This window comes from Martes martes (genome assembly GCF_963455335.1).
Source record: "Martes martes genome assembly, chromosome: 6".
Lineage (NCBI taxonomy): Eukaryota > Metazoa > Chordata > Mammalia > Carnivora > Mustelidae > Martes > Martes martes.
The window spans coordinates 22,163,705-22,235,793 of record NC_137893.1 but is presented as its reverse complement, the minus strand read 5'-3'; the positions used below and the strand labels follow the sequence as shown (position 1 = coordinate 22,235,793).

The 72,089-nt window shown below is 38.7% G+C and overlaps 1 protein-coding gene across 1 annotated transcript; it reads right to left on the bottom strand.

The window, feature by feature from the left end:
* Positions 1-41,198: 41,198 nt before the first annotated feature.
* Positions 41,199-58,239, bottom strand: WASF1 (WASP family member 1; the record flags this gene model as incomplete). The annotated part of the gene is made up of 8 exons (XM_080807110.1): positions 41,199-42,063; positions 43,028-43,656; positions 44,741-44,920; positions 46,962-47,134; positions 48,839-48,956; positions 50,053-50,206; positions 52,535-52,669; positions 58,107-58,239. 8 exons carry the CDS (start codon positions 58,237-58,239, stop codon positions 41,906-41,908), a joined length of 1,680 nt encoding a protein of 559 aa, XP_080663236.1. The 3' UTR covers positions 41,199-41,905.
* Between the last annotated feature and the right edge of the window lie 13,850 nt (positions 58,240-72,089).

The following is a 72,089-nucleotide window of genomic DNA, read 5'->3' as shown; positions in this document are numbered from 1 at the left end:
GATGTGGTGTCCAGTAGGATCCAGTTGTGTTTTTCTCTATATAGTGAATCAGATTTCCCATTTGTACTAAACAATCTCTCCCTCCCCCGCTGACCTGTGGTGTCACCTGTATACTGTTAGTTCACACGCACGCTTGGATTTGCCTCTGAGCTCTCCCGTTGATCATCTGTCTGTTCTTACTCCACAACCACACTTAAAACAAGTAATAGTGGCTTGGTAGTGTGTCAGAATCTACGAGGATTAGCCCCCTCCCTGTCTTTACTCTTCTTTTTTAAGGCAGATTAGTCATGAATCTTTATTCTTTCATATAAATGTTAGAGTAAATTAACCAAGTTCCTTAAAAAAAAAATCCAACTTGAATATAGATTAAAATCACGTTTGATTTATAGCTTACTTTGAGGAATAATTGACATCTCGATAGTATCTCATCATGCTGTCCAAGAGTTGGACTCTCTCGTCTTTCACTGACATATTTTAGGGTGTTCATAGCAGTTTAAAAGTTTTTTCCTCAGGATTATTATATAGTCTTGATCAAGTGAATTTCTGGATAATGTATAGTTTTTTTGTTTTTATTATAAATTATCTTAATACTGATTATATAATGTTAAAGGTACTATTAATATTTACAGGTCGATCTTAACCAGCACATTGCTAAATGTATTACTGCTCATAATTTATAATTCCTGTTGCTTTTTCTAGAAAGACCATTGAAAATAAAAGACTACTGAAAACATTGAAAGTTTCAACTCTTCCCTTTCAATCTTTACACATATTTTTTCCTTTCTTTCAAATATTATCCAGGACCTCTAATCGTCTGTAAGATAATATTAAGGGGTATCTGTAATAGTAGCAGTAGAGTTTATTAGTATGTAAAGGGCATTATTGTTCTGATCTCTATCTTAAAGGAGCCACAGCTAAACTTTTCCTGTAAGTTGTAAGTGTGTGTCTGCTAGAAGATGTTGGTACATAAGCTTTATCGACTTAAGAAATTCCTTTCTATTCCTAACTTGATAAGAGTTTTATCATAAATAGGTATTAATCCTTTCTGAAAGCTTTTTCTGCAAAGATTAAGATAATTATATAGTTCTCCTTTATATGTGTAGAATGTGGGGAATTACATTGATTAATTTTCTGATGCTGAGCCATCCTTTCCTATCTGGGATAATCCTCACTTGATTTTAATGTATTTTTTTAAAGTTTTTATTTATTTGTCAGAGAAAGAGAGAGAAAGAGAGAGAGCACAAGCATGGGGAACGGCAGAGGCAGATGGAGAAGCAGGCTCCCTGCTGAGCAGGGACCCCCCCCCGACATGGGGCTCGATCCCAGGACCCTGAGATCATGACCTGAGCCAAAGGCAGACAGTTAACCGACTGAGCCACCAGGTGTCCCTTGATGTATTAATTTTTTAAATAAACTCATGTATTCAGTCAGTATTTTACTCTCTGCTTATATATCTACATTCATAAATGAAATGATTCTAGAATTTTCTTTATCTTTCTTTGGAATCAAAGTGATACTAGATTCACAAAATGACCTGGGCAGCTTTTGTTCTTCCTCTTTATTGATACAACCGGTACAACTGCACAAGATAAGAGTATCTATTCCTTGAAATCTTGGTGAAATTCACCTGTAAGTCTGTCTGAGCCCAGGATATAGGGAGAGGTAGGTCTTTGACCTCCTTTTCAATTTGTTTCATGCTTATTGCTCTAGGTCAAGCTCTCTCTTTTCGACCAACTTTAACATTTTGTATATTTTTCTATGAATTCATTTCTTTCATCCTGGCTTTCAAATTTAGTGGCAGATAGTTGTGCACGTGTCTTTCCAGTCCCCTTTCATCTTTCTGTTCTTTTCCTAGTTCTTTCCCACCTCTTCTTCTGTTTTTTTAATATTACTTCTACTCTTTTTTTCCGTAATCAATCTTGCCAGGGATCTGTCTTGTTAATTCCTGAAAACATGTTTTGTTATCCTGCCAATTGCTGTTTGTGTTTTAGTACTTTATTGATTTCTGCCCTTATAAATATTTCCTTCTTTCTTGTTTGCTCCGTTGTTCTTCCCCAAATTCTCTTATTGATTGCTTACTTCATTTGTTATTCACATTCCTGTTTCCTGATAAATGTATAGAAAGCTGTAAATTTTCCCTAAACCTTCAGCCAGTGCCTGCAGTTCTGATGAATGGCATTCGCTATGGCTCCGCTCTTTAAATTCTTTTATGATTTTCTCTGTATCTCAAAGGTTGCTCAGTAGCATATTATGTTGTTTCCTAACAAAAGGACTTGTTTGGTTCTGTGTTTCTTATTCATTTCTAAATGTATTCAGTTTCAATTTGTTGCCTAGAACATGATCTGTTTTTGTAAACGTTCCAGTATGGTTGAAAATAAATCTTTGTTTCAATCTTCATTTTATTTTATTGCTAGGTCATGGATAGCTCTACCTTTTTTTTTTTTTTTTAAGTAGGATTATCTATTTCTCTCTGCCATCCGTTCTGTTGGTTGGACTATTTCTGAAGCTTTCTAAATAGTATATATATATGTTTACAATGGGTATATCTTTTCTTTCTTTATTTTTTATGCACATATAATGCCAATCATCTGTGTCTTGTGATTTTTTTGCCTTCAATTCTCATTTTGTAAGATATTAATATTGTTGTCCCAATTTTCTTTTTGTTCATGATTGCCTGGTCTATATTTTTATCTGCTTTTATTGTCAATTTTCTGTATTTTTGTCATACATGTGTCTTTTACAGACAATATATTGTATCATATTTTATTCGTGTTTGAATACACTCCAAGAGCCTCTATCTTTGGTGAGTTTAACCTTTTTGCTGTCACATTAGGATTTAGTTCCACTGCCTTTTTTATTTTTATTATTTTTTTAAGTCACCCTACTATACATTGTATGCCCGGAATGTATTTTTCTTACAACCAAGGTTTGTACTTTTTGACCACTTTCGTCAATTTCACCACCAACCCCACGCCCCTCCTCTGGCAACCACCAGTCTGTTCTCTGTATCTATGAGTTCGGGGGTTTTTTTTGTTTTTGTTTTTGTTTTGCTTTGTTTTGTTTTAAGATCCCACATGTAACTGAGATCATACGGTACTCACTTTTTCCATCTGACTTACTTCACTAAGGGTTGCGCCCTGCAGGTCCATCCATGTCGTCTCCACTGTGTGTTTTCCATTTGTTCTGCTTGCTTTTTCTTTCCTTCTTTGCTCTGTTCCTAAATTCTGCTGACTATTTCAAGTTCTCTTCTGTAAGACTGAGATGATACGCTCCAGTTTCGTCCTTATGGTAGTTTTCCTTAAGCCCCATACTCCTATTTCCCTCTCCTCTCCTAAATGCGTGGCTCTCTCTTACCTCCCCACTTCCTTTACTAGATCTCACATCCTCTTCCATGCTCCCTCTCACTCTGGCCCCTCTGTAATGCGGATAGAATTTTATTTCTGGGTTATTACGTGAGAAGGTTCTTTCCCTTCTGATACCAAATACATAGTGTTTTTTCCAACACTACTTCTTCAACTCTCTCTAACACCAACTTCGAGCCTTAAAATTCTGAAACTAACTACCCAGAGTTAGTCAGATTCCACAAGTTCAAGTGCCTTGCCCTCCAAGACGCCCTCCCTTCAGATGCCAGTCACAAGTATTGGGTTCCTGGGTCACCCACGTTTCTGTCCAACTTGGCTATGGAGTCAAGGCTTTTCACAACCCCCCGCCCCCAACCCCAGGTTCAATGAAGAAGGTGCAGAGGGCAACGTCTTGACCCCTGGAGCCTCTGTCCATGTGGGGCTGGGGTTGACCACCCTCCCAGTATGTGAATGTGTTCGCCAACTTAGAAGTTCCCCAAACCCCCTCGTTGATGGATTTTTTACAGAAGTTTCATTTCATGGACATGACTGATTAAATCATTGGCCATTGGTGAATGACTATCTCCAGCCCCTCTTCCCTCTTGGAGTTGGAAAGTAAGGTTGAAAGTTCCAAGCTTCTAAGCAAGGCTTGCGTTTTCTGGCCATGATGTCCCTATCCTGAAGCTATCTACGGGCCTGCCAGGAGTTGTCTCATTAGCACGATAGGTGCTCTTACCACCTTGGTACAAGAGTCGTAGGAGCTCTGTGCCAGGAACTAGGGACAAAGACCAAATATCTTTCTTACATCACATTACGTAAATACATTTCCTTCCATCCTAGCTTTAAGACAATAGAAAACTTCACCAAGATACATGGTCACTCATCTTTTCCACAACTCTGCCTCCATGGTCAGGATTTATTTCTCCTATTATTATTTAAATAATAATATTTAACTATTTAATATTTAAGTATTTAACTTCTTCTGAAAGTATTATCAATATGGGTCTTTTTGTGGCAAAACCGCTGAAGCTTTATATGCCTGAGAACATTTCTTGTGTGGCCTTACGTTTGAATAATAGAACAGGTTGACTGAATACAATATTTTAGCATCAGAAAATTTATCTTTACTATTTCTTCAAATATTGCCTTTTTTCATTTTTATTTTCTCCATTTCTAGGACTCTAACTATGGGGTTGTAGATGTTTCTCTATCTTCCATTTCTTTTAGCTTTATTTTTTTAATACCCATTCCCTTTCTCATCTTACCATTTTCTGTTGCATTCTGGGAGAATTTCTCAATCTGATCTTCCAACTCACTGATGGTTTTTTTAGCTGTATCAATCCTACTAGTTATCACACGTATGCTGTTCTTAATTTTACTGCTTACCTTTTTCATACCTAATATTTTCTACTTGGTTCTTTTTGGTGATTTTTTTTTTACTCTTGCTAATATCTTCCTTTATTTCTTTAAGTGTATTTATAGTGTTTGTTTTAAATTCTTGGCTCATCTGTTCAAATACTTCTGTCCAGTGGCATACATTGTGCAGTTTATTTATTTACTTAGCCGTTGAATTTCCCAGTCACTTTGGCTCATGAGCTTCTCTTCCTCTCCTCTCTTCTACTTATTTCACCTGCTAATAATTCCTCTTTTTTGAAGGAGTGGGGGGGGTGGGGGGTGGAGGACCCAGGTGGTGGGTATTATGGAGGGCCATATTGCATGGAGCACTGGGTGTGGTGCATAGACAATGAATTCTGTTACGCTGAAAAGAAATTTTTAAAAATTCCTCATTTTGTAATATGTGTTCTCAATACATAGGGCCAAAGACACTAGACTGTGTCAGTTCCAGTGAGTTTAAGGGGAAGAGAGGGGTACAGTCCCCAGTCTCCCCCCATGGAGAGTCCCCAGCACCATGGGATTACTACTGATTCCTCGGGGCTGTTGGCCTTCCATCAGGCAACAACTTTGGTTAAGTTTTCATCTTTGAATCTTTAGGAAAAGGCAGGGGAGGTAGTCCCCTAGCATGTAATTACCCATCCCTGGGGGTATAGAGAGGGAGAAGTACAGGGATGACTCTCAGAGGTTAGCTGTTGGGGTCCACATCTTTTTTTTTTTTTTTTTAGGACTTGATTTATTTATTTTGACAGGGATAGAGAAAGAGCATAGGATGGGAAGCAGAAGAGGGAGAGGGAGAAGCAGGCTTCCCGCTGAGTAGGGAGCCCGATGTAGGGCTCGATCCCAGGACCCTGGGATCATGAGCCGAAGGCAGAGGCTTACCCGACTAAGCCACCGAGGTGCCCCTGGTCCACATCGATTTTCATCCCTTCTTCCCCATGGTTGGGTTTTTGTGCTGCCATGAATTTGCCCTGCTGACACCTGTACCAGAGGTCCCGGCGGCAGCCGCAGGAGTCGGCGTTGAAGAGGCAGGCGGCAGGTGCCACGAAGCTACCCTGGGGAGATGCGAGGACAGCCCTTAAAGGGCTTTTCTCCAGTCGGTCTCCTCACTGTGTTGCCTCTGGTTCCCTCCACCTAAGAGTTCAAGAGTTCAAGACACCCTTCCCATGGGCTTGTTGGGAGTTTTGTTTGTATGTTTCTTTTGTTGTTTGGGGGTTTGGTTTTTTTGTTGTTGTTGTTTTCCCAAATGCACATTTTCTTCTCGCTTCTGTGTTTCTTCAGTACGGACTGGCAAGTGGCCCGATCTAGCCTTCCATCTTGGTAGCAATCTAACATAGTATGTATTTAATAAATGTTTGTGGTTGATTAGCAAAGCGATCAGAGTAGCATGTCTTTCTGTCCAGATTTTTTGTTTTTGTTTGTTTTAGACAGGAAAGGTTTTCAACTGGCTATAAGGGTTAGGTATATCCCTGGGGGGATAGGAAGGAGAAATAAATGGATTTCTCGTTGTGTGCCCACTGAGGGCTGGGCACTTGCTAGATGCTAAATATGTATGTGGGTATGAAATCTACTCCACAAAGATTGTTTCATTTCTTTATTTCTCTAAATCAGATAACCAGCCTGGGCCTCCACCCACCTGGCTAATGAGAAAAAAAATCTATCTCAGGGATGAAGGGAGCTTTCCCTCCCTAGAGTCATGCAGAAGTCCCAGGAAAATGAGAACTTAGGGAGCTTAGAATGTTCTGGAAAGGGCATCTACTTTTCAATTCCTACTGGCTTCTCTTGGAGGACGCTGGGCAGTCTTTGGACAGAGGCCGTCTGCTGCTTCTCCACCAGGCATCATCCCAGAGGGTTTCCTCTGAGACTTCCAAAGCAACAGCGGGAAATGTACAACCTCCCTCCTCTCAAATGCACACCCCCACCTGCTCCTTCAGTAGAAGTGGAGAAGACCAACCCTCACAAACCAGAATCCACGTCCTCTGATCTTTTCTCAGTTGTAGGGGATTTCTCTTCCCGTCCCTTTAAAATCAAGACCGTTCCCATCTCTTTACCTCCAAACATGCCTCCATCTTCTCTGGGCTGGGACCATCCAGCCTGCCCTCAATGAATTAGAAACACGAAAGCTTTTCCTCTCCCCTGCGGGGTGTTGAGTTTAAGGACGACAGTCCAGAACTTTAATAACACAATGCCACTTTTTCCAAGGACAAGGCTGGGAAAAGATGAACTAGGTAAGTTTTGTTTATTTGTTTATTTTTAATTCTGACCTTACTATATAGATGTTATGTCATTTCATTTCCTCCAACACCTTGTATAGTTGCTGCCTTTCTTCGCTGCCCAGATCCTCCCCAGGTGTTGGAGTTGGGGGAGGGGTGTTTGAGTCACTTTCCTTACCCAAGGTCACACCCTCTCCCCGGGGACAGCCAGTGTCCAGTGGCTGCTTGATGAGGAATAGTGGGTGAGGCACCAAGGACTGGCCCCTCTTGACTCAAGGTGGCACAGCTAAAGGCCAAGTTTGGAGCTCCCTTTGAAGCCGGCAGAGGCCATGTGCCAACTTCTCCTGCTGTCCAGCCCTGCTTCCTTCTCTTCCCCTACATGTGTTGGCCCCCCGAGGCCCTTCTTCCTGCACGTGGATCTCTGCCTCAAAGTCTGTCTCCCATGACTAGAACGAAGAGATAGATATCACGTCTTTACACTTTACAGATGTGGAAACTGAGGCTCGGGTAACTTAAGTACTTGGTCAAAGGGGAAATTTGAGACTTGCCTATAAAATCTGTCTGACTCTCAGACCTTTGGATACGGTTTTGGTCTGAGGGATTCCTACCCTCACTAGGGCAGGAATGTGAAGTAAAGAACGTTCATTGAACTGTTGGCTCCCAGATCCTCCCTACCTGGCACCATGCCCCCAAGATATACTCACATAACTCACACACACACACACACACTTCTTTGCACACTTCTTTGCACTACCAACTCTTCCATGTCAAAAATTCCCAAAGAGGTGTGGGAACTGCAGCCTCTAAAGGTTTGCCTCAAATGCCTTTGCCACTTTAGCAGCATAATGCGTGGCCCTGGGGCTGGAAAAGGGGACCTGACTGCCTGGCATTCCCATCAGGGCTGACGCGGTGCTGCTCCCCCTGTAGAGTCCTGGGTGGGGAGAGCCACCCCCCAGGCTCTGAGAATGGAGGCTGCCCCCGTGAGTGTGTCTCCACTTCTCCTCCTCTTGTCTTCCCCCGACGCCCAAGAGACCAGAGCTAGGGAAATGCTGGTGTTCCGTTTTCCAGACAGAATCAGGAGTTGATGCATTCTTTAAGAACAAATGCCATCTGCTGTCGGAGCCCAGCTAGTGACTCTCCCCTGGGCTTCGCTCTCACCGACTCACTGACTCACTTACTCTCCCCCGAATGCCCACATCAGTGTGCTGCGTGCTGAAATCTTTTCTGAGGGTAAACATGTCTGCTCTCTGCCTAGGACCTTTTAAAGAGAGGATCCTGTTGTGTTGGAGCAGAAACACCCTGAGCCCACCTGACGTCACAAAGGCACCCCAAGCTGGGAGGTTACGCCACCCCACCCAGAGGGCCGGCAGCACCCCCACAGCAAAACCCGGCCTCCAGAGCACCTCCAGCTGGATTTCTGACCACTAGGTCATCATGGACACAACCTGTGCTGCTCATTTCACACAGGGGATCTGAAATGCCCGAGGGACCACGTGCGGCTTGGCTCTGGCCCGCCCTCTGCTTTCCTGGTGCTGGGAGAGCCAATGAGAGAAGACAGGGGCCTGGGAGGAGATGGGGAAGACCACAGCCAGAGATGCTCCGGGGCTCTTAGAGCCACTGGACAGAGGTTCGGGGCCAGGCCCCACATGCCAGCCAAGGGCCCACAGCTTTGAGCAGCAGCCTTTTCCATTGAGCATTGAGAGGATAGCTCTAGGGGTCCTGGTTAGCTATTAAAATACTGGAAAGAAAGTTGAATAAATCACCTGAAATACTTAGAAGAGTTATGCCATTTTGGTAGCAGAAAGGATATTAGCAACATCAGAGGCCCAGCAGCTTGTGGGGGGCGCCTGGCCTCAGCAGGTGTTGTCCGCTCCTCCTCTTGGGGGAGCAGCTGTGGTCCCTGCACCCCGAGTCTGTGCACTTCCTCTGCTCGGCACTCCTCCCACTTCCTGGACACCTACATGGCCCTCATGCGCTCCGCAGGGTACTTCTGGAGTCGCCAACCAGAGCCAAGCTCCGCAATGGAGCTAGGAACAGGATAGCAAGGGGAAAAATAAATTTCAAACCCATCACAGAACTTACCAAGTCTAGGGAGGAAAAGCAACACCAAACACAAAACTTAGACAAATAGGAGTAAAGCTATCATCGTACCAAGTGCTGAGAAAAGGACTTGCATGGTATCGGGAAAGTACAACATGAGCTAGTCGGGCTTGCGTAGGGGGTGGTGGCTGGGCTGACCGAAAGAGGAGCGGGCAAAGCGGGGATAGCCAGTCTAGGCAGAAGGAGACTGCAGTGACAAGAGGGAGTGCGAGTCTGTAAGGACAGAAAGATGACCGTGGGTGGTAGGAGGGGTGTGCTGTGAGCCTAGAGAGAGTCCCGATTGGCCAGAAAAATGCAAAGTCCTCAACCTCTGTGAACCAGTGCTGTGAAATAATCAGATTTGTATTTAAAAAATCAGGATTCTAAAGAGGGCACATGTTGCGATGAGCACCGGGTGTTAGGCGCAACTAATGAATCGTTGAAAAACACTGCATCAAAAACTAATGATGTACTATATGTTGACTAATCGAACATAATAATAATAAAAAAAAATCAGGATTCGCTGCAGCAGAGAACAAAATAGGAAACAATGGTGTAGACCAGTTAGGAGTTACCGCTTGGACCAGAGTGATGACACAGATGGACAGGAGGGGGCAGGTTTTAGAGTCTGATGAAGAAGGGTCAGCGAGACTTGGCAGTAGGTTCCAGGAGGAGGAGAGGGAGAGGGAATGCCAAGCAGGACCCATGGGTTTTGGTGTCATAACTGGTTGTGTAGTAAGAAAAGGACCATATCTGATGGTGAGAGACAGTGAATGCATTTCAGACTTGAGTTTGACGGTGCTTAGAGACAGCCAAGTTGTATGGTCCAAGAGGCAGCTGCATACCTGGGGCGGGGGCTCTGGGCGAGGCATGTAATTTGTGGCGGGTGTCGTTTCCAAAGTCCCAGGCACAGACATGCTCTCCCAGGGAGCAGTTACAGGACAGGAGGAGCGAGAGGGCTGTGGATGGTGGAGGGACTAACAGTATGACCCTGCAGGGCTCAAGGGGAGCTTCTAGAGAAGCAGAAGACAAAGCCAGAGAACGTCAGGTCATGGAATCCCATCGAAAAGAACTTGTTTCCTGAAGAGAAGGGCTCTTTTTCTGGCCCCAGTGGAGTAACAGGGACCGGACGTACCCTCCTGCGTGTGTCGTCTGAAATGACAAGACACACGCAACACTGGTTTTCAGACTTTGAAAAACAGAAAGCACAGGAAAGCCACACAGTCCACTGCCTGGAGAGAGTTTCCAGGCTGCTGGGCAGCGGGGGAAACCTAGGCAGAGCCTGATGGCTTTCCTGTTCTGGGAGACAGAAGTGAGAGTTTGGGGAGACCTCCTGAGTCATTCCTTTCTCTTCTTCCAGAGATCCTGAAGTGTTTTTGAAATCTGAGTCTCATGGTGTGTGTGTGTGTCTGTGTGTGTGTGTGTGGCAGGAGAGGGGGCAGACTGTTTGGAACCAGCTGTAAGGAGCCTCGTGAGCAGATAAAAATAAAGCGTGCAGCCTGGCTGGGAGAGTGACGGAGAGGCCCCGTTCTTCTCGAAAAGTCCAGGTGCAGGGGGAAAGAGGTGCAAACTTTGCAGGGGTGAGGGGCTGGCTGAGAAGGGCGCACACAGCCCGTGGGGGTTCCAGGGCCCTAGTCAGAACCAGTGTCTCTCCTCCACGGTCAGATTGCCCTTCCTCGGGCTTGTCTTCTGAAAACCTCTCTGGAAATTCAACATCACACCTGTGTCTGCCAACTTCCCAGTAAGAAACAGCCCCCAGAAGCCCACCCCCCGGAAGAGACACAGCTACCGTGTTTTTCCTCCGAAGCGCTTTGCATGTTCTAGTTCGTGTTCTAGTTCGTGCGTGTTCTTTGCATGTTCTAGTTCCTGCAGTCCCCGGGCTGACGTTCCCTGCGGGCGGCCAGCTTCCTGTAGGTTTTTAGGACCAATAGCTTCACATAAAGGAAGTGATTCCCAAATCAGTCTGCCAGAGGGCCCACTCCATGGGCCTCAGAGAGCCAGGGGCTGCCATGCCACACCAAGAGTCTCTAGCCAGAGAGCCAGCTTAGAGAGCGGGCCAGGGGCCTGTCCCCTCCCAGCAGCCCTTGTAGCCAGGCCAGGCAGACTGGGAAGGACGAGAAGTCGGGACTAGGAGCCAGAGCCCTGCGGAGCCCTGTCGCCAGGCCCGCCCGCACCGTGACCTTGAACTAACCAACCACAGCTCTAGGTTGTGGTCTGCACGCCCACTTTCTTTGAGCGCTGGGTGAAGCGAGGTCGACACAGTGTCCATCCCCCACTACATTAGTTTCCTGAATTTCTACTTAGAACATTGGTGTCTGTCAGATAAGAGAGGAGCTCCATTAGGCTCCAAGCGTCACAGTTTCTAGTAATTACCGTCAGGCACAAACAATGGAAAAAAACTCAACAATGGGTGTGATTTGAATCATTAACTTTTCAGAACTGCTCACAAATGAATCATTTCATCCACAATCAACTTCTATTTTATGTTATTTTTCTCCTTGAGATAGAAAATAGATAATTACGGAGAGAAGAATTTGGAAAACTTTCCACGTGCAATAATTTGTGTTCGGAAACATGGAAACAAACATTTCTCCAAATGTATGAAACGATTCCGCACAAAAATCTGTTATCGTTGTAGAAAACCTTCCAGCGTGGATTTAGTGCAAGCAAGCGTAGCTGAGAAACGTCTGTGATGGAAAGCACATCGAATGTGAAATATGCGTGTATGGGCGTGTGGGTGTACGTGTGTGCTCCTTATAATACAGCCCCTGTGCTCCTCGCTCTGTGCAACCCACGTATAAGTGGGCATGAAATGCCTAATAACAACCCCCCACGCTGCTCTACCCAAGGAGAATGTCTGATAGAGTGACACGAAGAAAGGAGCAGAGTCAGTGACGGCTACGCAGCGGGAAAGGACTTGGTAACTATGGCAACTTGCTTTAGACGTTGGCCTTTCCCAGCCAAAAATCAGGTGCGCCCTGTCAGCCCTCCCACTGTCACACCGGAGGGAGGGAGAAGCCATTCAGCAAAGGCGGCGGCCAGCCACACAAAGGGCACGCCAGGGAAAGTGAACCGCTTTTAAGCGCCACCCCACAGGGCTCTTGAAGCCACAGACTAGGAACAAGCAGGAGGAGCATAGGGGCGCCTGGGTGGCTCAGTCCTTAAGCGTCTGCCTTTGACTCAGGTCATGATCCTGGCGTCCCGTAGCTCTTGGCTCAGGTCATGGTCCCAGGGTCCTGGGATGGAGCCCCACATTGGGCTCCAAGCTTGGCAGGATGCCTGCTTCTCCCTCTCCCACTCCCCCTGCTTGTGTTCCCTCTCTCACTGTGTCTCCCTCTGCCAATAAATAAAATCTTAAAAAAAAGAAGAAGAAGAAGAAGGATGAGGAGCGTGGTTGAGGAAGTCTCAACAGAAAGACTGGGATTTGAACTGCAAACAGAATGCAAAGTCTTCCTAATGAATACATCAGCCCAGTGGTGGCCATTGTCATGCAAACTAGGTGGGGACCCAGAGAAAGATCAGCACAATGAGGGGACCCAGAGAGGGTCAGGGAGCAGGGTCTTTCTTCCCAGATATGGTTCCGTCCATTCAAGAGGAAGGAGGGACTGGAGTTCACCCCAGGATCCTACCATTCATTAGATAGATTTTGTAGCTGTGGCAAAATTGTATGTTTGACTCTTAGTAAACTGCAGAGAGCTGATCCCACAGGGTGAGCTCATGTCTTCTCATTACATGCATGATAGTTGTCATGAAAAAATCTGGAGTGAAAAGAGCTCCTCAAATAGAGTTAGACCAAGTCCAGTGACCGTTAGCGATCTGCCTCTGAAAGGGGGAGCATCCCTTGCATTGGAAAGGGCCCGGTGAGCGGCATCTCAGTGAGGACTCGGGCCAGTGTACGCATCTCATTGCAGCACCTGGCAGGGCGGATCGCAGCCTCCGTCCCTTCACATTTCCTTCACCTGACTTCCAGAGATCAGGCTCTCCGGCTTCCCTCTGAGCCAGCTGAGTGCTCTTGTTCACTCCCCTTTGCGGGATCTTCCTTTCCCCCCTAACATTAGCTGACCTGGGCCTTGGAAGACCTCCTGTCCCCTCTGCCTTCACCCTGTGTGATCTCGCTCGCCATCAGCAGGCTCCCTACACCCCTACTCCCTACACTGATGACGCCTACACGGACATGCAGCTCTGAGATTCGAGACTGATGTAGCCCGGCTCACCGTGTGCCCGTGGAGGGCCAGCAGGCATCACACACACACAGCAGGGTCCCAACCGTCCTCCTGAAACAGACAGTGGCTCCGCCATCCAAGTACGGCCCCGCTCTGAGCCCTTCTCACCCCTGCCCAGCCCCCACCCCGGCTGGCCCCGTCATCTCGCGCCTGGATTGAGCTAAGTCTGTCCTGAGTTCTCTGCTTTTGCCTTTTTCTCTTTCCTACAGTCTATGCCCCACTCGGCATCTAGAATCTTTGAAAACCACAAATCAGCTCCCATCGCCCACCTTGCTCCGATGTCTTCCGGTTCCAGTAAGAACACGGCCTGGAGATCTTACCAGGGCCTTTGGGGCCCATGGTGCCGCGGCGTGCCCGCCTCTCCAGCCTCCTCTCTGACCACCCTCCCCTCTGCCCACTCCGCTCCCGACGCGCTGGCTTTGTTTGCTACTCCAGATGTGACCTCAGAGCCTCACCCTCGCTGGAGCCTCTGCCAGAAACACCTGGCTTAGCTCATCCCCCCTCTCCGGGCTTGTGCTCTCTCCTCAGACCCTCCCCCCCACCCTCGTCTTCCTTACACCTTCAGCCCCACATTTCCTTCTGTCCCTTTCCTTCGGTCCCTTTATCCCTCTGTCCTTCTCTCTGCCCCACTGATGCCTGTATCATCAGAAGGGTTTCTCTCCCTCCGCAGAATGTGAGGTTCATAAAAACAGGGGCTACTTGTTGTAGCTTGCTGCCCCCCCAACCCCGGGCCTCAGAACAGTGCCCAGCGGGGGGTGGATGACCGGCAGGTATTTGCAAATGAATGAATACACACGCGCAAGAAGAAAACATCTGCACATCCGTGTGCTGTGTGCTACGTCGGCTGGGACATGTCATGGTCTCGCGGTTTTTAAGCTCCTTTTGATTTTGTTGCTAAATGATCTGGCTCTGGTAACAAATGAGGTGGTAAGAGAAATCGTTCTGCCGGAGAATTAAAAACATCTGGGGTCAAGACATGGTGCTAGCCCGTGTCTCTGACAGAAAAGAGGCTTCGGAAATTTAGCTAACAGAGGAGTGTGCAGAGAAGTAGAATAGGATTTGGAGCTAGAAGAGACCTCTTCCCTCAAGGGAGACATATGTTCCTCCCACCCTGTGTCCTATGGGCTCACAAGCCCCATGCTCGATCACCAAGTCAGCCTCCCAATATAAGTGCCTCCCCAAGAAGAACGCTCCTTCTAGTTGCTAAAAAAAAAAAAAAGAAAGAAAGAAAAGATTCTCTCCGTATCATTACAGAATTACAGACTACTTAATAATAGCACCATGCATTCAGCATGAACTAACATACTTGCCATTCTCTTGTTTGATCCTCAAAGCAACCCTGTGAGGTGGCACAGTTAGTAGTCCCATTTCACAGATGAGACCACCTAAGTACAGACCAGCTAAGTGACTCGTCCAAGGTTAGGGCTCGAGTTGAGACAAGGAGCCAGGATGCAGCCCAAGGCTGGATTTCAGCATCCATGCTCTTCATCACCTGCATAATCTCTCTGTTCTTAGCTGGAAGGGTTTCTCATTTTAAAGATGAAAAAGCTACGGCAGGGTGTGTCAGTCGATAAAGTGTCTGCCTTCAGCTCAGGTCATGATCAGGTCATGATCCAGGGGTCCTGGGATAGAACCCCGCATCGGGCTTCCTGGTCGGGGGGAGTCTGCTTCTCCCTCTGTTGCTTGTTCTCTCTCTCTCTCTCTGTCTAATAAATAAATAAAATCTTTTTTAAAAAGAAAGAAAAAGCTAAGGCAATGACAAGCAAGGTGACTTGGCCAAGGTCACACAGCAGTCAATGGACAAATGGGAGTACATCCAGGTCTACATTTCCTGTTCTCTCTGGTCGGCTTGAAAGATCTCAGGGAGCTATTTCGGCCCCTGGGGAGAGGGCAGCAGGGAGGTTTTATGGTGGAAGCAGTCCTAACTACTGTTAAACGGTAAAACCAATAGAAGAAATTGCCTCGAGCATTTTATAAACAAGGGTAGGAGTAATTAAAGCAAGCATTCAGAACTTAATCTTAGTTTAAGTGGAAAGGAGCCTTTTGTATTTGGAATTTTTTTTTTTTTACTTCTTTCACTACAAGGTACTGTGTGATGTCTGCTTAAAAAGTGTTTTTAACTGAGTTTTGCTCTGCTGTCCCCCAATAGTAAGTTTACTTACTTTAAACCTGGGGTGGACGGCATCCTCTGTGTTCCTTAATTGTATCACTTTCAAAGACTCAGCACTGTGTGTGGCCCTCTTGAAGTCTTGGTGGCCAAATAGCATTGCCAGGACTTGCCCTGGTCCTTGTGCCTAAACATACAAGGTGAAAGACGTGACCTTGAACAAGTCAGACCCTTTGGGCCAGTTTCCCCATCTAACACAAGCAGACAGGCCTACATGGTTTCTTGTTCTCTGTGGGGCCTTCTGATTCTACACACAGAATAATTAACAACAGTAGTCATTTGCTTGTTAGCAGGCTCTGTGCTAGGGGTTTGTGTGCATTTCTCATTAAATCCTCTCAGCATCACTATGACATAGATACAATCATTATCCCCATTGTACAGATGAAGAAACTAAAGCCCAGGCAAGTTAAGAAACTTGCCCAAGGTCATAGGCGAGCTGGGGTGGGGGGGGAGGGGCAGAGGGAGAGGGTGAGAGAATCCTCAAGCAGACTCCCCGCCGAGCGTGGAACCCCACACGGGATTCGATCCCATGACCTGGAGATAAGGACCTGAGCTGCAACCAAGAGTTGGAAGCTTAACTGACTGCAAATGGTAACCTTCTCTGCACTGATCAATAACTTGCTTTTCCCCCCTTTCTCTTTTATCTCCAAAATTAAGCATAGAGGCCCTTTTTCTTTTAGTTTTTTGTTTTTTTGTTTGTTTGTTTTGTTTTGTTTTGTTTTTAAGGGAATGTGGGGCACCTGGGTGGCTCAGTCGTTAAGTGCCTGCTTTCAGCTCAGGTCATGATCCCAGGGTCTTGGGATCGAGCCCCGCATCGGGCTCCCTGCTCAATGGGGAGTCTGTTTTCCCTCCCCCCGCTGCTCGTGCTTGTGTTCCCTCTCTTGCTCTCTCTGTCAAATAAATGAATAAAATCTTTAAAAATAAATAAATAAATAAATAAGGGAATGAGAAGGATAATGACAAGGCCCATCCAGAGGATCCAGAACCTTAAAAGTTGTCATAGTCCGATTTCTAGGTTCCGTGCCCCCTAGAACCTGGTGCTTGTGGCTCTCTTCCTTTCTCTTCTACGCCTGAGGGTGCAGTTCTCCAAACAGCATCCCTCCCCCAGCCTCCGGAGTCCCTGACACTGCTCAGTGCTTTGTTCTGTCCTTCTTCGTGAAAGTGCCTCTCACTAGGGAGCGGTCCGGAGCTGACAGCCACGGGGAAACAATGCTTAGGATCAGCAGGGTGCTCAGAGGTACCCTGCCCTCATTCAGGAATCGTCCATCTCAGAGCAATTTGCCATCCACGGTCACCCCGGGCAAGCTGGCACTTAGTAACTTCAGCAAGTGACAAGAGTCTGAGCTAGGATGTTAAAAGTCGGATTGCAAGGGGAGGGTTAAGTAGAAGAAATAATGCAAAGAGAAATGCAACTCGATAACCGACTGGTTCATAGATGGAGAGAAAGGAGTGAACCTCTCTCTAAGCCTTAGGATCCAGGACTTGAAGCTCAAGCAACCAGAAGAATGGTGGGGTCAGAGTTAAACAAGACATCCTTTGTAAAGGGCTTTCAAAACTTCATTTTTTTCTAGGTTGAATACTGTACTTATCAAATTTCCGAGGCGGACCGGGCATGGGGACATCTGTGGGTAATGGATTTTCTCCGGCCCTTCTCTGCACGTTTTCTGCCGGATTCCATGGGCTGCTCTGCCCCTCGGCTGCCTGTCCTCTAACCCCTGCTAAAGTGATGAGCTGTATCAGGTGTGGGCTGATAAAGGCAGAAGCTGTCCCCTCTCCCAGGGGAAGCTACATTTTAAAAGGAGTCTCAGGAAGAAATAAAGTGTTAAGACAAAAGCAGAAGGCACCTGCAAGAGTGGAATTAATGGGTCCTAGGGTTCATTTTTTCAGGTGAGCTGGTAGTGCTAAAATCCCATGACTGGTTAATCACAAGGTTAATTCTGTTCTATTGGGATCGCTTAATTTCAAAGCTTTTCTTGCTTGACAGAGTACTGCTTATCACTGGAGCTTTAGTCCTGTTCTTGTGGAAGGCACGAAATCACTTTCTTTCTTTCTTTTGCTTCTTTCTTTCTTTTTTTTTTTCTTACAAAATTACTTTCTAACCATCTGGTTTTTTTTTATTTTAAAAGATAACAGGAGGGGCGCCTGGGTGGCTCAGTGGGTTAAGCCTCTGCCTTCGGCTCACCTGCTTCCTCCTGCCTACCTGTGATCTCTGTCTGTCAAGTAAATGAATAAAATCTTAAAAAATTAAATAAATAAATAAATAAGTAATAAAAATAAAAGGTAACAGTAGAGTTAGAATAATTCTTCCGTATTTCCTGATGGTCTGTTCTGGCGGGTTTTTTGTGGTCTGTAAGAGGTCCTCTATTACTGGGAAAATGTATGTTTAATGTCTCATTAAAGAAGAATGAAAAATCCATCCCCACATCCAGACCTTTAGGAGAGACACAAGGCTCTTCTAAAAGAGACAATTCCCCGCCTGCCCCGTTAAGTGGAACGCAATAGAACGAGCTGATCTGTTATCACGAGCAAGTGCTCTCGGACCCGAGCCAGGAACTCAAACAATGCACGCAGCCGGCAGTCGCCAGTTCCAACTCAGCTGGTCTACCAGAGGTCCAGCTCGAGGAGACACTTACGGCCTCGCCTCCTCCAGGCATTGAACACTGAAAATGTTCACGCTGCATCAATAGAGGGTAGAGCGGTGCACAGCACGGACGCTGGAGCCAGGCTATTTGGGTTCAAAGACTTGCTCCCTGCCAATCACTACTTGGGTGACCTCAAGATATTTAGTTCACCTGCTGTGTCTTGGATTCTAGAAAATGGGCACCCTATTCACACCTACCCTACAGGATGGTTGTGAATACGAAATGACATCATGTACGGAAAGCTGTTAGTGTTAGCTTTTAATGACTTTAGTGACTGAAACATTTCTCATAATTTCAGATTTTGCAGGCATTCAATTTTGCAAGGGATTTTAGTTAAAATGAGACAAAAGAAAAGAAAGTGGTATCTAGCCTCTTTAATCATTTCCAGTTTCCCTCGGATGTCTCATGGTCTAGTAGTGATGTTCACACGTGACAGGCCACACACTCAATGGCAGGGATGTCTGGGGACACTTTAGAGCCACCCTTTAATTCTCATTGCCCATCAGGGCCACAGAAGCCCTTTCCATATCCCTTCAATGTCACGCTGTCGTCCCTGGCAGAGTATCCAGTTTCGACTGAACTCAGCCAACAACTTCTCACTTCCGCTTCAAGTGAGCACCCTGACCATAGAGACAAGACCGTTCAAAGACACCGCATAGAGATATATTCCACACCCATGTCCTGAAGACACTCTGAATGGATGGGTCCTTTTCATCATGATGTTTTATTATTATAGTGCTGTGGAGCTATACAAATATTTATTGAATATTTATGCTTGGTGTTTTCCATGTGAAATGCCTCTCATCTAAGTGTTAATTCATGTTTGTTGATCTGTTGAAAAGTTAGGATCATCTTAAGCGTTTAAATTGGTGGTTGAAAATTATTTAGAAGTATTGTCATTTAGATACTCTTTCCTCTGTGTTCTGGCATCTAACCAGGGTAGCTTTTTCTAAAATACCATAGCAGGAAAAAAAAAAAAAACTCTACTCCATATATTTTTAACAGTTTCTATTTTTGTGGAGTTCAGCAGGATTCCAAGAAAGAAACATAGTGAGTTTAGTATTTTACCTTTTAGCTTAGCTAACGATTACCAAATTAAAGCCACATATAATTTAAGACAGTTCACACTGCCATTAATAAAAAATTTACTTTGATAGCATTATTTTTAGATATGAAAATGGAACATGTTTGAATGAACTCCAGAGGTTACATATTTTCTTTGAGAAGACAAATCATTTCCTGCTGAAAGTATAAGACTGAATCAAATACTGATGTTAGAGGTCTGATAAATCTTATTGAAGAATTACAGAAGTACATAAATATACCTAAAATGTAGCTCATTCTAGGAGAACATATTATATAAGTTTACATGTATGATATATATTTTCTTTTCAATCTATTTTCCTAGAAACTGAATGAAGTATTTGAACCAGCCCAGAGATGGCTCTGTTTCATATCCCATATTACCCAATCTCTTATTCTTTTATTTCTAGAAAGACTAGGTCTCATCCTGGCTAATGGGATATCTGGCACAATTTAATTTTTTAAAAGATTTTATTTATTTAAGATTTTATTTATTTATTTGACACAGAGAGAGAGATCACAAGTAGGCAGAGAGGCAGGCAGAGAGAGAGGGGAAAGCAGGCTCCCCACTGAGCAGAGAACCCGATGTGGGGCTCGATCCCAGGACCCTGGGATCATGACCAGAGCTGAAGGCAGAGGCTTAACTCACTGAGCCACCCAGGCTCCCCTGGAACAATTTAATTTATCTAAAGATCTCAAAAGGCTACATCTAGAATAACAGGAGTTTTAACAAAGAAAAATAAGGTTCTTCAGGGTTGTAAAATGTGCAAGGGTAGGGTTGGATGAGCTCAGCTGACTCAGCTGGATTCAGTGGGATGTTCCTTCCTCTACAGCTGTGTTTGTTGGACATTACTTTCTCATAGTATTAAAATCACAAGAGACCCCAAGACACCTCAAGTCTTGGGTGTGAGTTGAAAGGCATCCAGGGAATCTTGGCCCAACACTTTCCTGAAATGCAAAAATCACCTGTTAAATTATCATTCTTTTGGTTTAAGCTTTTCCAGTCTTCAGTATCTCCTGTTAAAGATGTTATAGGTACTGGGGCGCCTGGGTGGCTCAGTGGGTTAAGGCCGCTACCTTCGGCTCAGGTCATGATCCCAGTGTCCTGGGATCGAGCCCCGCATCGGGCTCTCTGCCCAGCAGGGAGTCTGCTTCCTCCCTTCTCTCTCTGCCTGCCTCTCTGCCTACTTGTGATCTCTCTCTCTCAAATAAATAAATAAAATCTTTAAAAAAAAAAAAAAGATGTTATAGGTACTAAACTCTTAGCAACAAACCTTGTGGGTGATTAGCTTATTGACTTGCTGATAGTGTACAAGCCCACTTGAGACACAGAAGAGGACTAGTGCGTTTTGTTGGTGCGATGGGGGTGAAGCATTGTGCGGTGTGTGCCCAGTGGGGTTAGGGGGCCGCAGAGTCACTGCACAGTGGACAGAGGAAGCACTGAGGTGGTTGGGAAGGGGTATGTGGGGTGGGGTGAGATGGAGAGGTCCTTACGACTGAGGTGAGAAGTTTATTCCAGGAGAGAATGGAAGGTATAAGAGGTAAACACTTTGTCTCTGCATATACATTTATGTATATGTATATATATACATACGTGTATGTGTGTCTGTGTCTATCTATCCTTCCCTCCTACCTCAGGCTGGCCCTGCTGGTGATTCTAACCCATCGTCAGTATGGTCTTCTGCAGATTTTTTAAAGCTCCCAAGGATGATTTTCTAAAATAAATCCTATTTTTGAAATACAATTTTGATGTGGAAAATGCATATTATCTGTAGAAAAAGTGGCAATCTTATGATCTAGAGATGTAGCTGATATATAGTTCATTCAAGAGTTCGATGTTTTATTATTTTTGCATAATTGGGATTATGTCGATAAGATTTTTAAGAATCTGGATATATGTTTCTTTGTTTTTAAGGATTTATTTATTTATTTGACAGAGAGAGGGCATGGGGGGTGGTGACGGGCAGAGAGAGAGGGAGAGACAGTCTCAAGCAGACTCTGCGTCGAGCATGGAGTCAGTCTTGGGCCTCCCTCGCACGACCCCAGATCATGATCTGAGCCAAAACCAAGGGTCAGACGCTTAACCGACTGCACCACCCAAGTGCTCCTGTTTCCTCAATGATTAAAACAAAACAAAACAAAACAAGTAAACAGACAAAAACCATTCAATGTTCCCTTCCTAAGGAAAGGAATTATGATTATAATTATTATCTTATTATTATTTTTTAAAGAATCTTGTTTTTTCCCTAGAGATAAAACCTAAGTTCCATGGCATACCCTCTTCCTTCCTCCAAACTCTTGCCCTTTTGTCATGGTTTAACCATTAGCTTTGGTTTGCTTCCAGCTGCTATTCCGAAATGCCCCCCAACCCCAGCCCTGCCCCATGAGACAAGGTTAATCTCACCTAAACAGTCAGCTCTCTTGTGCTCATGATTTTACTTCACTCTCTTCTGTCAGTCGAATCCCTATCCATTCCCCTTGTGCTATAACATAGCAGGATTGTTGTTGGTTCTGATCTTTACTATAGTACAAAGCAAATCTTAAGTACTCAAACGGTTGACAGATTAAACTGTCCCGGAACCGTGCTGTCAGCCCTGGGGACGGAAAAGGGGCTAGATGGACTCTGTTTGCCCGCCTGAAGGCTTATTAAACCCCTGTTAAATTGAGTTCTTTCAGACAGGCTGTCCTTGTTTTTGGAATAGCATGATTATTTCCCTGTCTGGACCCAAGAATACCCTTCCGAATCAAAATTGCTTTCCACGCTTTGGGCTCTGCTAAGAAATCACCAATACGCCTTCTCTCCTGGCCCCGGTCCCCCAGCTCTTTACCCAATCTGCCAATCAGAGCCGACCATCTCCACTAGCAGATTCCAACCTTCAAGTTTATTCTTCCCGTGCTTGCCATTTGGATTCTTAATGCAGTGAGCTGAGTGTCTCCAGCCTCTCTATTCAGAATTACCTCACTCTGATTCCCAGGAGTGTATGTCTACACCCACATCTTCTCTGAAAAGCCTCCTCCTGCTGTATACCCTTGTCTCTGTTGTCCCTGGAATATCTAAGTCGTATCAGGGAACGTATTCCTTCATGAACCACATCATTCATGTATACATTCGCATGTTAGAAAGTTTCCTGGGAAAACAGAAATTGCATATGCTTCGGTGCATATATTTCATAAATTTTATGTATTGCAAGGCATGTAAAAAGAAAATGCCTTCCAGCTTTTGCTGCAACAAGCTAGTTCAGATATTTTATTAAAGTGAGCTGAAATTTTCATAGACTCATTTATTATCTGCCTTCCCAAAATGTAAAATTCTGGTGAGAAGGTGCTGGTTTTATTTTCTTAGGAAGATAGCTTCCATGTCATTTTAAGTTAATGTGACACTCTCCAAGTACAAGTCACAGTAGGAAACTTCAATCCTAATTAAAACCAGCTCCTTTCTTTCTTAAAACTAACCGTGTTATTAATGTGGATCTGGCACTAAGTTTTTAAACTGATACAAGCAAACTTGCTCTGATTTCTGCTCATTTCTATTCAGGTTTCAGTGTCACAAATCGCCACTGGCCAATACTAAAATCATGTTTTAATGAAATACATTTCTGAATTTATGAATTTTCATTAAATATTTTCATTTTTCATTAAATATTTTCATTAAATATTTTCATTAAAATATTCAGAGACTATCTTCTGCCAGGTTTACTGGGCAGCAGACTGGCGCCAAGACCGTGCCCACAGAATCCCAGATAATCAAATAATTAATCTGTTATCAACTGCTTTGCTTGTCCCTTTCCTTTAAGGTACTTTTCTTTTTTCTACATGCTAGACTGGTACCGTGTGCAGTCGCTGTAAGCCACAAGAAATATCTGTGTGGCGCTGGCATTTGCAAAGGTTTTTCAACCTGCGGTAATCAGTCAGAATTCCTTTGCTGTGGTTTTCTAATACAAATCATTTGTCACTAACATCTATGAAATCGGAGAAAATTAAGTAAATATTTTAAAATCATACATTCCAAATAACAGTAGACAGCATGAATTTTAAATCAGATCTCACCCTAAGGAAGGAACGAAATAAAAAAAAATTAATGATACCTCTAGAAATCATGCTTTGAAGATAATAACAAATTACACATGTGGAACTATGATATAAAATATCATAATATTCCTGTGAGGTGAAAATAACTTTATTGGAGAAATACTAGGTGCCCAAACTCTCAACCACAAAGTTCCTTATTAAAATCTCAAGATGAGGGGCGCCTGGGTGGCTCAGTGGGTTAAAGCCTCTGCCTTCGGCTCAGGTCATGATCCCAGGGTCCTGGGATCGAGCCCCGCATCGGGCTCTCTGCTCAGCAGGGAGCCTGCTTCCTCCTCTCTCTCTGCCTGCCTCTCTGCCTACTTGTGATCTCTGTCTTTCAAATAAATAAATAAAAATTAAAACAATAAAATAAAAAATAAAATCTCAAGATGGTAAGACTGTTCTGAGCACATAGCAACTTCAGGCTAACGTTTCTCACAATAGGATGGAATTAAGTGTAAGCTGATACACAAAAGGTATCTGATGTTCTTTGTATCATTTCTTATTCTTGTGAGTTTTCTGTAAGTTTGAAATTATTTCCAAATAAAACACATTTTAAAAGTCGGTTAGCCAGTTTGTGGGTTTAAGGGGAGAGAGAGGGTAGGAAGAAGGAAGGTGAAGAAAAGGGGCAGATGTTAAGTTTCCAGCCAAGCACACGGGAGTCGGCTGAGGCCTAGACCTAGAAGTTCTGGTTCTGATACTGGCTGTCATCTTTCATTAATTATAGGAAGAAAGACTTTTTATAGCAAATTTTCCGGCCAAAAAAAAAAAAAAAGTGTTCTTTTTTGCCTTGGTTCAGAGTCCCAAACCCCAGTTCTAAAAGGCCCTCCTCTAAGATTTGCCCATTTTCAGAATGTTCCTGCAAGGCTATAGACAGGTTGGTCACAAGAAGAGAAAATTCACTCATTTTTTGATGGTTCCAGGTGCAGGCAAGTCCCAGACAACCTCACTGGCTGCGTGGTTACAATGCAGTCTGTCAAGAGCTGTGAAAGGTCTGAGATTTCATCCTGTTTGCAAGCTGTTTTCCTGGATGCTGACAGAGGACATGAGACAGCTGAGTAAAAAGTGAACTACATTATTACTCACAGCAAAAGCAGTAGCCAGAGTGTCAGATGTTCTCAGTGGTTCCCCAAGCTCCTGGTCCCACAGAGGTCGGGGGACGTGAAGGGGCCTAGACATAGATGGACCTGCATACCCAGTGGGTTATATTCCGGGAGAACAATACCGACCTTGGGGTATCCATGTTTTGGAGCAGGAAGCAAGCAAGTTTCCTCTTCGTTGGGGAGAGAGAGATTCCCCTCATTCCTTAAGGTTGCTCACTGCAAAAACAAGGCTGAGACATGGCCCAGGTGAAGAGTGGTCTGGGCCTTGCTGGAGAGCAAGAGGATAGAGGAGTATCTCCCAGCAGAGTCCCTTCTCGCTAACAGATCGCTGATGAGTGGTCCAGTGCAGGGTATCGGTCATAACCCAAACATTTTCAGAATGGAGCTGATGGAGTGGGTTATGTAGAAAATAATGGGTAGTAGTGGAGAGGCAGGCAAGTACAGCTCATCCAAGGTTTTCTCTTTGATGAAGAAATAGTGTAGAAGAGAACAGGAGCTTACGAATTAGAGGCTGGAACCTCCCAACGACAGTAGGAAAGGTCTCTTTTACTTGTACTATTTTCACTTGAAGAAGCAGCTGCTTCTTCCTACCTGAGCCTCTCCTTTTGTCCTCTATGGGAAGGCACTTTGGTGGCTGGCCCTTCTTTGCACTGCTTTTCTCTGAGATGTTTTTCAGTCCTCGATACTAGCTGAAGTCATTTGCATCTTGTCCCTCCTTTGTATTTTAGACTTTACTTAAGGCTCTAGTTTCACACTAACATGAACAGAATTTAATTTCTCAAATACCCAAAAACTTCTCTCGCAGTCCCAAGATCTCAAAGGCACGGAGATACTCAATGTTTTTATTTTTTTAATCAAGAATTAAAAACTAAAAAAAAAGAACAAAAAAAGAATTAAAAAATCACATACGGCTTCCATACATTCCACAAAACATGTATCGATCACTTTCTTTGTCCTACTACTGTGTTAATGCTAGAGATATCACATTTATCAAGACAGGTGCCTATTCCCAAAGATTTTACCATCTCTGCCTTATAAACTAAGGTTGTAAGGCATATGTAAACAGGATGCTGAATGGAACTTTTGTGCTGTGTCATCCCAGAACTGTTAAGACTGAAAGTGAGGTCAAGAGTAATCAAGGACACACCCTGCGAGAATACTACCATGAACCAACCACATCTGGGACCAGACTCTTCATTTTAGGGCATATAGGATTACCACCATCCACCTCTACTCTGCACAATGTATTAGGTAGAGCATTTACAAGGCCAAAGAAGGAGTGGTCAGCAGGAACCTTAAGAAGAGTGTGGTAACTCACGGTTGGCTGAGTGGGGAGTCGGGAGGGCAGTTGGTTCAAGAGAGACTAATAGACTGGAGATGCCTAACAATGAGTTCTCTATTTGGTTGCTAACTGAGCTGCAAAATTTGCAGGCCACCCAGATTGTCAACTAAGTATGGAAAGGAAGTTCTTGGGAGTGGCTTGACAGGTGCTCCCTGGACAGTGGGGTCATGTTATATTTATACAATCTATGCACAGATAGCAATCTATGCAATTTCAACCAAAATCTCAAAAAAAGTATTCATGGCATTTGCTAAGTTGGTCCTAAAACTCATTTGAAAGATTAGAGGGCCAGAAATAACCAATATTCTTCGTAGGAAAAGTCCAAAGAAATTTGGCCTCCAGAAATCAAGACTTAGAAGTCTATAATAATCAGGAAAATATATTGCTGTAGAGAAAGACCGATATACCACCATTCTCATTCATACACTGGAATGTGATATGTGAGAGTGGGTGGCATTACAATTCAGTGGATAAGTAGGCCTGTATAATTGTTTATTATTCATAAAGAAAAATGATCTTTATCGCATACCGCAAATAAAAATAAAATCCAGATAGTTAAAGACCTACCGTGAAAAAGCTAACTTCTAAAGTTTTCAGAAGAAATTATACGACAATATCTTTACAACCTCAGGGTACAAAAAGCTATCTTCATTTAGCAATGAAAAATACAACCATAAAGAAAATTAGTAACACGTTCACACATTAAAACTGAAAACTTCTGTATGATAAAACTCTTCATACTCAAAGTTAAATAAGGCCAGGTACAGATTGGGAGAAGATATTTACAGTTCATATTATTGTATAATATAAATCACTAAGAGAAAGACAAATATTCTATTAGAAAAATGGGCAGAGGATACAAACAGATACAGATGAAGAAACTTAAATGGCCAATAAAGATATGAAAGAAAATAACTAAAGAGATATCGTTTCACATTCACCAGAACTGCAAAGATCGTCAGTACCTATCCTTGCTAGAATATGAGACAGGTAATTTTAAAACAACAATGATTACTATGTTAAAGTCCCTAACAGAAAAAGTAGACAACACACATAAGCAGAAGGGGAATTGAAGGAGAGAGATGGAAATGATAAGAAAGATGAAATGGAAATGCTAGAAATGAAAAGCCCAGTAAGGAGCTGTAATGCGTCTGACATTAGTAACCTGACACAGCCAAGAAGGAAATCTGCGAACCTCACAGATAAGGCAATAGAAATTACCCAATCTGAAACACAAAAGAAAATAAAGGAGTGTGTGGGAGGGTGGGTAAGAAAACAGAACAGAGAATCCAGGGGCTGTGGGACAATATCAAATAACCAAGCATATGTAATTAAAATCCCAGAGGAAGACAAGAAAGAAAACATGGCAGAAAAGAAATTTGCTGAGATAATGGCTGAGAGGTTTCTAAAAGTTCCATAGATGAACCTGATGATCAGCCAAGTTTAAAAACCACTGGGTAAAAGGTAAATAACTCTTCCTCACTCCATGAACTAATAGTGCAAGTGAACTGGAAGTGTAGATAGAAGCTTTACGAGAGGTATCTTGTATTCGCTGCATTAATGAGGCATGAATCACGCTGACAAGTCAACATAATAGGTCAGCAGAGGATTTGGTTTAGAGCCAGATGATTCTCTATGTTAAGTATGTTTCCATCTCTCATTTCTAATTATTTTTTTGGGGGGGAAAAAAACAAACCATCTTACCCTTCCTAAAAGAGGTGCAGCTGTACGAGCTTCACTCCTTTATGAGAAGATGACTGTAAGCTACTTTAGATCTGAGTCTTTCTTTTCCTTACAAGCACATAATAATCATATGCACCTGCAACAATTTGTAAATATTTGTTGAATGATCAAAAGAATGAGCAAAAACGAAAAATGACACCTGGGACTTTTCTCCAAAGAGAAAAATTCAAGTACAAGGATGGACACATTACCCTTTTAGCTTTACGCACCACAAACTAACCTTAGATCTGCTTTTTAGCACCTCCCAATAACTAGTACTGGTGATAGTGACACTAACTCATTCTTTCATTATTTTAACATTCACTAAAGACCTCCAGAGTCTCCTATGAGGCTACGGCTTACACTGAGGGCTAAAGATACAAAAATGAACAAGTTGGACTTCTCAAGATGCTCACAGTCCAATATAAGGAAATAGTGATATAAACAAATAATTACAATACAGTCTTTTAAGTGTCATGTTAGTTTCACTTTTTTAAAAATGGAAATGATGTCCACAATATCCTTTCTTAAAAGGTATAAAATTCATGGTACCTTTCAGCAATCATAGTAACTAAGGACATGGGTTTTAGAGTGAGAAAGACCAGGATTCAAAATCAGGCTCTACTCTTTATAAGCTGTGAGGCGTGGGTCACAACTTCTCTGAAACTCAGCTCCTTCTTCTGTAAAATGGTGGTAATACTAGTTCCTACCTCATTCTGTTGTTAGGAGGATTAAATGAGATACAGAGTGTAAACTACACCAACACAATGAAAAGGTAGCCTACTGAATGGGAAAATGTATATACAAACGATATATCCAATCAGAGGTTAATATCCAAAACATATAAAGAACTTATACAACTTAATATCAAAAACCTCCACAAATAATCCAATTACAATGGGCAGAGGACCAGAATAGACATTTTTCCAAAGTCATACAGATACCTAACAGCCACATGAAAAGATGCTCAACATCACTAATCATCAAGGGAATGCAAATCACAACCATGATGAGACACCACCTCATACCTCTCAGAAAAACAAAAACAAAAACAAAAACCCACAAGAAACAAGTGTTGGTGAGGATGTGTAAAAAAGGAACCCTCATACACTGTTAGGAATGTAAATTGGTGCAGACACTGTAGAAAACAGTATGGAGGTTCCTCAAAGAATTAAAAATAGAAATGCCATATCATCTAGTAATTCCACTACTGGGTATTTGCCCAAAGGAAATGAAAACACTAATTCAAAAAGCTATACGTACCACTGTGTTTACTATAGCACTATTTACAATAGCTAAGATATGAAAGCAATCCAAGGGTCCACGGATAGATGAATGGATAAAGATGTGGTACACACACACACACACACACACACACACACACACACACACAGGAATATTACTCAGCCATAAAAAATAATGATTTACCACTTTCAACACAATGGATAGGCCTAGAGAGTATATGCCAAATGAAATAAGACAGACCAAGAAAGGTAAATGCCATATGATTCCATTTATATATAGAATCTAAAAAGCAAAACAAATGAACAAGCAAACAAAAAAACAGAAACAGACTCATAAATACAGAGAACTGGTGGTTGCTAGATGGGAGGGTGTGGGGGAATGGGTGAAACAGGTGAAGGGGATTATGAGGTACAAACTTCTGGTTACAAAATAAATAAGTCACAGAGATGAAAAGTACAGCACCAGCAATGTAGCAAATAATATAAGAATAATACTGTATGGTGACAGATGGTAACTAAACTTACCATGGTGAGCACTGAGTAATGTCATGTACAGAACAGTCAAATCATTATGTTATATACCTGAAACTAATATAACCTTGAACAATAATAATAATACATTCAATAATAAAAATTAAAAATATAAATAAATAAAGGTACACTTCAACAGAGGGGAAAAAAAGGTCAACTACTTAGGACAGTGCCTGAACAGATGGTTGGTGGGGGAAGGGAGAGGTAATGGTAATAACAGTAATATATTTCCTTTATAATATGTAAAATTTTAATCCTTGATTATACGGAAGGGAGATTTATCCAGAATGATTTAGTTTTCATGAATTCTAGACAGCTAATATTTTAACAACATATATTATACCAACAACCGGAAGTAGAAAGATGTATCCTCCAGGAGAGGTATTGTCAGTGATACCTCTTAGGGCACCATTTATAATCCACAAAGACTCTACAGTCACCAAAAAGTTAAAACAGACTTTGGAAGTACAAATAAATGCTTCAAATACACACCTCCTTCCCTCAAGCAAGACTGCTTCAAAGAAAAGTGCCACTGGGGAATTTTAATTTATGATGAAGTTTTCACAATATGTGTAACTTCAAATAGCATCCTACGAGTCCCCAAGCAGTAAATTGGGAGCCATTTGATGGATCTGTCACTCGCATTTTCTCATTCTTTAGAAAACTCCAGGGATGCACTGTCTCCACTTACATAACCTTCTGTATCTATGCTTTTCAACACTTCTCTTTGTTAGTTAAAAATAACCTGGATTGTTCACAGTTCTCTTTTTTTGTTCTGATGTGCCTTTAAATACAGCTGCATGCAGTTTCACAGCAAACAGCTTAATTGTGAGCCTAAAAAACTCAGTTAAAATCTGGAAATTGTGCATTTTGTGTAACTCATGCTTAAGATGGAAAAATGTTTGGGTATTAATTTTAACTTTTCATAAGTACCAAAAATGGACTTCTCATTAAGTTTCTTTTTGTTGATAAAGGAACAAAAAAGATTTGGGCTGACCAATCTCTCCTGGTAATGGGTGGTGGGTAATTTGGATCTACTTTTTTGCTGAGGACAATTAAAAAGCTGGACAAAATATTAAATACATGTGCTTGAAACTACCTGAGAGATAAGAAAATAGCAAAGAATTGGCGGCCAAGGTCTGGGGGTGTTTGATGGCTCAGGCACTCCCTCTGATGAACTGACTGATTCCGGATGAGGCTATTGAGAAAATGAGCAGAACATCTAGCACCTTTATGGTGCTGGAGTATATGGCAACTGGAGTCTGGGACTGGCCCCAGGGGGAGGGCAGGTGAACCTCCTCACTTTAGGCTGGGACCTTAAAGGGCTGCACCCCAGGAGTAAGGTCAAATCAGAAGCAGATAGGCTCTGCAAGGACTGCAACTTACTTTGAAATACCGACATTCCTAAAACTGGATTGAAGTGATATACTGATTACCTGGAAATAACAAAAGTAATTCCTCTTTGGGAGATGATTAAAAAGAAAAAGACTTTGAGTTATTTCTATAATCACAATAACTAGGCACATAAGGAAGGAAGACAATATAAAGAAACCCAACAGAAATAACAGACATTAGAAATTGGGGATATCTGATTTATCCAGATTCATTCCAGATCCTGGAATTATCAGATACATAACTATCCTTACTATCTTCAAGGAGATGAAAGATAAGATTAAAAATTCTGACAGAGACTGGAAACTTTTAAGAAATTGGAAATTCTAGAAGTAGTAAATACATAGAAATTAGGACCTCATTCAATAGGTATAAAAGATTAAACACAGATTTAAGTAAATTATAAAAGAGGTCATAAGAAAATACCCAAACCTAACACAAAGAAACAAAAAACAGAAAATAGGGAACAACTGCTGTCTCTCTAGCAAATGAATAAATAAAATCTTAAAAAAAAAATAAAACCACCAAAAAACAAAAAAACTTCCTATCACTACAGATCTTAAAGACCCTAAAAGGATAATAAAAACATTATAAATAACTCTATGCCAGTAAACTCAATAATTTAAATGAAATGGACATAATTGAAAATCTGAATAACCCAACATCAATTAAAGAAGTTAAATTTCATAAATAAATTAAAAAAAAAAGAAGTTAAATCTCTTATAATAAATCACCCTACAAAAAAACTCTAAGCCCAGATGGTTTCATTGGTAAATTTTATCAAACATTTGAAAAAGAGAATGCTCATCTTACACAAACTGTTTCAGAAAACAGAGAAGGGAATACTTTTATAAAGTTAGCATAACTCTTATGTGAAAATCTGACAAAAACATTCCAAAAAAAGAAAACTATTAGACTTCCTGAACAGTGATTAAAAAAAACTCTAATAAAACATCAGCAAATCAAATCTAATATATTAAAAAAGGATCATGATCAAACAAAGGCTTATTCTAGCAAGGTTGATTTCGTGTTTGAAAGTCAATATAACAGAAGAAAGGAGAAAAACCATATAATCAGTTCAACAGATACAGAAAAATGCCCTCAAATTTGGAATGGAAGAGTGCGTCCTAAATCTGGTAGAAGACATTTACAAAAACCTGCAGCTAACATCATTCTTAATGGTAACATCATACTTAATGAATGCTTTCTCACTGAAGATGGGATCAAAGTCAGGATGTCTGCTCTTACCACTCCTATTCAATATTTCACTAGAGGTCCTAGCCAGAGTAATAAAACAAAATTTAAATAAATAAAAGGCATACAGATATCAGAAAAAGACATTGTTTTTATTCACAGATACGACTGTTTATATAAAAGTTTCTATGGATTCTATAAAACTAGTAGAACTAATACGTGAGTTTAGCAAGTTGAAAGGACATAACTTCAATACACAAAATTAACTGTATTACTCTATATTATAAGCAAACAACTGGAAAGTAAAATTTAAAAAATTAAATACTGTCAAAAACACAAAATTCTTTAGGAATAAACTTAACAGAAAACATGCAAACCCTCTACACTGAAAACTACAAAATACTGCTAAGAATTCAAGGGGACTTAAACAGACAGACCAGGTTCACTGATGGGAAAACTCAATATTGTTGTCAATTCTTCTCCGAATTGAGCTAGAGATTCAATGCAATCCTAGTAAAAATTGCCAGAATATTTTTGTACAAATTGGCAAGCTTATTCTAAAATTGACATGGGAATATAAAGGGTTTAGAATACCTAAAGCAATCTTAAAAAGAAGTAATTGAAGGGTTTTTAGTACCTGACTCCAAGACTTATAAAGTTACCAGTAATCAAAACTGTGGGGGTAGTGGCAGAGGACAAAGGAACCAATGGGGTAATAGAGAGCCTTGAAATAAAGCCGTACTCATATATTCATTTGAATTTGGCAAAGGCACCAAAGCAATCTGTGGTGGCCATAAAAATGTACTGAGATCTCCTGCTGGGGGAAGCATAGTGAACTGAGGCCCCAGCTGCTACCCTTCTGGATTGACTATTATGTTCATGCCAAGGCCAAGCTTACCTCATGTTGCTCCTAGCCAATGATTAAGCACAGCAGGTTAGTAATAGTGGCCCATGCCTCTAACAGGCAACTTTGGAATGAAGACTCCCCATTGACCTAGTCAAAACTTTTAGAATAGCTCTGTAGTCTGAGACATTTTTCAACAAGTCTTCCTTTTTCTCTCCTCTCCTCTCACCATGCAAAGGCTCTCCACATGCCTTCTTTGGTCCCCTCCTTTTTCCCTCCCCCAATAAATATCCTGCACATCTAGTCCTGTCTTTCATATGCATCCTGGAGGATGTAAACTAACACAGGCGGAGGCAGGATGAGAGCACCATTGTCTAAGAACACAAGTGGTGGGGTGGGATGGAATTTTGGACTGGCTTATTCATCACCTGGCAGGCCAAGAGGAATGTTATTACCCTGAGTGGTCTGCGGGGCATGGACAGGGAGTCTCTGGCACAGGGGAGCAGCCAAACTGCTACAGATTTCACCTAAGGTGATGTGGGAAAACATCCTGGAGAGGTGATTGCCCTTGCATGCATAATGATTCAAACATTTGAGCAAAATGAGAACAATGCCTAACAGTGCAGTGGGGTTGGCTGGTTATTGCCAAGTTGCTATGATGTTCTGCAGAGGAATAGTGAGAATGTGAGGGCTGTTAACAAGCAGGTCAAGACTAAGGGTGAGAGCTTAGTGGGGTTACTTACAAAAAGGCCCTTATTTCTGGCTATGGAAGAGCAGGTATAACTGAGCAGCTGACTGGAGATTTGTTGATTTGAGTCACAGAATTTCAGAGACATTTAATTGCTCAGTTGATGGATGTCTACAATGGGAAGGCCAGGAAAACTTACATGAAGGCATATGAAGAGAGAGGCCACTGTGGCAAAAATGAAGGCCACATAGTGGGCTCCCACTTACCAAGCAAATCTAGCTATAGCTGCATCTAAATGTCCAATCTGTCAGCAGCCAATCTGATTCTAAAATGTATATAGAAGTACAATGGGCCAAGAATAGTAAAGGTAATTTTAAAGAAAAACAACAAGGTAAACAGGTTTGCTTTCTTGGATATCAATATTTTCTATACAGCTATAAACCATTTAAAAAACTGTGATACTAGTGGAAGGATAGACTGGTAGAACAGAATAAGGTCTGTAAATAGACTCATTTGTGCATTGTCTGTATTGTCATCATTCTACAGTCAGATTATGCAATCATATCAGCATAAATACATAATAGCTTTTTATAAATTCGCCCTGCAGAACAGAGAGAAAAGAACAGTCTTTTCAAGAAATGGTGTTAACTTGATTTGCTATCCACAGGAAAAGAAAATGAAACTTAAGTCTGACCTCACATGGCACACAAAAATCAATTCCAGATGGATTACAGATCCAGCTGTGAATGGTAACACAACAAAGTCTCTGGACTTTTTAGACAGTGTAGAACAATCACATAAACTTGGCATAGGGAAGTATTTCTTTGGGCATAAAATGCACTAACCATGAAGAAAATGGATAAAATGGACTACCTGAAAGTTAATAACTTATTTTCAAAGAGGACCAATAAAGTGAGAAGAGAAGCTACAGAGGGGGAAAAGATAAAGCTAATAAACATAAGGAACGGTATTCAACCTCATTAGTAATCTAGGAAAAGAAAACAAACCATGACCAGACACTGTCATAAGCCCACTAGAATAGCTAAAACTAAACAGAGTAATATCAGAAGCTGTGACAAGGATGTGGAGGAACAGGAATTCTCAGGTTGCCGGTGGGAGTATGAATTGGTACAACTTCTTTGGAAAACTGTTTGGCATTAGCTACTAAAGCAGAAGATTCTCATGTCCTGTGAGTTTGTGACTCCACTTCTAGGTATCTACTTAACAGAAATGCCCACAAAGAACAAGAACCATATGCAAAAATGTTCACACCAGTACTTCTTGTATAAGCCCCAAACTACAAACTAGAATCCATCAACAGTAGAATGGGTAGAGTGTGACATATTTATAGCATGGACTACTATAAAACAATGGAAATGAACAAAGTAGTTTACATGTAACACGGTTGAAACTCACAAGCAAAATTTTAAGTCAGGCACAAAAAAAGCACATACTAAAAGATAACCACTGATGTGAAGTTCAAAATATAGGCAAAATTAAACTGTTATAGTCGAAACACATGTTTAGGTGGTTGGTGAAAGTCTAAGATAGAAACAAGGAAGTGACTACCATAAATTACTCTTGGGGTTGGAGATGAAAGAAAGGGCCAGTAGTAAGGAAGGGGGCACGTGCTTTCTAGAGTGTAATATTCTATTCTTGACCTGCATTGGCACTCACGATGTGGTAATTACGGAGTCAAAAATTTTATGCACTTTTTTGTTATGCATGTTTTACAATAAAAAAGATTAAACAACCAAGCAAAAGGAATAAGCTGGTCTTTGATATCAAAATGAAGGCTTAGTGCTTGGTTAATAGGCCCCATTTTAATTTTTTTTTGATAATGGTAAGCAGTTCACATTGAATTATCTAGATTGTTTCACTGAGACCCTATGCCAGACATTTCTGAGATGGTTGGCTATTAACCAATCCAAGAACCAAATGTAAAAGTTTGGCCTCATTTTATATATGCTCCAAAAAACAAAATCAATAGAATCAAGCATAGAATTTATTTTTTGAGCTGAGGGAAGTATCTTCAAAGGAAAGTGGATTCCCGCCGACCAAGTAAATGAGGCAGATGAGACAGCTTAGACTTGAAAGGGATAGATAAAAAGTCAAATCCCTTGCTACTTTTTTGTTTTGAATTACATAACCTTTGTGGCAGAATTATCTTTGACAGAATCCTGAGAAGATGATTTCTAGATCTGAAAGTTAACAGAATAAAGGGGAGCTGAGCACGTGAAAATGGGAATAGAGTAGGAATTCTGGAGATGTGACAGGATAGAAAGGAGGAGCCTCATAATAAAAGAAAACCACAATGTTGCACATAGGGAAGGTGGAATATAAAGTCTCAAAACAAGAGAACACTCAGCTGCATGATTTGACAATCTAGAAGAGCCTATGAATGTACTTAATGAGAAAAGGAGATCAAACTAGCATTATGGCAAAATAGAGCAGAACTCCAACATGGGAGCTTCATCATGGGGTTAAGATAGCAAGGAGATCAGTCAATCTTTCCTAGAGTGTGTCCTTCCATCTCACAGTACAATCAAAACCCGAAGTTGGAAGAATCCAATGGTTTCCTTCTGGCAACTTCCTTTTATATAGCCTGGAGCCTCTATAAATTCATGCACCAATCTCAACGTTTTCAATATGGTCTGACAATTTCCTATTTCCCTGGAAAGCTCTCCCATTTATCATAATGACTATTTCATTAAAAGTCATTTTAAAGGACTTTTCTTAAAACTGCTGACATTCTTCCCATCTCCCCAATCACCCTCAGCAGCACTGCCATCTACTTCAAAGAGGAAACATCCCATTAGAAGGAAACTTTCTCAACTTTTTGGGACCAGACCTTTAAATCTAACGGCTTACCCATCTATCTTTTCCTTCCTGCAAAGAGCTTTCCCTCTACAAATCCAAGGCTAATTCTTCCCTCCAACCATGTAGGTGATCCTTTCCCTACCTTATGTCCCAAACTGCTCATCCTCTAATGGTCTATCAGTAAGCCAGGACTCAGAAGTTATCCTCAACTCCTCTCTAATTACCAAATCCAGTGTATTCCACATGCTAAATTTCTCTTGAATCTATCTCATCATGTATCTCCTCTCTCACCGCCATCCCTAAATATTGTTGGTCATCTCTTACAAAGTCTGACTGAACTCTTGACCTCCAAGCTTACTAGTCCTAATTTATTTACCACATTGCAGCTGCCAATGATCTTCCCAATATGCTATTCTGATAGGTCACTTCTTCAATTTTACTGTCCACGAAATAAATGCAAACTCCTTAATATGGCTCCTAACCCTCTCAAGATTTGCTCTGGCTTACCTTTCTCATTTATTTCTAGTTTTACTACTCCATCCATGCATGCTTTGCATTAAGCATTTCCAGACATTCATATACCTATTTCTTTTGCCTGGTAGACTGTTCACCCTCACCTTAATATTTATCTGCCTAGGCCTACCTCATAATTTAAATGTCATTTCCTTCGGGAGGCCTTTCTTGACTTCCTAGACTAGGTTTGGTCTCTGTGCTATGTGCTCCCCTAACATAACACTCATTGTTCTTTGTTAATTTATCTGTATGCTCAGAAAGTAGGGCTCTGTCTATTCACTGCTATGGACCCAATACCCAGCAAAGTTACTCTAGGCATCAAAAAAGTCTATTAAACAAGTGAAAAGAAATATCATAAATATAAAATTTTAAAAAATAAAAATAAAGCATTAATGATAGGAGATGTGCTCCTTCATTTGGAATGGTCTAGAGACAGTTCCTATAGATTTCCTTTAAAGTAAGACGTGCAACATTTCATGGATTTCAAAGGTAAGAATAAAACAGATACTTTTAAGTTATAGTGGAAGCTATTACAATAGAAGATATATTGTGATTTGATGGTTCATATGTCTTTTATGTTGTTTCCAGGCCAAAAAGATGGATGGGAAATTTTATTACACCTGGAGACATCAGTGTCCTATATCAAAAGAGTAGCATTGAAAAAGCTAGCCTAAAGGCAGGATGGATAAATAAATTTATTAAGAAGTCTTTGAGTATAACACACACATAAACATAAGGAACATATTTATATAGATACTATAAAATATTCAAAATCATTACCACTAAGCAAATTTATCTATAGTAAGAAAGAGGAGAAACTATAAATATCCTGAGAAAGATGACTTCAATACATGGTCAGTGGTTTAAATTTTTTGTCTAAAGGAAAAAAAGTCAGAGCAGCTGGCCTTACAATAATGAGAAAAAGGTATTGATAACTAGTCTGTAAAAAAAAAAAAAGTGCCTGAAATGTTCATTCAGGGCTGGTATTCATTCTTTATTCAGAGCCTGGCTGTCAGGCTTGAAAGGCAAGAGATTACTGATGCATTCTACAGCCAAGTCATGGAGAACATAAATATATTTGTTCTTCGTACAGCAATGAATAAAGACTTATTCTTTGTATTATAAGGATCTCCTATGCATCATTTGGCTTTAGTAAGGTGATTAGCTTATTAATTAAAGTTAAAAGATACAACTTAGAAATATCATACTTTGATATTTCATTTTCATTATTTCAATGGAGCAAAGCCATCTTCAAATTCTGATACTGCATGATTAATATCCTTCATTGGTTAATCTACATTTTTTTACTATGTAGACACTATATAGATCATGAATTCCAAAAAGGAATTTCTTAAACTATTTAGGAGTTTTAAGTAATTTATTTTATACCTGCTTCAGTATTTTTAGGGAGGTAGTTTTTAAAAAAGCTGGGGTCGGGTGATGGAAATTGGAGAGGGTATGGGCTATAGTGAGTGCTGTGAATTGTTTAAGACTGATGATGATTCACAGACCTGTACCCCTGAAATAAATAATACATTATATGTTAATAAAAAAAAAACTGGGGTCAAGGTAAATGCAGTAGAGTGAAAATGAAAAATAAAGAGCAGTAGTATGTTTACTAAGGGCAAAGTTAGAGCTTTAGAAAGTAATTCATGGTATTCCCATTAAATAAAAACACTATCAATTTTGGTCTCTGCTTTAAGAAAAGACTTCGCTAATACTACTAACTTTTAACTTTTGGCCAGAAGAGTCAATCTTATGCTTTCTATTTCTTAAATTACACACACTCATGGTTTTGATGAAGTTAGGACTGATTTAGGCTCAACTGTGTTACCGAGATTAGTGGAGGAAATTTTTCTACATAAGAGCAATGCCTAGGAAGATTTGATTTTAAGAACTCTAGTGGACAGAAGAAACAAAGGTTTTTTTTTTTTTAAGATTTTTTAAATTTTTATTTATTTGACAGAGAGAGAGAGATTACAAGTAGGCAGAGAGGCAGGCAGAGAGAGAGAGGGGGAAGCAGGTTCCCCGCCGAGCAGAGAGCCCGATGCAGGGCTCGATCCCAGGACCCTGGGATCATGACCTGAACCGAAGGCAGAGGCTTTAACCCACTGAGCCATCCAGGCGCCCCAACAAAGGTATTTCTGAATGTTTACAAGAGATAATTATGAGTTGCCTATTTAAGATGAGGCCCCTGCTCTCTTGTGAGTAATCTATTTGCAAGCTCAAATAGGTAATAACTGTAATGCAAAATGGCATTTAAGTGTACTTGAAGAAAGCTTATAATAAAAGAACTAGAGAAATTGAAAAGGAATACATATTAACTCCAGTTGTGGTGATCTGAGAAGACTTTACGAGAATATGGGATGTGAGATGGATGTTGAAGGAAAGGTAGGGCTTTCTGAAAGTGGAAATAAAAGGTATTTCATAATTTACAGAACACAATCCAAATGAACATTTTCCTTGTCTTTTAATAAATATTTATAACATGAAAATGCTTCAGAAGTCATCTCATCTGCCTAAATAAATGGAAAGCAGTGGTTCTAGCTTAAGATTACTTAAAAATACGGAGCTTACAAATATTCCTTAGAAAAAGTTATAGATACACTCTCCCTCTGTAATGACTGAATATCATCCTAAACTCCAATATATCTAAATATTCCCCTCCTCTTCCATCTTACCATGATTGTGAAGTTCCTCTTCAGCATCACACACAAAAAAGCCAGAGACAGCTTCAAGGAACAGTGGAGTTAAAATGACAAATATGCACAGAATATATTCTGTATGTATTTTTTACAGACTAAAAGTCAAATAACTTAAGGACTAAAAAGTATTTGTTGAAGTTGGCAATATGGAGGTAAACGGATAACAACTGTGACCAAAAAAGTGAAGCTAATTATTCCTCCATGGTATACAATTCATTTTTCTGCCTCTAGGCTCCACGACCTAGTGGAATAGTGATCTAATTCATAAGAAGACAATAACTCTCCAGTAACTTCATTCTTCTTAGGTATTAAAATTGACCACTGAATGATTGTTCTAAAATTCTCTCACCAAATTAAGCTGAATTATCTAGACTGAAAGGTAATTTTTCTTTCTACTGGCACTTTCTTATCTTTCAGAAATGTTCTGAAAAACAAAATAATCTCATGAGCTATTTAGGATATGTACTGCCAGGCTTTAAAACAGATCCACTTCTATTATTAAGAAATTTCCAACTATTTCCTTTATTATTACCCTTAACTACTCCAATGCCAGTACCATTGCATTTTGGTTACTGGCCACAACTGAGCTTTACAGAAACTATATACTGCCACTGCCTTCTACACACTTAGGAAGATAAACTTTAAATTGTGTCATATTTTCTTGAATTGAATTCGACATATTTTTCTAAAGTTGAAAGACACCTCAAATCACTTTTTTTTTTTTTTTGAGAGAGAGAGAGAGTGCGAGCACATGTGTGCAGGCGGGTGGAGGGGCAGAGGGAGAATCTTAAGCAGGCTCCACGCTCAGCACAGAGCCGGAGCCGGAGATCATGACCTGAGCTGAAACTAAGAGTCAGACACTTACCTGACTGAGCCACACAGGTGCCCCCACTATCTAATCTCCTGTTCTAGGCAAAGCTACCCAAGAACAAAGCACATCTTTTGTTAATTAGAGCTATAAGGAAATTTTTTTTATGTCCAAACTACTGCCACGATAGTTTGCCACTTAGTTTCTCATTCTTCTTACTCCACAGAGTACGGGTCATTAGTTATTTACCTAAATAACCCCCAAATTATCAAGTAACCAATGACCTCATCTATCAGCTCTCTATTACTGTGGACTAATGCTGTGTGAACTAATCCATCTCAATACTCAGGTGTAAGATAATAAGCATTACTTTTTTGCTCATAAATGTATAGGTCAGCTGAACAATTCTTCTGAGCTGGGCTAATCTTAGCTAGCCTTGCTCATCAGTTTATAGCCGGCCAGTGGGTGAGCTTGTGCTTGGCTGGTGTAAGATGGTCTCACTTGGCACAGCTCCCTGTATGAGGTTTCTGATCTTCTAGCAGGGTACCTTGAGCTTAACCTGAGACAATGCTATTGGCCAGAACAGGTCTCAGCAACACTCAGATCCAAGGCGGGTGGGAAAAGAACCCATCTCTTGATGGGAGGAGCTAGAGATTGTACTGTAAAAGGATGAGGACTACAGATACTTTTACAGTCCAACTAGAGAACTTCACATTAAACAATCTAATATTAACACTGCTTTCCCTCCAGCCTTAAATCTGGATTGGGTAAACATTAACAACACTATCACTACAAAATATAATTTCAAGAATGCTGTTAAGGTGTCAAGTCATAGTGTGTTGAAATTAGACAGCAAATTGAGATTTTAATTTAAGAGCCTAAGGAGTTGAAAAATACTGATTTTGAAAAAATGATATAAAAGCTACCTTACATACTAGACAACATGAATCTGTATAATTAAGAAGAAATTATATAGTTTAAGTGATTTTAAAGTTTTTTGCTTACTATCTATGTATTAAAATCCTACTTTATATATATTTGATAAATTATCAGCAATAGTTTTATTCAAAGAGCAACACCCATGAACCTTTAAAATGAACCATTTATTAAATCAGACTGTTATTCTTAACAGTTAATGTAAGTTACATGTATGTTTATGTCAGAGTATTTCACATGGAAATTTTTTAAACTCTTATAGGCAAGCAAAATTGTACCACACAATATATAAGTGGGAAAGGGGTACTGCTAAACATTCAAATAAGGCAAGTATTTAAAAACAGTAAAACAATAATTAAAAAAAATTCAAGCATTCCTTTAAGAGAATTCAATACTACTAGCTAAACATACTTTCTGAGTGTATTCATATAATCAAGGCAGTGTTTCTTCTTTTAAAACATCAGGAAATGGAATAAGGCTCATTAATAGATACAGCTGCCCTCAAGATTTCAATCTCAGTTGCTCTCTTTAAATTAAAATTCACAAAGTGCACAATTAAGATATATCAAAAAACTGAATCTGCTACTCTAACAACAGCTGTCCATGCTTAATACTTAGTGGTTTATTTGACCAAATTATCTTTTCAGGGAAAAATAAAAAAAGATAAGCCACTGGAAAACATTTAGTTTGAAATGTATGCTAATATTTTCTTAGAAATCAAAAATTATGGAGGAAAAGGGTTATTTATCATAAGGAAAAGAAAGCAAAACACTGGAATGACCGAACATTTTCAAAGAACAAGCACCACAAAGGACATTTGCATTCAGTTTTGTAATATTTATCAATGAATTTTTCTTACTCCAACCAATCTACTTCATCAAATTCTGAATCATCTTCTGAATCACTATATTCAACAGCAATACGGCGAGACAGGATGGTGGCAACATCATTTTCAATGCGTTCGTGTTTAGCTTCCTGTTCACGCTGCTCTTCTACTTTGCGTAGCTGAATACCTGATACAGAAAAACCAAAGCATTCATTGTAAACCAAAATACTAAATACTACATATTATTAATCTTTCTGGAATAAAATCAAATACATGTGAGAAATACTAACTGGAAAATGAAAAGCAAGATCTATTAAAAAGAATTTGAAGGGATCATATTTAGAATCGTTAATACGTGGTCAATTAATGGTCAATTTGAAGGGATCATATTTAGAATTGTTAATACGTGGTCAATTAATGGTCAATTAATTCTTTCATTATCTGTAAAACTAACTGGTCAAACTTAGCAGTTATCCTGGTGAATATCTACAGCTTATTTAGCCATGATGGTCTACTGTGCCTCCCTACTGAGTACCTCCCCCAAAAAAGTCAACCGGTGGTCAAATAAATGTTGTCGAGTGTATCTTCTGTGGCTTTATTCTCTCCAGTGCTTGAGGGGAAGGCAGTATTATTCATTCTCTACTGCTGGTGCCTGGCTTATAGTAGGTGCCTAGGAAATGCAGGCTGAATAAATGAATGAGTATGAGAGGCCTTTCCTTTGTTACTAAGGGAGGAACTTTAATCCTATAAAGGCATCTGGCAGAGCAAGTGTCACTGATACACCAAATGGACAGCCTTAACACTGAAGAAAACATCATTTTTAAAGGAGTTAATATATACATTAAACATAATATAAAGGGTTTTAACTAAATTTTCTATAACTTGTAAGTCTAACACTTTCAATTTCTCATTATTTAATGAACATTTTAAGAATCCCTACTAAAGTATGAAAATAAAATAATTAAATGTGATTTATTTTCTGGAAAATGATTTAAAATACATGTTGAACACAGCTCTCCTTTCTACGAACCATGTGTGCAAAGATATGGTCATCTAAAATTTTTTAAGTGAGGAAAACGTTATTCTGTCAAATATTTAGGAAGATTCTAATGACACCATAGCAATGCTTTTAAAGGCCACAAGGAAATTACCTTTTCGTATTGCTTCCAGAAGTACACTCCTGGCGTCACTGATTACAGGTAGAGTTGATGGATGACGCTTTGGCTCAGAAGCAGGTATAACTTGTGATGGAGGAGATGGAGGCATTAATGGAACATGGGGACCTGGGGCAGTAGATGGAGCTGGATGTAGCCCAGAGGGAGGATGAGTAAGAGCTGCAACTGTGACAGGTGATGATGGTCGAATGCCAGGTGGAGGCAGAGGAGGCGGTGGTGGGGGTGGAGGCAGCCCCTGGACTTCACCTTGCGGGAGTGGATGAACTGGTACAGTTTCGCATACCGGGGCAGCTCTAGCTACTGGTGGAGAGGGCTGTACTAGAGGAGGTGCGATCGGAGGAGGAGCTGGGTGGAGAACTCCAGGGGCAATCTGGAGAGGAGCTGGAGGTGGAGGTACTGCTGGAGCTTGCAAAGCAGTGGCTGGAGGTGGAGGTGGGGGAGGTACTGGCGGGGGAGGAGTTGAAGTCATTGAAGCTCTTAATGAAGAAGTTGACAAGGCAGATGGAAGAGGTGGTGGAGGAGGTGGGGGGGTGGGGCTCACAAACACAGGTGTCCTGCCTGTAGCTGGTGACTGAGGGCGATTTTCTATCAAACCTGTAGCAGAACTGAAATGATAAAGAAATCCTAGCAAGTTATTAAAAGAGAAAGAACTAACCACAGGAAAGAAATGACTACCAGTAATTATATCAGGGCAGATGTATTAACATGTTCCTAAAGAAATTAAAAATTCTTCAGTATTTAGGATGAAGGGAAAACACCAACAAGAAAATTAAGAGGTGGTGCTTTCGTTTGTAATATTCTAAATGGTCTCATCCTTCCATGCACCTGTCATAGGCACTCAAGCATTTTATGCTTACTTTGATAAATAAAATATTCAATTTTATGCTGTGATGGGAGTCTTTATAATGACTCAACATTTATCATATGACAATATTTGCAGCAATACTTGTGGCCATTACAATGCTGCACTGATACTGAAGCTATTAAGACTCATCATATGTCATTTCAGTTAAATCAATAACAACTAATTATAAGCCACAAAAGGAAATTTATGGCTCTCTTCCTTCCTGAGGATGGAACATCAAATGACTCAGTGATAGAGGGCTGATTTTTTTAACTGAAAATTATAAAGCTGGTCTCTATTTACCTATTAAAAATTTTATAAGCTGGATAACAATGGACAAAATTAAACTTCAAAATTGCTTTACTGAAGATTATTGCCTCTTTTCTCTCAAATTCTCAGAGTATTCCCCATAATACCAAATTAACACTTAGAATCACATTCTTTGGTTCCCATTTCTTAGTCCCTTACCACATTCTAAAAATTTTTAATTTTTATTAATATATTGCACATTATGGGCTTGATAATAAAGCTATAATAAAATGAAACACACTTTAACCTTTAAAGTAAATTCTCATTCACTAAATTTTCCCCGAGAGAACACGTCAGCTTTTATCAGAGGCTGGCAAATGATGTCCCACAGCCAAACCTGAACTGCTGTTTTTATAAGTAAGGTTTCATTGAAACACAAACAGGTATTTATTTATGTATAGTCTCACCAATGGCAGAGCTGAGTAGCTGTGACAGAGAACGTATGCCCACAAGCCTAAAATATTGACTAACTGATCCTTTCAAGAAAAAGGTTACCAGCCCCTGAGAATAAATATCACCTGCCCATCCCAGCATACCTGATACAGGTGGGTATGGGTTTGGCATCCCCTGCTCCATGCATTGGTGGAGGTGGAGGAGGTTCGTGTGGTCTGACTAAGACCCTTTCCTCAGCTCTAGTCAGAAGCTCACTCATCTGACTAAACGGCAAGGCAGAAAGTGAGTAAGATCCATCCATATGGTCCACATATGTCTGAGGTCTAAAAAAAAAAAATACAGTATCAGTGTATTTTTCTTGAATTACAGGTGGAGTACAGTGTTCTACAGGAGATATTTAACATGTATCCTTTGATTGCTAATATTTTAATCACTACTAAGAAACTTCAGAAATTTATTACTGCTTTTAAAACAAAGAATGCTGCTCACAATGTAACCTTTCCTTGCAGTTATTTTACTATATTATAATATAATACTAATTCAATTTACAAGGATAAAAAGTATTACATATAGAATCTTATAAGCAAGAAAGTAATTAATTTTTGGCAAATTGTGTTCAAAGCTATCTGCCTCTATTTCATTTTTTCCCTTCAAAATATGATGCCAATGACAAAAAGCCAGAATATGAAAACTGGAATTTTCCACAATCAGGATATCTCGTTGCTCTCTTAAACCTAAATGACTTCTAAATGTCTGTATTAGTGAGAAAGGCCTCTATGATACCACAGAGATGGCAAACTACATTGTTTTGTCTTTTTGGTGTTTTCAAAGGTGGCAGGGTACTCAGAAAATAACTGAGTAACAAATCAACACATGACTTAAGATCAGATTTAAACAAAACTTTAGATTTATAAATATTTACTGATTGTAGTGCATGCTGGGGATGAATGTACACAAAGTGAGTTAGAAAATACAACTGACTATGAACACAGGTTTGAACTGAGCATGCCCACTTATATGAGGTTTTTTTTTTTTTTTACAGTACAGCACTGTTGATGTATTTTCTTTATGGTTTTCCTTTTTTTTTTTTTTAAGATTTTATTTAATTATTTGACAGAGAAAGACACAGCAAGAGAGGGAACACAAGCACGGGGAGTGGGAAAGGGAGAAGCAGGCTTCCTGCAGAGCAGGGAGCCCGATGTGGGGCTCCATCCCAGGTCCCTGGGATCACAAGCCAAGCTGAAGGCAGACGCTTAAGAACTGGGCCACCCAGGCACCCCTCTTTATAATTTTCTTAACATTTTTTCCTGTGGCTTACTGTATTATAAAAGTACAGTATATAATACACATAACATACAAAATACGTGTTAAATGACTATTTATATTCTCATTAAGGCTCCCAGTCAACAGGAGGCTATCAGTACTGAAGCTTTTGGGGAGGCAAAAGTCACATGTGGATTTCTGACTGCACAAGGAATTGGTGTTCCTAACTCCCTCGTTGTTTAAGAATTAACTGTACTGAACTTACACTACTGGGTAAGGTAAAAAAGATTGCTTTTTAAAATAAATCTCAATTCTTTAGGCTTTTTTCTTTCAATATGCATATAAATAGTATCTTACATGTATGTTACTTCTAAACTTGGCAAAGATATTAGCCTAATAATTTACATGTATTATTCCAAAGAAAACTTGAAGCTCTTTTCCATTCAAAAATAAGTACAATATATATAATAATGACTATACTCATTCAACTATACACAAATTCCTTTACAGAGATATGCTAGTATAATGTTTAGTTAGGGTAGCATGTTATTTAGATGGGGCCATGGTGACTGAGAAAGGAAAAAGACCTATTCTATAGTTCCGCAAAAGGGGATGAGTAATTCTGTTTAAAAGTCCTGATGTGACTGAGGTGGGAGATGTGACATAGAAAGGGAGTCAGGAGAAAGAAAAGGAACAAAATATTACTCTTTCTCAGCTCCTATTTTATATGTAGTGAAACAGTAATATTTCAAAAAAATTCCAGACCCCATTCCTCTATTATGAAATTCTAGCAGACTCTGCCTGAAATATTGAGAGAGAGCACTGAGACTTCATATGAAAGCTTAAACAACCCTAAAGAGAATCTATTCCAACCACCTCTTTCTATAGATGATGAAACTAAAATCCAGGTATGAAAATGACCTGCCCAAGACCAGACTTTAGTAGGCTCACAAAAGTCAGGGTTTCAAAATTATTTCTATAGCTAAAGCAGGGTCTGCTGGTTCAACAATTCAGGACCTAAGACTTAGAGGCATAGATATCAGAAACAAAGCCAGTATTTTATCATTAATTTTGTTAAAAAACAAATAAAAGAAAAGAAACCTTGTTTCAAAATGAGAGGCTGGGCCATTAGCAACTTCAATATGCTTATGTAAGAGATTAGCATCATCTTCAGCCAGCTCTGGACCTTGGGCCAGTTTCTGCCATTCTCTCCGCCTGTCATGAGGTGCTCTTGGCACTTTTTCTGGTTCATGAGGACGATCTAGATTTTTCTGCTATAACAGATGTATTGAAACAAAGCCAAATGCTGAAGTACTAAGTTTTTAAAAAGATGTTATTAACAATCAAAATAAAATTCTAACATTAATACTGAAAAAGACAATGCCATCATAATATAGTTAAAGTAACACAGAGACAGTTCATTTGTACATTCAGAATTAAATCTAGCTAGCTTGCTTGCAATCCCAGTTTCTGGTCACGTTTCTTTAACCTCTAATTTTAACTGATGCACCAGATAAAAATAGTATGCCTAAAAAGATGGGATCAGGAGGGAGACAAACCGTAAGAGACTCTTAATCTCACAAAACAAACTGAGGGTTGCTGGAGGGAGGGGGGTTATGGAGAGGGTAGTTGGGTTATGTACATTGGGGAGGGTTTGTGCTATGGTGAGTGCTGTGAAGCGTGTAAGCCTGACGATTCAGACCTGTACCCCTGAGGCAAATAATGCATTATATGTTAATAAAAATAATTAATTAAAAAATAGTATGCCTAAATAATAAAATTTGAGGTCAGAAAGTCCTTTCAGATGAAAAAAGATTCACCAACTCTCCTCCCAAATCTACTAGTTTTTGCTATAATGAGTGAAACTTCTACCATTAATGGCACTGTCTAACTCTAACCAAAACCTTGAAATTTATTAAGGCTATGTAATCTGGAAAGTGACCAATTAGCTAGCCAATATAATTATTCAATTAACCCATAACCACCGTGTCACTCAACAGAAACAGGGTACTCAAAAAATAAAACACAAAATGATTCAAACTGTGGGAGAAAGCAGAGAGAGGTCAAGAGTTGGTGTAATAAAGTCAAATGCCCAAGGGGCGAAGCGGACCACATACATGAATGAAGAAAATCAGGTGTAAGATGGGGATTGCAATGAAAAAACAGGTATGTCCATTCAAGGCTTTCCACTTCAAGAATTTTAAAACCACTGTGTTTGTCAAACAAAACACTGACTGCAGGCATAATCTGAGCTGCCAGTCACCAGTCTGTAAACTCTGGCTAGAACGCTGGGATACTGTCTAGTACAGAAAATAATAACATGAAAGCATTATGGAGAAAAGGGAGGAGAGGATAGATAGTTACAGGAGAAACAGAGGGATGATAAGAAACAGATTTTGCCTCTTTCATAATTCTGCCTAAACCCCAATTCTGCCTCCTTCTTTATTTCCAGTTATTATCAACATAAAATAAAGCAGATCCAAGAACATTTTATTACAAAGTAGAAAATAGCAACACAGCAGACAGATAATAGGAATTTGGTGAGAATATAACCTTTCAAAACATTTAGGACATGATCTGTGGTAAGAAAATATAGCTTAATCTACTTTGCCAACATCTGCACAATATTCCTTTGTCCCTTCTTACCAGAATGCCCTTCTCTTCCCTGGTGCACTTAATTCTTATTTGTTCTACAGTATTATAAGCTTTGTTGGAAGTGTTTACCAACCCTGTCCTCTGGCTAAAGCAGGTGCCATTTTGTGCTACCTAAACCCTCCAAGCATACCTCTGGTATGGCACTTATACCACATTATAATACTGATTGTTCATCTGTTCCCCCATTAGATTGTGATCTTCCTGTGTGGTTATAAAGACTTCAGTATAAAACTGTCAAGATACAAGCCTAATAAAGTTCCCTGCATGCAACAAAACACAAATACACAAAAACTAACTTCAATTTTTTGAATCTCTTGTAATACCTTCTGTTTCCTCTTTTCCTTCCTCTTATCCTCTGTATCTTGCAACATCTTTTCTTTCCATAGATCAAAGAAATACGAAGGATTGGTATAAAACTTCAAACCTTCTTTACCATCATCTCTGAAATGTAGAAATATCAATCAAAACATATACCAGTAAGACTTAGAAAGGCAATCAATAATTTTACTAAAATGCTTTTCTCTTACATTAATGAAATAATACAGCATGCATAAAAATACTGACAAAATGAATTAGAATGCTGCATCAATAAAATATTTCTCATGAATCAGACAAAAAACTAAGGAAAACGGAAAACCAGGTGTTTTTCAGAGTTGGTGTTACTAATCTGAAGAACAGCTGGACGATTTTCATCCCTAACTTGTGCTGAATACCAACTTTTCTAAAAGTCCTTTGGGAAATTCCAATAGTTACAAAAGGTTCTGCCAAAGATAAAAGCCTGAAAAGACAATAATATCATTAGAATAGAGAAATTACACAGGTTTCTGCCAATTACTCTAATTTGCTTATTATCTCACCAAACCCCAAAAATATCCTTTAAAACTCATTCTAGTAGCAACAGTTATTTTTATTCAATGACTTGCATACTGACAAAACAGTTTCAGATAAATATCTGAATACCATTTTATTCAGGATATGTGTTGTGTATCTTAAATTACCAATTGAACAAATTATGTGAAAGTACCCCCTAACAAAGCCTGAGGAATTCCAGATTTTATTGTAAATGGTACAAAACATCTTTAAAAGATACTACACATGCATTTTGTAAAAACTTAATGCATATAGATCAAGAGTAGGCATAAGCAAGCAAAAATGATATTTCTACATTTTGTTAGTGTGGTGGAATTTTGAGCTCTTCATTTTTTATTTTTCATCTGACCAGCTATTACATTAAAAAGACAGTAACTCTTTGCCCCTTCATATTAGTAAGTTTGCCATTGGCTTTGATTAATAATACTTTTCAAAACAACTTCCTTGAGTAAGTTTTGTCTTTTGTATGCCAGAACCTTGGGAACCCACCTAGTGAATAAAGCAAAAGTTTTCTAAAGGTGGTAGATGAGGAGGGTTCTATGTGTTGGTGAAACGCTCAGTGACATAAAAAATGCTCGGGGATTCAGCGTTTAAGGGTAGAGTGCTACTGATCTGGATTGAAAGTCTGCACTAAATCGCCAGCCTTCACATTTATTACCCCACTGACCTGTAAGGAGTGAGTATATTGAGAGGTGGAGGCTGTTCGCAAACGTCATAGGTCTCTTGTAATGGAATAGGCAAAGTCTTGCGGTCAAAGAGCTGCTGATCTTGAATTGTGGAACTTCGGAAAGCTTTCCTCATTGTTATATCTTGCAAAGATACTAAAACAAAAATGAAAAATCTATTTTATTTCTTTTTCTAAGTGGATTTAACATAGTACACAAATTCACATACCGTATTTAAGAGTTGGCATAGCTCAGGAAGTTGTGACTATAGAGGCTTGTGAATCAGGAAGCACATTTTAAATGCTCTACCATTATATCACAGTGTTGTTCCAACCAGGTGAGTTTGAAGGCACCTGTGATTTCTAAGGCTCAAAAGGCTCTAATGATAGCCTGAAGCATCCTCTACATTTCCCATCAAACATCTTTTTCCTACTTGCCATCCCCAGCCCCCACTAACCCACATTTTTCTTCTTCCTTTTTTAAATAATCTTTTTTCTCATTTCCCTTTCTTACTTTTATTTAGCTTACACCAACAACACTGAAAGAATTACTTAGTCCTCAGTGGCATTCTTGGCTAAACATATTGTTGACGTCTATGCTATCTAGACTACAAATATTATACATATGCTTTAAACTTAAAACAAAGTTTACCATAAAGAAAATATTTTCTTTATAGATTGTCAGGCAATCTATACCATCATCTATTTCACTTATTACTTATCTTATACTCTAAGGATCTCTATTTAGCTATAAGCTCTTGAAGACTGACCCTGTCTCATACATCAGTATCTCCAGTAACTAGCAGAGCTCCATCACATACATGATAATCTAAAATAACTTCATTTACTCATTTTCTTTTGGACTATGCAGCATGTTAAAATAAGAAATGTACCAAATTAGTACATTCTTAATTCTTAGAATGATTTTCTGATGTTAAAAAAGTAGGTGATTTCTTAAATATTTAATATGGGTTTAAGTATTTAGGTAAATACCATAGCAAGGCCAGTACTACACAATTCTTAAATTAATTCTTCTCCCTAAAACAGTATCTCTATCATCCTCACAAGTAAAATTCACTCAGCGTGAACGTCTGGATCTATGGACTAGCTGGAGCGATGTGGCTCTGCGATGGCTAAACCACGACTGTCTTTCCAGCAACTACACTGCTGCATGATTTGTAACACACTCAAAAACACCAAAATAAAATTCAGAGAAGGAAAAATTTTTTTTCTCACTATCGCTAAAGAGCGATATAAGAGGTATTTAATGAACAGACTATATGTGCTTGATGTTCTCACTAATGTTTATTTCACTTAATTTTTGCAACAATTCAACGAGAAGAGAAATTATTATTCCATTTTAAACATAAGAAAACCAAGCCTAGGAAACATGATAAAACTGGCCCAAGGCAAAATGGTTAATAAGCAATGGAGCCAGAATAGAAAACCCCGATCTGTCTGCCTCTGAGGCTGATCCTTTTAGCCCTAACACCACACACTGTTCTCTGGCTCCTGTCAGATGTGGCCCCTTTTCTATAACCAAAATGGATCAATTCTTGCCACTCCCCCACCCCACTTATTTACTGTAAGTAAATAACCAGCATGGAAACTAGTGTTTAATCTCCCAAACCTTTCTTAGTCAAGGATGTAAAGAACGTATAAAGTAATAAGCAGTTAAAAAAAAAAGATTTATTTATTTATTTGAGAGAGAGAGAGAGAGAGAGCAGGGGGAGGGGCAGAGGGAAGAAGAGAGAGAAACTCTAAGCAGACTCTGCACGGAGCATGGAGCTCAACACTAGGCTCGATCACAGGACCCTGAGACAATGACCTGAGCCGAAACCAAGAGTTGGATGCTTAACCAACTGTGCCACCCAGGGGCCCCATTAATAAGCACGTTTACATCTTCAACTGCTCTCATTTACCATTTGTCTTATTAACCACGCCACCGTGCTAAAAGCCCTTCCAGCTGCCAACATGACATCTGACATTTAAACAGTTTTATGTAACACAGTAAGTCAACACAGTATTTGTAAATGTAATTAAATATAATTATATAGGTCTTTGTTTAAAAGATCATTTTTTACACAGTTTCTAAATTATATTCATAGTTCTCACCATTATTTAAATTATTTAATAGTAATTTAGAAAACAAAAATACTGGTATTACACTCTGTAATTTTGTATCATATTCATAATGTTATTTCATGTGAACTCTGAGTTTAAAAATCTAGGTTATAGTTATATAAGTAACTTTGAAAATGTCTTCTTTCCAACATCCCCAAAATGGTAACAAATTAAGCAGTTCAGCTTTTAGATTCTGAATCCTTCTCTAATGTACCCCATAATTTATTACAACATATACATCAAAGGCCATGGGTAAAAAAGACTTGTAATAAACTCATGTTTAATACTGTTCTTAAATTAAATGCTCATCTCACCAAACCTAGGATACATGTGAAAGAAAATATAATATGAATAAACTTACATTCTTCCTCTTTAGGGTCAAGCTGTGTAACACTAACAGATAAACGGTCCACCCGTTCTTGTAATGAGTTAACTCTGAAGGAAAAACTATGTGCTTCATTGAACAATTCTCCAAATATATCTTCAGCATATTTACCTAGGCAAAAATGAAACATATGCCATAAAATTTAATGTGATCAGAGATAAATACCAAACAATTTGACATTTTAAAAGTGCTGTCCTGAAATTTGGCATTTATTTGGAACTAGTTTATACTTTAAACCCTAAAGTGACCAAACTGAGACAGAGTGGGAACACAACATAAACCCTGGGAAATCTGATTTTAAATAGTAGCTCTGCCACTTCGTAGGTGTCTTGTGCCTAAAATGGAAATACTCAATCTGCTTTATCCATACCTGCCCAGTTGTTGAGGTTAGAGAACATTATGATGTTAAAGTATATACAAATAATACCTCTTTTAAATCAGCATTCATAAATAAACTCTATACTAGAACTGATTTTCAGGCCAAATAGCAGAATCTAAGAGTCTTTATAAACCCAACGGAAGACCAGTCTCAGATAGGCCCAAAACACAGATTCTGAAAATTTATGAGATAAAATATCTTCTTGCTCTATTTGCTTAAAAAAGCATCATAAATCTAAAATCACTGTATTTTCTCTAGTCATATACATTTCTATTACTGAAAAGAATAAGCAAAAATAATCCCATTATAAAAGGAGAAAAAAAAGAGAAATTTCTATCTAGTAAATAAGCCAGGGAGAAGTTTAGGCAACCTATAATGAAAACATTATTCAAGTATATTTAGGACATATACAGTAATGTATAATCATGATATAAAGGTGAGTCATTATTATGTGCACCTTTGAATAAAAAAAATTGATGGTCTTCCTAAATTAAGACATTTTAGACGCAAGGATACTGTGTAGGTTAAATCTAGTTCAACAGTAAGTTCTATTGAGACAGTTCCTGAGACAGAGGTAATAAATATTTATCAAATGAATTCATTAATCTCACTAGTTTATATTTGAGTAATATTGCACTTTTCCAAGGTATGCCAATACATTACCTGTTAAATCAACAAGCATTTAATGAGGGCTCGCCCTGTGCCAGGCAGATGTATGACCTTCTGAAGGCACCAAAAAGTAAAACACAAAATTCCTGTCCTAGAAGATTCTATAATGTTTAAGAAAAAAAATCAAAACTTTAAAGTCTCGATAATAAATTAAGAACTTTAATGTCTACAAAAATATAATAAAAAAGAATTGTTTTGTATATATTCATTTACTCACATATATCTTTAAACCAAATTGACTGAAAAGGTCTTATATGTACCAGACATTGTACCAGACCCTGGGTATATAAAAATGATGGAACAAGGTCTCTGCCATTGATGAGTTTTGAACAGAGGGAGAAAGAGACATCTAAACAAATATGAAAAGCAATTTAATAAATAAGTCCAAATCTTTATTCCATTCACTTTGAGGCCTTGGTATCAATTTCCTCACCTGTAAAATAGGGATAAAAATATCTGCTTCAAAAAGAATTTATAACAAAAGGGAGACAGAGAGCAAAGAACCTCGCAGAATTCCACATACAGGGTAGGAGGTCAGCAAAGGGCATCCCTTACTATAATATAAGGTAAAAGCCACAGAACACAGAGAATAAAGCCCCTAACTTTTGGGTGTGGGGTGGTGTCAGTGACACTTCCAGAGACACAGCTTCTTCAGCAGATAAGGAAAGTACCCCAAGTCCCAAGTGTAAGAAAAGGCAGGTATAAAGTCATTCATTTATTCATCTAATGTTAGGGATACAAATGTGAGGAACACAGAGATAGAAGAGACAATTTCGTCCTTAAAAGAGCTTAAGTTAACACAGGGATCCTTAATTTATAAGCTGTAAACCTATACACAGGTTTTTAAATGTATTTGCATTTTTCTGGAGAGAGGACCCACAGTTTCTCAAAAAATTTTTTAAAAAGAGTCTATGTTCCCCCTCACTAGAGGTTTAACTACTAAAGTACTTCAGTGGATAAAATAAACATCCCATCTGTTCTCTTTTCATATCCCTTCTTACTTTCCAAATCTACCTCCTCTTTCTCTTCGAGGTAAAAGGAATAAAGTTTATAATGTAAAACTGATGGGGCATGTATCTGACTTTGAATGATTAGGAATATTGTACTTATTACCCTTCAAAAACCTACTTGGTCTCCTTACTGTCTTAACATCTATGATGTTAAAAATCTAAATCAAAATCCTCTCAGCTAACATTCTATGTTTTCCAAAATCAGGGTCTGCCATATTTATCCAATACCATCTGTCCCTTTAATCCCCACTTCGTATTTATTTTTGCCTCTATTCATTTGGGTATTCTTCTTGCAAGATAAAAATGCCTTCCTTCCTATTTCCTCTCCATTTTCTAAATTCTTTTGTTTCTTAAAGGCCCAATTCAATTCACATTTCGTTCAGCAAGCCTCTTGTAATGACTTCACCTTATTTTTCATCTTTTCTCAGTTCCTGTAATCTAAAACTCATGATTTTAATTATATACATGCTCACACTATTCAGAATGATTTCAGTATTAATCATATTTGACTCTTCAATTCAAATGGAGTATATACTCTTTTCAGACAAGAACCACGTAGCTTTATCACACAGCAAAGTGTTCAGTGTTATCTGTCTATTGTCTATGTTTATAATTAGTGTTATCAGGCCAATCTATTTATCCTCCCTCCTACCTTGCTATCTATCTGTCAAATTTAGGCTCTATCAGCTCATCTTGGCAGCATGAACTGACTGTATTCAACAGAAGGGTGGCCTTGGGAAGAGAGAATGGTAAAAGATCCCTCAGGTAATTAGCGTCTCAATGATCATTAAATAAGACAACAATAAAATGGGAAAGAATTTTGATAGAACAGAATAAATTTATAGAAAGTGAATTCTATGTTTTCAGTTTTTATCTATTAGAAAACAGAACCGTGTTCTACTAGGAAAAACATTTTTGTGATAAAGAAGACAGGAGGATGTCCCTTGCAATTGACCTTTATTTTGGTGTTCTCTTAACACTTTTGGTGCTAATGATAGCACCAAAGTCAACATTTCAATTACCTAGAACCATTTTGGATAGCCAAGTTCACTAAGTAATTCAGAGATTATTTAATGCATTACTTATTTTAACTACTTTGGATAAAAACTGATGTAAAATCTATTTTAAGCTTCCCTGTCTTAAGTAAAAATACAAAATTAAACATAATTTAACCTTTTCTTGAGGACTCAGTAATGAGTTGATTATGAAATCAAAATGTTCTCAGTGAGAAAGCAGCCTTGAAATGCATAAGATTATCTGCTTTTACATGAAATGGCCTCTTTCCGGTTTTTATATTGCTTTTTCCCTATGTCACTTCTTTCTTTGCTGTAAACTACTACTTTTGACTCGCTTAGGTAATACCTGCTTCTATTTTTATCTCCTCAACGCCTCCCTCTTTTAATGTTCTGAAGCATAAATGTTTGGAAATCAGATTATCAAACCTGTATGAAATATCAAAGTAAAAGTAAACAGACTCTGAGAGAAGGATCAGTTGGGTATTTTATGTACATAGTTTTTAGTGCATGGGCTTGTTTATTTTGGCTAGCTAGGGGCTTTTTAGGTTTGATTCTGGATTCTCATCTATGTCAGTGGGAAAGCTGCCAGAGAGTTTAATTCCAGGGCAGTAAATTATTGTTACACCTTGCTACAGTATTGATGGGGTTTCTTTTGTTTTAGAGTCTCTACAAACTGCTTAGAAAATGTCTACAATAGTCTCGGATTCCAAATCTGAAGCACCAGCTATATTTTACAAGGTATTTCTATTTTCAGAGTTTGGCTACAACATGACCATGTCCCTGCTGTTAGATGTTACTTACATGGATTATACCAGACTTGAACATTCCTTAAGTTTCCATCTTTAGGTCATATAAAAAATGGGTTAGTACAGCAAATTAACACTCTTAATCATTATTATTAGCTCTAAATTTGACATTGGGAATATACCTAAAACAACACGCCTGTATTAGACCCAAAATTCACTTTAAGAAATATTTTAACTAAAATTTAGTGTCATTTCTATGTTATTAATATGTATTTTAATGTTAACCTATATACTCATGTACATGTAGTAATACAAATTTTATATGAAGTTATGTTAGATTCAATTAGTGCTATGTCACAAAAAAGGTCAGCAAATGTCTGTAAAACTATGGTTAATCATATATTAGTATGATACTTAGGACTCTTCTTTTGATTTGTCTCAAAAGTACATTCCATATTGACTTCCCCAAGGAAAAAAACAGGTAAATAATATAGTATGTTAGTGATTCACTGCCAATAACTAACCTGAAAAAATAACCACCAAAAGAGACAAGGAATATACTTAAATTCAAATAAATATCCTTTTATTTTTAAAACTATTTCACAGGCAATACAGAAATTTAGTGCTCTCACCAAGAGCATTCAAAAGTAATTTTTATGTTGCTCTAGCTATGTATGTGAATATCCAAGTGTTCTCACTTGAAACACATTAACAACCTCTCTTTATCTTGTGCTAAGTACTCAAAAGAAAGAACAAAAGTTAAAAGGAAAAGAAAAGAGTCAATCTTGCCTGTAAGGACAATACATGTGGGGCTAAGATATATCTAGGACCACTTAGAGAATATACCTAAGGCCAAGAACATCTTGTTTTTTCTTTAAAATGAAATATAAATGTCTCATTAAAAAGCTAAGCCAAATGTGTAAACCTGGTGATTCACAGACCTGTACCCCTGGGGATAAAAATACATTATATGTTTATTAAAATTAAAAAAAAAAAAAAGCTATGCCATCAATTCAAAAGACAGATTGGATTTACTTTTTTAAATTTTCTAGATTTTAAATTTTGAATAATTTACTTAATTTCTTAACTCGCCAGTTCTCTTCTGCAGTCATGGGAGCACACTGCCTGTCTCCTCCAATATCTGTCCCTCCCATTGGCCTTTACTATCAGGCCAACCTGCCTGCCTTTCATCTGTGAGAGGCCAAGCTCACTTGCTATCTTCACAGCGTTCTGCACATCCCACTACTAATGTCCTTTAGACAACTCACTGGACTAACCTGATTCTCTTAGTGACTACCTCACACCTTTTAATTTTAGATATTTGATAATATAAAAATATTTCCTTAGGCTAATAAAATGTATGTGAAGAAAGAGATACTAGTGCCTCTAAAAAAGTAACAATGATAATAAGCAAGCAAAAGTACAACCCTGGCATTATCTTTCATAGATCAAATCATATTTTAAATATAATTTCAGTAATTCTTGTCCATCATGTGATCCTGTTCCTAAAACTGTCCTTATTTCTCTTTACCAGAGGAAACACGCAGAGAAGAAATGATTCTAAAATTCATTAATTTAAAATGGGTACATTTTTCAAGACAACATTGTATTCTTCTCACGAAACATCCCCCCATATTAATCATAAGAACATCTTCTTAGTACTTACACTCTTAAGTGTAACATTGTGGTTTGCAAGAAATATTTTTCACTGATAATAAAAATACTTACTTAGGCTACTTAGTTGTCTAATTATATTTGCCAAGGAAATATTGGTTACACATTCTAGTTCATTCTTAATGCCTCTAGGCAGTGCTGTGTGGCACAAGTGCCTAGGATCGATGTTTCTTTTCACTAATGGCATCTTGAGATCAACCTCTGTGCCAGGTCACCTGTAGGAAATCAAACAATAAATTAACATTATTCAATTCAACGCAAAACAGAGTAAGACCTCAATCTTTCACATTTAATAATAAAATATTTGCTAGTAAGAAGATAATGAAAATGGAGTTACTGGCTAAATGAATCAAAACTTATTTATTAACCACCTTTTCACCTTCAATTATTAGAATTTTAACATTCTATAAAAAATGAAAAAAACAACTTTCAATGTCAGTTGCTTCACAATGAACTCATAAATCACTATCACTATTATCCTCCTAAAACCACAGTTTTTACTTACTACAACTAGGGTTTTTTTGTTTTGTTTTGTTTTGTTTTGTTTTGAGAAATGGTGTGAAAGGTCCTCTCTAAGTAAGCACTTAAAGAGAATTAAAGAAGCTGGAAGAATAGGATCAAATTTACACTTTCACATAAAATGTATCAGGCGTTCAATGGCTCAGAGATCAAATAGTCCAACAGTCCTATATCTTCAATCTTATCAACACCGACCATATCTTTAATTGATCAAATAGTTCAACTTTCTTCCAATTATAGGCAGCCCTTATTTCCCAGGTCTCACATCTGCACAAATTTCAGCTACCATAGGTTTAGTTCAAGAATACCAGTTTCCAACAACATGGTTCCAATTTCACTTACCAAACTATATTAACTACAACTGCACAAATACAAATTTCCTTGTTAGCACTTTAGTCTACAAAGCACTATGTTAATAAGAGATGTATATCATGATCAGTGATCGATCATTTCCTTCCAAAGTTGGTTGGTGACTGGTCATTCAATTCACCTGTCTAAAGACAGCAAAGCATGTAGCTCTGGGTTACCTTCTTGCCTCCTAAACCCACCTGAAATTTTACAAAATGGGTAACTAAAAGAAGGAACTGGCCAACAAAGATAAAAGTACAGAAAAGAAATGAAAAAATGATAAAGCTGGAAGTGAAACTGAATTTAAATGTAAATGGAGTAATAGAAGAAAGAGCTAATTGTGGGAATGTTGCCATTATGAGAGACTCTAGATCTGCAGTCAGAAGAATGTAGGGAAGGTAACTTATTGACATAAATAAGGAAAGTGGTTGAGACAAAAAAGATGTCCCTTAGGAAGTGATGCAAGCAAAAAACTTCGCTTTAAAGAAACTCTTGGAGATATTTCCCGACATTAAAAATGCAAAAGTAAAATGTTGGAACCTGATCCAAATGGACAATTTGCCAAGGCACAGAAAAGATGCTCACTCTGGCTAGATCTACTATTCTAACTCTTACAAGGAGATGGCAAAGTACTGTTTGAGCTACTCTTGATAAGTTTTTTACAAAGAAATAAAACACTTTAATTCTAATTGTTTTTAATGTTTTATAGAACACTGTATTAAATTAATATAGTTTTACTTTTTCATTTCCCTATATACATTTATAACATAAGAGAGTTTTTAACATCTTGACAAAATTTTTTTAAAGATCATAGAACAATGGTAATATTTCCCACTGATTAAGATCCTTATGTGCAGTTTTATTTTGTATGGTCACTTTTTTAGTCCCATATTACCATGCAAAATGAGGACTGCCTGTACTCACCCACTGATAAATAGTGGTTATGAAGAAAGTTGTTTCAAAATATTACCCTAATCTCAAAAAAGGCTGGACAGCTTTTGTTGTGATTAGAATAGTGCCTTAGGTAAAATTCAAAAGCATTTTATTGAGAAAAACTCTCTTCCTCATCTTTTACTTCAGTTTCAGTATTATATTCTTTTCATATTTTTCTGTCTTGCTCCTTGGTGATTTTAATGGTAACTTATTATCTAACTCATTATTTAACTCACTTATCTAGCTCAACTATCAAAATCTTGGTGGCAAAAGTAAAATAAAGCCTAAGAACTTAATAACCTAAATTCTAAGAAAACTGCCTAATTTCTGTCTTAGAGAATTTATAACAGTATCTTTAATGTAGGATCTTTTGTCATACTGGGAAAGGGTGAAAAAAACCCTAAATGCTAGAAGGTTTAATTTAATTAGCAAGCAAAACTAAAATCAAATTCATTTCCGTATTTTTACTGCAAATGAATGACTACAGACAAAGGGCTGATATCCAATATCTATAAAGAACTCCTCAAACTCAACACTCAAAAAAGACATAATCACATAGAAAAATGGGCAGAAGACATGAACAGACATTTCTCCAAAGACGACATACAAATGGCCAACGGACACATGAAAAAATGTTCATCATCATTAGCCATCAGGGAGATTCAAATCAAAACCACACTGAAATACCACCTTACACCAGTTAGAACAGCCAAAATTAACAAGACAGTAAACAACAAGTGTTAGAGAGGATGTGGAAAAAGGGGAACCCTCTTACACTGTTGGTGGGAATGCAAGTTGATGCAGCTACTTTGAAAAACAGTGTGGAGGTTCCTTAAGAAATTAAAAATAGGGCGCCTGGGTGGCTCAGTGGGTTAAAGCCTCTGCCTTCGGGCTCAGGTCTTGATCCCAGGGTCCTGGGATCGAGTCCCGCATCGGGCTCTCTGCTCAGCACGGAGCCTGCTTCTCCACCCCTCTCTGCCTGCCTCTCTACTTGTGATCTCTGTCAAATAAATAAATAAAATCTTAAAAAAAAAAAAATTAAAAATAGAGCTTCCCTATGACCCTGCAATTGCACTACTGGGTCTTTACCCCAAAGATACAGATGTAGTGAAAAGAAGGGCCATATGTACGCCAATGTTCATAGCAGCAATGGCCACAGTTGCCACACTGTGGAAAGAGCCAAGTTGCCCTTCAACAGACGAATGGGTAAAGAAGTTATGGTCCAAAAATACTATTGAGTATTATGTCTCCATCAGAAAGGATGAATACCCAACTTTTGTATCAACATGGACGGGACTGGAGGAGATTATGCTGAGTGAAATAAGTCAAGCAGAGAGAGTCAATTATCATATGGCTTCACTTGCTTGTGGAGCATAAGCAATCACACGGAGGGCACTGGGAGGAGAGGAGAAGTGAGTTGGGGGGAATCTGAGGGAGAAACGAACCATGAGAGACTGTGGACTCTGAGAAACAAACTGAGGGTTTTGGAGGGGTGGGGGGTTCGGTGAGCCTTGTGGTGGGTATTAAGGAGGGCACGTATTGCATGGAACACTGGGTGTAGTGCATAAACAATTTTGGAACACTGAAAAAACAAAATCAAGTTAAAAAAATAAAATACTGCAAATGATCTATTTCCTCTTTAAAAACAATAAAAAATACTGCACAGAATGAACCAATAACATATATTTTAACATCTTTTGATCCACCATTGACTAACTTGCCTATTTAAGGGTAAAAATCTTTCATTTAATAATAAAAAAAAAATCTAAAGTATATTGTGCTAAAACATAAAATAACTAATTCTAAAAATTGTCAATCTATTTTCTTAGGTCATGACTAAATACAGCAAACAAAAATTTCCCAACTATTATATAACCCATGTGGTTATAAAAGTAATTGTTTGCTAAAAAATTCCTAGGCTTCTTCATCTATTTTCCTGGGTTCTTAGCAATCAAACTGCCAATTATTGAAGCAAATATCAAGAGATTGAGAGAATGCAAACTGAAGTCTACATCCCCTAAGGATTTTTAAATTATTTCTTAAGATAAAATAATTCAGCTAACATTTCAGTAAATCTGTTTCTTAATTCAAAGAACATTTCTTATGGGTTTAATTTTAAATCCTGATATGAATGGTAAAATTAAAAATAAAATTAGCTACAATACTGCTAAAGGCATCATGTTTATTTTTTAAAAGATTCCATTCATCTATTTGAAAGAGAGAGAGAGCGAGCACGCGGTGTGTATGTGAACAGGAGGAGGAGGAGAGGGAGCGGAAGAAACAGACTCTGCACTGAGCATAGAGGCCAATGCAAGGCTCAATCTTACGACCCAGAGATCATGACCTGAGCCAAAATCCAGACCTTGCTGCTCAACCTCCTGAGCTACCTAGGTGCCCCTAAACCCAAAATAGATTTAAAATTAAATACAAAAATACAAAACTAATACAATTCAAAATAACATTATTTAATATGACAAAAATCACTTTAACTTAATCATTGCTTGCCATATGAATCTTGTACTGACTGCTCGAAAAATCTGCTTTATTTTGTTCATGCCTATCCTGCTATGTAATAGCCTTTCCTTTATTTGAACTACTGTGAAATTTTATTCATTTGTTACCTGACACTATTGGGCTTTACTATGTTCAAATACAACATTTAGGTGCAAGTGTTTCCCTGTAATATCACCATTTAGACTGAAACATTTAAAGTAGTACTAGTTGGCACAAAAGTTATGATAAACACAATCATAAACAGAGATACTAAAATTACTTCCCAGGATTCATATAAAGTAGACAACTAAACGATTCGGAATATGCTTTCAGTAAGTCCTTTCAACGTAAAGAATTTTTTTAAATTTTAAAAATTTGTTTAAGATTTTTTTTTTTTTAAATTTGACAGACAGAGATCACAAGTAGGCAGAGAGGCAGACAGAGAGAGAGAGAGGAGGAAGCAGGCTCCCTGCTGAGCAGAGAGCCTGATGCAGGGCCCAATCCCAGGACCCTGGGATCATGACCTGAGCCGAAGACAGAGGCTTTAACCCACTGAGCCACCCAGGCGCCCCTCAAAGTAAAGAATTTTATAACAAAACAAATGAATAAACAAACAAAAAGCAGAATCAGACCTACAAATACAGAGAACTGAAGATTGCTTAAGGGAAGAGGGATGGGGGGTAAAATGAGTAAAGGACAGTGGGAGATACAAGCTTCTGGTTATGGAGTGAATAAGTCATGGGAATAAAAGGTACAGCACAGAGAATACAGTCAATGATATTGTAATAGCATTGTATAGTGACAGACAGTAACTCCACATGTGGTGAGGTTAGCATAATGTATTGAGATACTGAATGTTGTACACCTGAAATTAACGTAGCACTGTCAACTATATTCAAAAAAGTTTAAATAAAGAATTTTTAAGATTTTAAAATTCACAAAGAAAACTCATAAACATCCAAAAATAGGTCCAGGCTGAGAACCATTCTAGGCCAAGCCAAAGACATCACTTAAGGAGGTGCAACGAGTCGTTCAAGAAGCAGGGTTAGGAACAGAATCTATTTGTGTACATGCATGTTTTATCAAACTCTATTGCTTCTTCATATTAAGATGTATTTATACAACTTGCACTTTAAAAAACCATTCTAACAATTCACTATTCACGGACTGAGCAAAATTTCACATAAGAGGAGAAACAAAATGATTCTTTCACAAACCAAAACAGATGAACACTGTTTTTTCCTATTTTTAAAGAGTAGGAAACACATCAGTTAGGTATCATAGATGATAACAAGCCCACCAACAGACTCCTTCTGTACTTGATTTAACCCAAAATATGGAAAATTTTATCTCTTCCCCACTATCTTTCCTTCATGTTTCCTTTGTTTATCTCCACATACATAATTCCAAATACTGACTATCTCTTTCTGGATATCCCCATGAACAAAACCTCAGAATAACAAGCCCCAAACTAAAGTCATTATTTTTCCCCAGCAAAAACCTAGCTCTTTATTTCTTGTATTAGTTAATAGCCCCATCAAAGTATAGCCTAGTTAGATAGAATCTTCTTTGACTCCTTTCAATCTTAACAAATCTAATCTGTACAAGAACATCTATTCAATTCCTAGGAGATCATCTGTTGGTATCCAACTGTTGGTATTTTCCTCAAAATTTTTGATAAACTTCCAAAATTTTTGTATAAATTTGTATTTCCATATCCTCACAAACATGTGGGCTTTCTAATACCCATGTTACACTCTGTAAAATATGCCATAATTTATTTGACATTCTCCTAATTCTGGACATTTTGGTTACTTCTAAATTTTTATTATAATAAATAATACTTGATAAACTTATATAAGTCTTTATACAAGTTCCTGGTTATTTTCTTGAAGTATGAAAAATTCAAGACTCTTAAATATTTATTTCCAAATTGCTTCCAATAAAATTATTCCATTTTTGGGGCACCTGGGTGGCTCAGTCAGTTAAGCCAGTGCCTTTGGCTCAGGTTATGATCCCAGACTCCTGGGATTGAGTCCAGCACCGGGGGTCCCTACTCAGTGGAGATTCTGCTTCTTCCTCCCCTCTTCATGCTCTCTCTCTCAAATAAATAAAATCTTAAAAAAAAAAAAACTAATAAATTCAGTAAAGTTGCAGAATCAAATTAATATACCAAAAATCAGTTGTATTTCTATACAGAAACAACAAACCATCTGAGAAAGAAATAAAGGAAACAACCCTATATATGATAGCATCAAAAATAGTAAAATTCATAGGAATAAATTTAACCAAGGAGGTGAAAGATCTGTATGATGAAAATCATAAGACACTGATGAGAGAAACTAAAGACACAAATAAATGGGAAACTACAGACTCAATGCAATCCCCATCAAAATTCTAATGGCATTTTTCACAAGAATAGAAAAAGCAACCTAATATTTGTATGAAGCCACAAAAGACCCCAAGAGCCAAAGCAATACTGAAGAACAACAAAGATGGAAGCATCACATTTACTGGTTTTAAATAACACTGGGAAGCTATAATAATTAAAACAGTATTGTACTGGCATAAAAATAAACACACAGGTCAATGGAACAGAAGTGAGAGACAAGAAATAAACAATGCATATGTGGTCAGTTAATACCTGACAAGGAAGCCAAGAATTCTCAATGGGGAAAAGATAGTCCTTTCAATAAACAGTGCTGGGAAAACTGGATATTCACATGCAAGAAAATGAAACTGGACCCCTATCTTACACCACTCACAAAAATTAACTCAAAATGTATTAAAGTTAAGTTTAAGAACAAAACCCATAAAACTCTTAGAAGAAAACGTAGGGAAAAATCTCCTTAACATAGCTCTTAGCAATGAGTTTATGAATATGATACCGTGAACACAAGGAACAAAAGCAAAAATAAACAAGTGTGACTACAGCAAACTAATACGCTTCTGCACAGAAAAAGAAAAAAATCAACAAAATCAAGAAGCAACCTACAGAATGGAAAAAAATATTTGCAAACCATTTAAATGATAAGGGGTTACTATCCAAAACACATAAGAAGCTTACACAACTCAACAGCAAAAACCAATAACAATCCAATTAAAAAAGCAGGAAGAGGAATGGATAGACAAACATTTTTCTAAGACAACGTACAAATGGCCAATGGGTACATGAAGATGCTCAACATCACTAATCTCAGGGAAATGCAGATCGAAATGATAATGAGGTATCACCTCACCTATGTTTGAATGGCTATTATTAAAATACAAGAGATAACAAGTGCTGGTGAGGATAAGAAGAAAAGGGAAACCTTGTGCATTGCTGGTGGGTTTATAAAATGGCACGGCCACTATGAGAACCAGAATGGAAGTTGCTCAAAAAAAAAAAAAAAAAAAAATCAAAAATACAATTACAATATGATGCAGCAATCTCACTTCTGGGTATATATTCTCCAAAATGCAATCACTATATTGAAGAAATATCTGCATCCCTATGTTCACTGCAGCATTATTCACAATAGCCAAGACATGGAAACAACCAAAGTGGCCACTGGGGGATGAATGGATAAAAAAGTTGTGGTAAATATACACAATGAAATTTTATTCAGCCATAAAAAATGACATCCTGCCACTTACAACAACATGGCTGAACCCTGAGGGCATTATGCTAAGTAAATTAAGTCAGAGAACGAAAAATACAGTATGATCTCACTTATATGTGAAATCTAAAAAAGCTGAACTAAAAAAAAAAAATAAATAAAAAAGCTGAACTCATAGAAAACAGAGCAGAATGGTGCTTGTTAGGGGTTGGGGGTTGGGAGAAATAAGGAAATGTTAGTCAAAGGGTACAAACTTATAGCATAAGACAAGTAAGTTCTGGGAATGTAATTACAGGATGACTACAGTTAACAATATCGTATTATATACTTAAAAACTGCTAATAGATCTTAAATGTACTCACAACAAAAAATGGTAATTATGTGACATGAAGGGTGTGCTATTGTAAACATTTCACAATATATGTATTTCAAATGATCACACTGTTATATGTTACATACATTTCAAGAAAGCTTAGAGGGGAGTCCCTGATACATGGTCAGTGCACAATAAATATTACTACTATTGTAATTTCTCACCAACATTAATCACTAAGAGATAGAATTGACAGTACTCTATGGTTAATTTTTTCAAAGATTTATTTAAAGATAATGTGTGTGATTAAGAGAGAGTAGGGGGAGGGAGAGAGAATATCTCAGGCAGACTGCACTGAGCACAGAGCCCCACCCAGGATTCAATCTCACAACCGTGAGATCCTGACCTGAGTGGAAGCCAAAACTTGGTGCTCAACCGACTGAGCCACGCAGGCACCCCTCTTTGACTCATTTTAAAGAGGGAAAAACGATACAGAAGCAACATCAGAGAGCAAAGAAGATATTGACCCATATCTTTTCCAAGTTTAATATATGTGGGATGTATGAATATAGGTAGCACTCTCACACAAGAGGGTACAGATGAAACTAATTTTAGGGACTAGCTAGTTATCAGTTAAGGCAAGGAGACTGAAGGTTTCAGTTCGGAAAAGAGGACAAAAATAACTATATACACGGAAGTTTGCAAGTCATAGAAGCAGAAGCTCTCTGGAGCACAGTGGAAGGATTTGGGAAAGATGGAGAAATGGGTCAAATGAGGAACTGTTCAAAGCAGTGTAAGATGTGCGTTCAGAGGATAACAGAAAACAAAGGCAGCTTGTACTTCTGCCAGCTGACTCAGAAAAACAGTCAGATGAAACATAATGGAATTATTTCTAGGTCTTTTGAAAAGAATATGGGCATTCTCTTTGGCTTATGCTATGGTCCTAAAGGTGTCAAGAGACGATGCTACAGCATGCAAAAGTAAATATGCTTTCAAACTTTACCACATACTGTCCTACAGCTAATTACTGGCATTGGAGGGATAATCCTCTCACTCAGACTTCCAGTTCAGTTGCTTCCTTCATTATAACACGTGGACATTTTCTCCTAAATTTCATTCCTGAATTTGCAACTAATTACTTGGAAAAAATAATCATATATAGTTTTATTTTTCTTTAGTTGCATTTACTATTTGCTACGAAAAAGGTGATTTGCTATTTTCCTGCCCACTCGTTAGTCTCATGAGATCTTCACATAATTTTTTATCTTGGCATTTCACTACATAGAGAAGTGTTTTGGCATTTCAAACCTGGGCATTTCAAAATGTACTTTCTCTTCCTGAATATTTTTAAAAATACAAAATAAAACTAGTACCAACATTAATTCCCACTGTTAATAGTTTTCAATTCAGAAAACCCAGCTATTTTTAAGACTCATAAGCTGGAACATATATTGGAAGCCAAGTAATTCATCTTTCATTTTTGTGGATGAACAAATTTACTTGAAACAGTTAAGAAACTTGTCTGAGTTATTAACAAAATTGGCAGCAGAGCTATGATTTTATTTTAGGTTTCCAGATTTTTAACCTACTCTTCTTCTCTTAGTCTGTTTTAAAATGCATTTTAAAATCCATTTTTATTTATTTACTTATTTTAAATATTTTATTTATTTATTTGACAGACAGAGATCACAAGTAGGCAGAGAGGCAGGCAGAGAGAGATGGAGGAGGAAGCAGGCTCTCCACTGAGCAGAGAGCCCGACGTGGGGCTTGATCCCAGGACCCTGGGATCATGACCTGAGCCAAAGGCAGAGGCTTTAACCCACTGAGCCACCCAGGTGCCCCCAAAATTCTGATTTTGAAAAAATCGAAGAACTAAGTAAATGGAGAAAAATTTCAATGTTCATCGATAGGAAGACTCAATGCTGTCAAACATCACTTCTTGCCAGCCTGATCTTTAGATTCAATGCAAATCCTAATAAGCACTTAGCACATTACTTAATGACTATTGACAAACTGATTATAAAGTTTACACAGGAAGGCAAGAGAACCAGAAAAACCAATGCAGTACTGAAGAACAAAGTTAGAGAACTGATATATCTGACTTCAAAATTTACTATAAAGCTACAGTAATCAAGACAGTGTGGTATTGATGTCAGAACAGACAAAGAGATCAGTGGAACAAACAGAGAACCCAGAAATAGAGTCACATAAATATATGATCTTGACAAAGGAGTAGAAGCAATACAATAGAGCAATGATAGTCTTTTCACTAAATGATGCTGGAACAATTGAACATCCTCATGCATTTAAAAAAAAAAAAGTAAACACAACCTTTTTTTAAAAAAGATTTTATTTATTTATTTGAGAGAGACTGAGACAGCGAGAGAGCACAAGCCAGGAGGAGAAGGAGAAGCAGGCTCTGCACTGAGCAGGGAGCCTGACATGGTGCTTGATCTCAGGACCCTGGGATTATGACCTGAGCCAAAGGTAAACGCTTGACCAACTGAGCCACCTGGGCACCCCAGACACAGACTTTATACCCTTCACAAAAATTAACTCCAAATGGATTGCAGACCTGTATGTAAAATGTAAAACCATAAAACTCCTAGAAGATAACACAGAAGAAAATCTAGATACCTGTGAGTTTGGCAATAACTTTTTAGATATAACACCAGATCCATAAAAAATAATAAACTAGACTTTACAAAATTAAAAAAACTTCTGCTCTGTGAAAGCCACTGTCAAGAAAATGAGAAGACAAGCCATAGACTGGGAGAAGATATTCACAAAACACTGAAAAAGGACTGTTATCCAAAATATACAGATAACTTTTAAAACTCAACAGTAAGAAAGGAACCTAGTTAAAAACTGGGCAAAAGACCCAAACAGTTCCAAAAAAAGATACACAGATAGCAAATCAACATATGCAAAGATTCAAAACATCGTAAGTCAACAGAGAAGTGTAAATTAAAATGAGATACTACTACATACCTATTAGAACAGCCCAAACCTGAAACAATGACAAAATCCAAATGATGATGAGAATGTGGAAGAACAGGAAATCTCTTTGTTGGAGAGGATGCACATTGATATAGCCACTCTGGGTGATAGTTTGGCAGTTTCTTACAAAACTAAACAAACCCTGACCATATAACCTAGCAATCACATCCAATGAGTTGAAACCCTAAGTCCACATAAAAACCTGCACATAGATGTTTATAGCAGCTTTATTCGTAATTGCAAAACTTGGAAGGAACCAAGCAGTCCTTCAACAGGTGAGTGGATAAACAGACATGGTATATCCAAATAGAATATTAATGCTAAAAAGAAATGAGCTAACAAGGCATGAAAAGATATGGAGGAAACCTAAATGCGTATTACTAAGAGAAAGAAGCCAACCTGAAAAGGCTGAAGGAAAATCTATGGAGACAGTAAAAAAAAAATCAGTGGTTGTCAAGGGTTAGGGAGGAAAGCAGAGATGAATGGGCAGAGCACAGAGGATTTTTAGAGCGTTCTGTATGATACTAAAATGGAGGATACATGTTATCATACATTAGTCAAAATCTACAGAATATATAACACGAAGAGTGAAACTTAAAAGTAAATTATGGACTCCAAGTGATAAAAATGTATCAGTGTAAGTTCACTGACTGTAACAAATGTGCCACTGTGGTGCAGGATGTTAAGAAGTTAGATAGTGGGGGAGGAGGTACACATGTGACCTGAAGGCGAATGTGGGAAGTCTCTGTACTTTGTGCTCAATTTTGCTGTAATCCTAAAACTGCTCTAAAAAATAAAATTTAAGTCATAAAAAAAATGTGAATGTATGTAATGCCATGCAACTGTACACTTTCAAAATGGTTAAAATGATAAATTTTGTTATGTATACTTTACCACCATTTTCAAAAAGTCGTAAGAGGGTTCTAGCCACATTAGGAACCAAGAAGATATTTTATTTAGATGTCTGTTTCCTCTCCATCTCTTCTTACTCAAACTACTGTCTTAGTCCATCTGAGCTTCTGTAAAAAAATAACACATACTGGTCGGCTTATAAACAACAGAAATTTATTTCTCAGAGTTCTGGAGACTCAGAAGTCTAATATCAACACAGATCAAGGCTGTCCAAGACCAAGATGTCTGATCAGAGCCCCCCTTCCTTATCTATAGATGGTTGTATTCTTACTGTGTCTTCACATGATGGAAAAAGCAAGGGAGCTTTTATTTTTTAAAAATTATCATTTAATGGGGCGCCTGGGTGGCTCAGTGGGTTAAAGCCTCTGCCTTCGGCTCAGGTCATGATCCCAGGGTCCTGGGATCGAGCCCCGCATCGGGCTCTCTGCTCAGCAGTGAGCCTGCTTCCTCCTCTCTCTCTGCCTGCCTCTCTGCCTACTTGTGATCTCTGTCTGTCAAATAAATAAATAAATAAAATCTTTAAAAAAAATTATCATTTAAGTCTCCTTTAAGGCAATGTTTTTTTGTTTTTGTTTTTTTTTAACAACTTCCTTCTGGCTTAGACCTTCCATAGCATTGCTCATTCAAAGTATGATCCTAAAACTAGCAGCAGTAACATTAACATCACCCAGGAACGTTAAGAACTACAGAATTTTAGTCCCACCCTGGAGCTTCTGATCAGAATCTGCTTTTTAACAAGATCCCCAGGTAATTAGGATGCATGATAAATTTTGAGTACAGTATTCTAGAAGACTTAGCATCCCTCTATTTCCTCTTGTAGGTTCCTCACAAGGGGCATGAATTCTAGAAATAAAGAAATAAAGGGAGCAAGGTACAAAAGTCAAATGGATAGGCCAAGATTTTATCAAAGGAAAAGGAATAGGGATACAGTAATGCAAAATTAGATATATGGGGTATAGCTGGAAAAAAAGAAACATTCAAGTCAAGCTGCTCATTTGGTCATTTTTGCGATCTACCACAGACCTACATACTGGGTATTATGTTAAGGTCTTTTAGAGAAATGAAACTCTTACTTTTTGTCAGGAACTTTGCTAAATGCCATATACATGTAGATATACAGGTTTTTATGTATTTAACCATCATCTTAAGTCATTACGAAGTCCTTAGGGGAGAGAGAGGCTATGCCTACTTTACATGAAGGGAAATTGAAGTTTAGGAAGCTAGTAACTAGCCCAAAATACTTATTTATACACAGCTGAATCAAAATTAGAAATCAGGTTCAATGTTTTTTTTTTCCCCCACTGTATCCCTATTTGTCTGAAAATTGATAACAAGATCCTAGTGGTCGTATAAAACACTGTCTCCTGGCACACCACTCTTTGCCACTGTAGGGCCTTTGTATGCACAGTTTCCCCTTAGCATTGCTGGCTCCTTTTCATTTCTCAAGGCTCAGAAAGCCTTTCCTAATTCCTCTTAAATAGATCCCCTTGTTATCCTATTATAGTGTCCTATTTATTTCCTTCATAGCATGTTTTCAATTTATAAATGTGTGTTTACTTGTTTAATGTTACATCTTTCCTACGAGGCTATAAAGTCCTCCCTTAGAGTAGAAACTATGTTTCATTCATTACTGTCCCAATACTTAGCATACTGCTTGTTACATAGTAAGTATTCAATAAGTATTTTAAAAATAAGCAATGTTTACTTTCTGTATGGCACCATATTGGTTTATTCTCCAAGAGCAGATAGTGAAAGAAGGGACAAAACTAAATTCACCACAGGGAATTAAAATGAGAAAGTCTCCAGGGTCAACACCCAATCTGAAAATAAAATTTATTACCTAAAAATGTGTACCTGTTACCATCACCTAAATTATTATTATTATTTTTAATTTATTTATTTGACAGACGGAGATCAGAA